The 64,520-nt window shown below is 43.9% G+C and overlaps 5 protein-coding genes across 10 annotated transcripts in view; 1 reads left to right on the forward strand and 4 right to left on the reverse strand.

Moving 5' to 3' along the window:
* Positions 1 to 8,650, reverse strand: part of LOC139537840 (solute carrier family 23 member 1-like) — a 15,037-nt gene extending 6,387 nt beyond the window's left edge. The window contains exons 1-6 of one of the 2 annotated variants that reach the window (XM_071339670.1): positions 8,507 to 8,650; positions 2,731 to 2,979; positions 1,372 to 1,587; positions 654 to 811; positions 490 to 578; positions 330 to 397 (exon numbers count right to left, since the gene is read on the reverse strand). In XM_071339670.1, coding sequence (XP_071195771.1) covers positions 330 to 397; positions 490 to 578; positions 654 to 811; positions 1,372 to 1,587; positions 2,731 to 2,769 — 570 coding nt within the window. In that variant the 5' untranslated portion in view covers positions 2,770 to 2,979; positions 8,507 to 8,650. Of the gene's footprint in view, positions 1 to 329; positions 398 to 489; positions 579 to 653; positions 812 to 1,371; positions 1,588 to 2,730; positions 2,980 to 5,240; positions 5,711 to 8,506 lie in introns of those variants that run through there. The other variant, XM_071339669.1, reaches the window with a different exon arrangement.
* Positions 8,651 to 21,864: 13,214 nt separating this feature from the next.
* Positions 21,865 to 22,597, reverse strand: LOC139536740 (uncharacterized). The gene is made up of 2 exons (XM_071337335.1): positions 22,566 to 22,597; positions 21,865 to 22,408 (listed from the first exon to the last, which is right to left on the reverse strand). Exons 1-2 carry the CDS (start codon positions 22,595 to 22,597, stop codon positions 21,865 to 21,867), a joined length of 576 nt encoding a protein of 191 aa, XP_071193436.1.
* A 13,804-nt stretch (positions 22,598 to 36,401) lies between these two features.
* On the reverse strand, positions 36,402 to 39,130 carry LOC139537843 (proheparin-binding EGF-like growth factor). Its single transcript, XM_071339676.1, has 6 exons — positions 38,897 to 39,130; positions 38,325 to 38,531; positions 37,956 to 38,130; positions 37,691 to 37,846; positions 37,483 to 37,570; positions 36,402 to 37,358 (listed from the first exon to the last, which is right to left on the reverse strand). Exons 1-5 carry the CDS (start codon positions 38,940 to 38,942, stop codon positions 37,498 to 37,500), a joined length of 657 nt encoding a protein of 218 aa, XP_071195777.1. The 5' UTR covers positions 38,943 to 39,130; the 3' UTR covers positions 36,402 to 37,358; positions 37,483 to 37,497.
* Positions 39,131 to 39,989: 859 nt separating this feature from the next.
* On the reverse strand, positions 39,990 to 46,718 carry LOC139537841 (heterogeneous nuclear ribonucleoprotein H-like). Of its 5 annotated transcripts, none has more exons than XM_071339674.1 (11): positions 46,631 to 46,718; positions 45,078 to 45,189; positions 44,810 to 44,965; positions 44,532 to 44,675; positions 43,820 to 43,958; positions 42,648 to 42,835; positions 42,292 to 42,398; positions 42,071 to 42,206; positions 41,849 to 41,932; positions 41,605 to 41,700; positions 39,990 to 40,671 (listed from the first exon to the last, which is right to left on the reverse strand). In XM_071339674.1, exons 2-11 carry the CDS (start codon positions 45,160 to 45,162, stop codon positions 40,580 to 40,582), a joined length of 1,227 nt encoding a protein of 408 aa, XP_071195775.1. In that variant the 5' UTR covers positions 45,163 to 45,189; positions 46,631 to 46,718; the 3' UTR covers positions 39,990 to 40,579. The 5 variants fall into 5 exon arrangements, with proteins under 5 accessions (XP_071195775.1, XP_071195774.1, XP_071195773.1 ...); XM_071339673.1 differs by having other exon boundaries at positions 42,639 to 42,835; XM_071339672.1 differs by lacking the exon at positions 45,078 to 45,189 and having other exon boundaries at positions 46,631 to 46,699.
* A 6,542-nt stretch (positions 46,719 to 53,260) lies between these two features.
* LOC139537844 (deoxycytidine kinase 2) lies at positions 53,261 to 60,222 on the forward strand. Its single transcript, XM_071339678.1, has 7 exons — positions 53,261 to 53,549; positions 55,158 to 55,273; positions 55,403 to 55,596; positions 55,722 to 55,869; positions 56,073 to 56,188; positions 58,719 to 58,818; positions 58,922 to 60,222. Exons 1-7 carry the CDS (start codon positions 53,456 to 53,458, stop codon positions 58,946 to 58,948), a joined length of 795 nt encoding a protein of 264 aa, XP_071195779.1. The 5' UTR covers positions 53,261 to 53,455; the 3' UTR covers positions 58,949 to 60,222.
* The last annotated feature ends 4,298 nt before the right edge of the window (positions 60,223 to 64,520 follow it).

Raw genomic sequence — 64,520 nt, forward strand, 5'->3', positions numbered from 1 at the left:
GGGAGAGACCGACTGTTATTATCATTAGCTATGTCTAGGACCACCATTTGACCTGATCCACACAAACCCTGGCTCCTAGTTATATCTACATGATGTCTCTGATAATGTCAATCAAAGTGAGAGATGCTACAGTTCAGAAAGATGGACCCCAAGATGGAGGCTCACTGAGAGATGCTACAGTTCAGAAAGATGGACCCCAAGATGGAGGCCCAGTGAGAGATGCTACAGTTCAGAAAGATGGACCCCAAGATGGAGGCCCAGTGAGAGATGCTAAAGTTCAGAAAGATGAACCCCAAGATGGAGGCCCAGTGACAAGAGGCAGGAAGTACCTCTCTTATCCTTGGGTGCCAGATGTGTGAGGTGTTCAGAGGAAGACTCCAGTTTCCATAAATCTCCTCTGTTGAAAGACAGACACAATAGCACATTAGTGAGGTTCTGTCTTTGATTGGACCATATTCTTCTGACATAGGATGGGACTGAGTGGTGCACCTTTAGGGGGACATTTCCATCTATCCAGCCCTAAGATGGCTTGGGCAGGGATGAGGAAGGCAAAAGCACTGGCCTGGAAAAGAGGTAACCTAAACATAGAAGATAAAATATGTTACACAATGCAGTCCAAGCATTAGAAGACACGCACATACATACACACGTACCTGACTCCAAATGTGGTCTGTATGATTGTGGTGATTCCCACGCAGGTGAAGATGGTTCCCACCAGCTGACTGACCATGTACTGGTCTTGTCCCACACACATTGCCTCCGCCAGCAGGAAGGGCACAGCGATGGTCCCGCTGAAACACGTCAGGTAGTGCTGTGATTAAAGACACAGTGTTAATCACCATGGAGAGAGAGAGGGGGGGGGGGGGGCAGAGGGAGGGGGGAGAGAGAGTAGGAGAGAGAAAGACAGAGAGAGAGGGGGGGGGGGGACAGAGGGAGGGAGGGGGAGAGATACATTTGGGGGAAGGAGCGCACAAAAGAGAAGAAGAAACAACTACTGATAGAAAGGCAGAGTCAGAAAACCATTCATGAAAACTAAGTGTGTGAGAGAGAGAGAGAGAGAGAGAGAGAGAGAGAGAGAGAGAGAGAGAGAGAGAGAGAGAGAGAGACGAGAGAGAGACAGAGAGAGAGACAGAGAGAGACAGAGAGAGAGACAGAGAGAGAGACAGAGAGAGAGACAGAGAGAGAGACAGAGAGAGACAGAGAGAGAGACAGAGAGAGAGACACTCTCTGTGTGTGAGAGAGAGAGAGAGAGAGAGAGAGAGAAAGAGAGTGTGAGAGTGTGTGAGAGAGTGTGTCAGAGTGTGTGTGTGAGAGAGAGTGTATCAGAGAGTGTGAGAGAGTGTGTGTGTGAGAGTGTGTGTATTTGTGTACCTGGAGGCCCAGTAGAATGCAGAGGTACCACGGTGGGACATCCTCTATGGTGTAGATCATGTCAGAGCCTGGCTGCTGCTTCCCCCCCTCAGCTCCCTGCTCCTGTCCCTCTGCGGCCAGCTTCCCCCCCTCAGCTCCCTGCTGCTGTCCCTCTGCGGCCAGCTTCCCCTCCTCAGCACCCTGCTGCTCCTCTGTCTGAGTCTGGACATCACAACTCTGAAAGGGAAAACAGAGACATTCACACATGGCATACACAACTTGGCCTCTCAGACATCATATAAAATACCTTATATGGCACAAGATTGTCACCTACGTGATTTGTCACTGTCCCATACTTTTTTATTTAACTAGGCAAGTCAGTTAAGAACAAATTCTTATTTACAATGACGGCCTACCCCGGCCAAACCCAGACGATGCTGGGCCAATTGTGCACCGCCATATGGGACTACCAATCACGGCCGGTTGTGATACAGCCTGGAATCTAACCAGGGTCTGTAGTGACGCCTCTAGCACTGAGATGCAGGTGCCTTTAGACCGCTGCGCCACTCGGGAGCCCAACATATGGCCTTGCCATCTCCACTGAGGCCAACCGTCAGGCACATGACCAACTGGGTGTCACATCTACTTTAATTGACCTACTCTGTGAATGATCAACATGGGCCTGGATTACATTATAACCCAGAAGAATGGCACCGTCCCCGTGGCCAGTTGTCATGGTTCTTGGTGTTGACTGTTTTGTAAGATGATGCAAGAGGAGCTCTGCCATGACTAACTCATCAAAGTAGACTGGAGTAACGCAGAGTTTTCTTCCTAAATCACAGGTCAGTGTTTTGGCACAGGTATCTAGGTTAATAGCCTCTTGGTGTTTCAATAGATTCCACTGTGAACAAAATGTATCACCTTTATATCTTTGTCAGAGAAACAATGGTAGAACTGTCTTCTACAATTCAGTGTCTCCACTTTTGCTATGAGGTATTGTGTCTTCAAACAATAGCCACAAATATCCGGCAAAAAGCAAGGTTTTTGATATCAATCCTGAATCATCCTCCACAAGTTGTTATTCAGCTCGACATCATGACAGTAAATCCCCTCATCTGAGCATGGTAAACACCTGGGTCATTTCACCCCAAAGGTAAACAGAAATACTTTGAAAACATCCAATGATGCAATATACGAAGTGTACAGCTAAATTATTCAAGTTAACGGAAATAAAGCTCACTAAGGACCTACACACCAGACATTAACTCAACCATAACTCATCATCTTACCAGGCCAGACAACGTACAATTACAATTTAAACTTTCACAACAAAACTAAACTCATCCATGTATTGAAATGATAGTAAATGATGAAGTTTACCTTGAGGTCTGGTCGTGTTTCTGTTTGCTTCTTCTTCATCTGGACTCTCAGTTGTTTGTGATGGATCCTTAGTTTCCTTCTGGGTGCTGCCCTCTCTCAACTAGCCAACACACACGTGTGACCTCAGCCCTATACTGGAGTATAGGGCCCTTTTATGGGGGTTGAGGGGACCAGATCAGCCAGGTTAATAATCTGCCCCTGAGATGGACTTTACCCACTCGTGCTGTTTAAGAGGCAGAGACTGTAAAACTAAAGGAAAAAGATCAAAGGGTCAAGAAGAAACTTCTTGGAATTAGAGATAGTGGGCAAGAATCAGATTAGCCATCAGAAAGAACTAAACTCTTCACTGTCAACTGCAATTTATGTGTAAATATTTGTATGAACATAACAAGATTCAACAACTGAGACATAAACTGAACAAGTTCCACAGACATGTGACTAACAGAAATGGAATAATGTGTCCCTGAGCAAAGGTGGGGGGGGGTCAAAATCAAAAGTAACAGTCAGCATCTGGTGTGGCCACCAGCTGCATTAGGTACTGCAGTGCATCTCCTCCTCATGGACTGCACCAGATTTGCCAGTTATTGCTGTGAGATGTTACCCCACTCTTCCACCAAGGCACCTGCAAGTTCCCAGACATTTCTGGGGGGGTGGGGGGGGGATGGCCCTAGCCCTCACCCTCCGATCCAACAGGTCCCAGACGTGCTCAATGGGCTTGAGATCCGGGCTCTTCACTGGCCATGGCAGAATACTGACATTCCTGTCTTGCAGGAAATCACACACAGAACGAGCAGTATGGCTGGTGGCATTGTCATGCTGGAGGGTCATGTCAGGATGAGCCTGCAGGAAGGGTACCACATGAGGGAGGAGGATGTCTTCCCTGAAAGACACAGCGTTGAGATTGCCCGCAATGACAACAAGCTCAGTCCGATGATGCTGTGACACACCGCCTCAGACCATGACGGACCCTCCACCTACAAATCTATCCCGCTCCAGAGTACAGGCCTCGGTGTAACGCTCATTCCTTCGACGATAAACGCAAATCCGACCATCACCCCTGGTGAGACAAAACCGCGACTGATCAGAAAAACCGCGACTCACCCCTGGTGAGTCAAAACCGCGACAGACCTGTTGTAAGGACCTGCCTTACAACAGGCCTACAAGCCCTCAGTCCAGCCTCTCTCAGCCTATTGCGGACAGTCTGAGCACTGATGGAGGGATTGTGCGTTCCTGGTGTAACTCGGGCAGTTGTTGTTGCCATCCTGCACCTGTCCTGCAGGTGTGATGTTCAGATATACCGATCCTGTGTAGGTGTTGTTACACGTGGTCTGCCACTGCGAGGACAGTCAGCTGTCCGTCCTGTCTCCCTGTAGCTCTGTCTTAGGCGTCTCACAGTACGGACATTGCAAGTTATTGCCCTGGCCACATATGCAGTCCTCATGCCTCCTTGCAGCATGCCTAAGGCACGTTCACACAGATGAGCAGGGACCCTGGGCACCTTTCTTTTGGTGTTTTCATAACTGTGACCTTAATTGCCTACTGTCTGTAAGCTGTTAGTGTCTTAACGACCGCTCCACAGGTGCATGTTCATTAATTGGGAAACAGTGTTTAAACCCTTTACAATGAAGATCTGTGAAGTTATTTGGATTTTTACGAATTATCTTTGAAAGACAGGGTCCTGAAAAAGGGACTTTCTTTTTTTGCTGAGTTTACATGTACATCGGAAGGGTTACATTTGAAGTTATAGATATGTGACCGATTCTGCATTTCATATTTTTTTAAAGGAAGAGCTTGTGATGGCATCTAGACCGTGTGTTTGAGTGAGGAGATCAGGGTTTGAGTGAGGAGATCGGGGTTTAATAAGAAGTATCATAAGCTTGGTAAGTGACTCCTCCCATCTGAAACGTGCTTAATGTTATAACTGTTTACACAAAGGACTGCATACCAGTATACTGTCATGATTTTATTTTATAAAATCTGAAACCTGGTAAAGATAGTGATGCATCATGGTATATGTTTGTTCCATTAGGCTTGTATGGGCACCCGAGTGGAGCAGCGGTCTAAGGTATTGCATCTCAGAGGTGCTAGGGGTGTCACTACAGACCCTGGTTCAATTCCAGGCTGTATCACAACCAGCTGTGATTGGGAGTCCCATAGGGAAGCTCATAATTGGCCAAGCGTCGTCCAGGTTGGGGTTTGGCCGGGGTAGGCCGTCATTGTAAATAAGAATTTGTCACATGCGTCGACTACAACAGGTATAGAACTTACCGTGAAATGATTACTTACAAGCCCATAACCAACAATGCAGTTTTAGGAAAAGAGAGTTAAGAAAAGATTTACTAAATAAACTAAAGTAAAAGTTGAATGTAACGTTCGTTCTCCTCGTCTGAGGAGGAGCAAGGATCGGACCAATATGCAGCGAGGTATGAAGACATAATGATTTATTTAAAGAAAGACTAACACGAAAAAACTCTTAACAAACTACAAAACAATAAACGACGTAAACAGACCTGAACATGAGAACTTTCAGACAACGAAGAACGCACGAGCAGGAACAAACGAAACAGTCCCATGTGGCATAAACACTAACACAGGAACAATCACCCACAAACAAACAGTGTGAACAGCCTACCTTAATATGGTTCTCAATCAGAGGAAACGTAAAACACCTGCCCCTGATTGAGAACCATATCAGGCTAATTGAAAAGAACCCAACATAGAAACACATAACATAGAATGCCCACCCAGCTCACGTCCTGACCATACTGAACAAAGACAAAATAAAGGAAATAAGGTCAGGAACGTGACATTGAAAGCAGGTATCCAGTGGCCATAGAAGTAGGGCATCTGGCAACTGAAGTCGGTTACGACCAATGGTGTAGAATACTTAAGTAAAAATACTTACTATTCATATTTTTGACAACATTTACTTTTACTTCATTACATTACTAAAGAAAATGATGTACTTTTTCCTCTATACATTTTCCCAAATGCCCAAAAGTACTCGTTACATTTTGAAGCAGGACAGAAAATTGTCCAATTCGCACACTTATCAAGAGAACATCCCTTGTCATCCCTACTGCCTCTGATCTGGCGGACTCACTAAACACAAATGCTTTGTTTTTAAGTTATGTCTTAGTGTTGGAGACCCTGGCTATCAGTAAAAAAAAAAAAAAAAAAAAAAAATTGTGCTGTCTGGTTTGCTTAATATAATTTTTATTTTTTATTATTCGTACTTTTACTTATGATACTTAAGTATATTTAAAACAAAATACTTTTAGACTTTTACTCAAGTAGTATTTTACTGGGTGACTTTCACTTTTACTTGAGTCATTTTCTATTGAGGTATCTTTATTTTTACTCAAGTATGACAACTGGGTACTTTTCCACCACTGGTTACGACACCGAACTGCAGTCAGGTCAAGACCCTGGTGAGGACGACAAGCACGCAGATGAGCTTCCCTGAGACGGTTTCTGACCGTCTTGTGCAGAAATTCTTTGGTTGTTCAAATCCACAGTTTCATCAGCTGTCCGGGTGGCTCGTCTCAGACCATCCCGCAGGTGAAGAAGCCATATGTGGAGGTCGTGGGCTGGCATGGTTACACGTGATCTGCGGTTGTGAGACCGGTTGGACGTACTGCCAAATTGTTTAAAACAACGTTGGAGGTGGCTTATGGTAGATTAATGAACATTCAATTCTCTGGCAGCAGCTCTGGTGGACATTCCTGCAGTCAGCATGCCAATTGCAAACTCCCTCAAAACGTCAGACATATGTAGCATTGTGTTGTGTTACAAAACTGCACATTTTAGAGTGGCATTTTATTGTCCCCAACACAAGGTGCACCTGTGTAATGATAATTCCGTATAATCGGCTTCTTGATATGCCACACCTGTCAGGTGGATGGATTATTTTGGCAAAGGAGAAATGCTTACTAACGGGGATGTAAACAAATTTCAGAGATCTTTTATTGCAGCTCATGAAACATTGAACCAACACTTTACATGTTGCATTTATATTTGTGTTCAGTGTATCTACTGCTTTTACAAGCCTTCTCTATTCATATACTGTCCGTACTGCTTATACACTCCATCACATATGTACTGCATTACTTATAGTCACGAATCTGACATGGCTCATTCTGAGATTTCTTGACTTCTTTATTATTTCTATTTTCGGGGGATTCTGTCTTGTAGTTCATGAGACGGTTGCTGCACAAGATATTTTGTAGTTCAATACCACCGACATCCATCTTATTGTTCTGTATTACTGCCCTGTTGGAGCTAGAAACACCAGCATTACTGCCCTGTTGGAGCTAGAAACACCAGCATTACTGCCCTGTTGGAGCTAGAAACACCAGCATTACTGCCCTGTTGGAGCTAGAAACACCAGCATTACTGCCCTGTTGGAGCTAGAAACACCAGCATTACTGCCCTGTTGGAGCTAGAAACACCAGCATTACTGCCCTGTTGGAGCTAGAAACACAAGCTTTACTGCCCTGTTGGAGCTAGAAACACAAGCATTACTGCCCTGTTGGAGCTAGAAACACAAGCATTACTGCCCTGTTGGAGCTAGAAACACAAGCATTACTGCCCTGTTGGAGCTAGAAACACAAGCATTACTGCCCTGTTGGAGCTAGAAACACAAGCATTACTGCCCTGTTGGAGCTAGAAACACAAGCATTACTGCCCTGTTGGAGCTAGAAACACAAGCATTTGTAACGGTGTTCCTCCTCCTCTTCATCCGAAGAGGAGAAGGGATTGAACCAAAACGCAGCGTCGTGATAAGACATGATATTTATTTAAACAAAACCGAAAACACGACACTTGAACACTTGAATAGAAACAAAACAACAAACGACGTAGACTGACCTGAACGTAAGAACTTACATGAAACACGAAGAACGCACGAACAGGAAAAATGACTACATAAAACGAACAAACAAAACCGAAACAGTCCCGTGTGGCGTAACATACACAGACACAGGAGACAACCACCCACAAACCAACAATGTGACCCCACCTACCTTAATATGATTCTCAATCAGAGGAGATGAAAACCACCTGCCTCTAATTGAGAACCATATCAGGTACCCAAACCAACATAGAAACAGAAAACATAGACTGCCCACCCAAACTCACGTCCTGACCAACTAACACATACAAAAACTAACAGAAAACAGGTCAGGAACGTGACAGCATTACTGCCCTGTTGGAGCTAGAAACACAAGCATTACTGCCCTGTTGGAGCTAGAAACACAAGCATTACTGCCTGGTTGTAGCTAGAAACACCAGCATTACTGCCCTGTTGGAGCTAGAAACACCAGCATTACTGCCCTGTTGGAGCTAGAAACACCAGCATTACTGCTCTGTTGGAGCTAGAAACACAAGCATTACTGCCCTGTTGGAGCTAGAAACACCAGCATTACTGCTCTGTTGTAGCTAGAAACACCAGCATTACTGCCCTGTTGGAGCTAGAAACACAAGCATTACTGCCCTGTTGGAGCTAGAAACACCAGCATTACTGTCTTGTTGTAGCTAGAAACACAAGCATTTTGCTGCACCTGCAATACAATCTGCAAATCTGTGTATGTGACCAATAAACATTGATTCCATTATTTTGATTTGATTTGAAGACTCATTGACCACAAGAGGTCGACACACACCAAAGCACGACTCTGTGTTCTAGAACAGAGATGTCTCCACCCATAAAATACGTTTGAGGGCTTAATTATACTGCAGATTGCTGTCCACGTTGTCTTGCTGTGTCTCGTCTTACCTAAAGGCAGAATTTCCCTTCATGTGTAATCCTAAGGCAGAGATACTTCATCTTCTTAAAATGAGGACATTACCCAAGAAGACGCACCCTTGTGCATCATCACACATCCCTTTCCAAACAGACACACATTGCTCAAGCATGCATATGGACACACTGGCTGGACTAGCTTGACACAAGAGGGACTGTCTGCAGGAAGTCAAGGAGGAAGTCTGGAGCAGCTCCTTACCAATACTGAGCCTCAGTAGGATATCGCCGACAGACAGACAGACAGACAGACAGACAGACGATCAGTGATACAGAGTGGGGTTTGTGGTGTCAGTGAAAGAGGAGAGGGGAGAGAGGTAGAGGGGAGAGAGGGAGATGAGAGAGGGAGAGGGGAGAGAGGGAGAGAGGAGGGGAGAGGGGGAGAGAGGGAGAGGGGAGAGGGAGAGGGGAGAGAGGGAGAGGGGAGAGAGGGAGAGAGGAGAGGAGAGAGGGGAGAGAGGGAGAGGGGAGAGAGGGAGATGAGAGAGGGAGAGGGGAGAGAGGGAGAGAGGAGAGGAGAGAGGGGAGAGGGGGAGAGGGGAGAGAGGGGAGGGGAGAGAGGGAGAGAGGAGAGCAGAGAGGGGAGAGGGGGAGAGAGGGAGAGGGGAGGGGAGAGAGGGGAGGGGGGAGGGGGAGAGGGGAGAGAGGGGGAGAGCAAGAGGACAACTCAAGGAGGGGGAGGAAGATTGAGAGGAGATGAGAGAGAACGATAGGGAAGATGAAGAGAGGGATGGAGAGAGAGGACACAGGATATCAGGGAGACCAAAACCTTCTGACAGGAAACCAGTGACGTATAGGAAGGGAAAAACAAACAGTCTTGCACATTCAAAGATAAAGACACACACAGTCACACACACACACACACACACACACACACACACACACACACACACACACACACACACACACACACACACACACACACACACACACACACACACACACACACACACACACACACACACACACACACACACACACACACACACACACACAGGAAACAGACAAGTCTACCATTGACTGATACAACAGTCAAACCAGCAGGCAAGACCACCAATAAATATCTCAAATAAGCACAATACCAACTTGTATTACCATATCAACAATTTGCATCAGTAACAAAAACAGCAGAGAAGTGAAAATTACATTACAAGACACTTGACAAGTGAATGATTTAACTTGCCTAAGGTAATGTGAGTTGTCCTCAATCAAGCCAGAAACACACTACATACAGAAATCATATCAGAGGGGACATTATACATTTGCAAAAGTGTGTGTTTGTCAATGAGTGTGTGTTGTTGGTTCTATGTGACTGGACATTTCTCAGATGTTGTCCTCATCCTCCTTCACACTGCGCTCCAGGTACGTCTTCTTTTGTTGTGGAGAGGACAGAGGACAGAGGAAAGAGGACAGAGGACAGGGGACAAGTTCTGTCAACAACTCGTTTGATCATCATGACTTCAGAGGGATCATTTCCCTTTTTTTATTTCAGAGAAAGACGAGTCTCAATACTGGGGAATAGCAGAAATGGATACATGTACGTGCACATATCCATGCAAAGAGACCTGCGTACAGAGACACATATTCTAAATAGGATTTCCAGGAAAAAATGACATCGAGAGGCCAACCTATTTAAATCTTTATTTATATTCAAAGCACTCCCATCCGTGGGGTCATCTCTATGAATACTTACTCTATATACCCACATATGGGAGCCTCAGCTTCTCTGACCTGGACCACCTGAACCAACTGAACCCCCTGAACCCCCTGAACCACCTGAACCAACTGAACCCCCTGAACCAACTGTACCAACTGGACCACCTGAACCACCTGAACCACCTGAACCATCTGAACCCCCTGAACCACCTGAACCCCCTGAACCAACTGTACCATCTGAACCAACTGTACCATCTGAACCACCTGAACCAACTGGACCACCTGAACAATCTGAACCCCCTGAACCATCTGAACCACCTGAACCAACTGGACCACCTGAACCACCTGAACCAACTGGACCACCTGGACCACCTGAACCACCTGAACCAACTGGACCACCTGAACCACCTGAAACAACTGGACCACCTGAACCACCTGAACCAACTGGACCATATGGACCACCTGAACCACCTGAACCAACTGGACCACCTGAACCACCTGAACCACCTGAACCAACTGGACCACCTGAACCACCTGAACCAACTGGACCACCTGAACCCCCTGAACCAACTGGACCACCTGAACCAACTGAACCCCCTGAACCCCCTGAACCACCTGAACCAACTGGACCACCTGAACCATCTGAACCACCTGAACCAACTGGACCACCTGAACAATCTGAACCACCTGAACCACCTGAACCAACTGGACCACCTGTACCAACTGAACCAACTGGACCACCTGAACAATCTGAACCACCTGAACCACCTGAACCAACTGGACCACCTGAACCACCACCTGGACCACCTGTACCCCCTGAACCACCTGAACCACCTGAACCCCCTGAACCCCCTGAACCACCTGAACCCCCTGAACCAACTGGACCACCTGAACCACCTGAACCACCTGAACCACCTGAACCCCCTGAACCAACTGGACCACCTGAACCAACTGGACCACCTGAACCACCTGAACCACCTGAACCACCTGAACCAACTGAACCACCTGAACCAACTGGACCACCTGAACCACCTGAACCCCCTGAACCACCTGAACCACCTGAACCCCCTGAACCAACTGGACCACCTGAACCCCCTGAACCACCTGAACCACCTGAACCCCCTGAACCACCTGAACCAACTGAACCACCTGAACCAACTGGACCCCCTGAACCACCTGAACCAACTGAACCACCTGAACCCCCTGAACCACCTGACGATGTGGCAATCTTGGCCGAGCTCTTGGACATGAGGAGACCCACCCACTGGGCCTCAAGATCAGCTGGGACCAAACTAAGATCCAGTCTTTTAGCGACTTCCAACCAGCCATGCTGTGGACCCCCACCACGTTGTTCCTAAGTACTGCTACCTTAGAAGTACATTAACAACTGACTGCAGGAGCAAAGCTGACATTCACCTACGTATTGGCCGGGCAGCCTCAACATCAGGAAACAACGTAACCCTCTCTCTGAAATTTTTTTGACATTGCATATACAATAGCCTGGTCATCTCCATCCTGACGTACAGATCAGATACATGGACCTTCACTCTGGACGTCACACGTCGTCTGGACGCCTTTGACTCCAAGTGCCTCCGCGGCATACTGGGCATCACATGGCGTGACCACATCCCAAACTCCACAATACGGCAAAAGATGGACCAGTCCCCTGTCTCCTCCCTGGACAGAGCCTCAAAACTACTGCCCACCTCTGGAGCCTGCCCTTATCCTTAAGGAGCCATCCCCCAACTGGGCACGCCCAAGAGGAAGACTGAGAGCCAGGTGGTACACCCAGTTGGAGGATGACCTACACAACCTGGGACTTAAAAACCATTTCAGCCTGGGACCTGGCCCAGAATACGAAGGTGTGGAGATCCATTTGTCGATGGAGCGAGCGAAGATGAGTGAGTGAGCCGAAGATCTAAATTCCTTCATTGTAAACGACTGGGAGAGGTTGTGGATGACCGGCCGGGTTTAAGGAGTGTCTCGGGACATGTAGGGACAGGAGCCACGCGTGCCACGGACACCTGGTGAGTCAGAGAGGCTGGTAGTGAAACACCCAGCGACAGAGCCAGTTGGACTCGTAGTCTACCAGCCTGCCAAGATCAGCCCAAGTCCCGATGCAGACTCACTGCCATAAAAGGATTTACAGCATCTCTCACTGATGGTTTAGGATTCATGTTCTAATACTGAACTCTACACGTCACTGACCAGGCACATCATTTCTGTTTATATGAACTTATAGGCCTACAGACAGTCAAGTAACAACAAAGGGTGCTACTACCACTACTGGTCAGTGCTGCTACACAGAAACATATGGGCCTATTCCAGAGAATAGGGTGATGTGTTGACAAGAGAAATTATACATCTTAAAACCCATACCTAAGGGTCATTGTGTACCCTCTCTAACACACATACCTTCTCTAACACACATACCTTCTCTAACACACACACCCTCTCTAACACACATACCTTCTCTAACACACATACCTTCTCTAACACACATACCTTCTCTAACACACATACCTTCTCTAACACACGCACCATCTCTAACCCACGTACCCTCTCTAACACACATACCCTCTCTAACACACGTACCCTCTCTAATACACGTACCCTCTCTAACACACGTACCCTCTCTAACACATGTACCCTCTCACACACACGTACCCTCTCTAACACACGTACCCTCTCTAACACACGTACCCTCTCACACACACGTACCCTCTCTAACACACGTACCCTCTCTAACACACGTACCCTCTCTAACACACGTACCCTCTCTAACACACGTACCCTCTCACACACACGTACCCTCTCTAACACATGTACCCTCTCTAACACACGTACCCTCTCTAACACATGTACCCTCTCACACACACGTACCCTCTCTAACACACGTACCCTCTCTAACACACGTACCCTCTCTAACACACGTACCCTCTCTAATACACGTACCCTCTCTAACACACGTACCCTCTCTAATACACGTGCCCTCTAACATACGTGCCCTCTCTAACATACGTGCCCTCTAACACACGTACCCTCTCTAACACACGTACCCTCTCTAACACACGTACCGTCTCTAACACACGTACCCTCTCTAACACACGTACCGTCTCTAACACACGTACCCTCTCTAACATACGTACCCTCTCTAACACACGTACCCTCTCTAATACACGTACCCTCTCTAACACACGTACCCTCTCTAACACATGTACCCTCTCTAACACACGTACCCTCTCTAACACATGTACCCTCTCACACACACGTACCCTCTCTAACACACGTACCCTCTCTAACACACGTACCCTCTCACACACACGTACCCTCTCTAACACACGTACCCTCTCTAACACACGTACCCTCTCTAACACACGTACCCTCTCTAACACACGTACCCTCTCACACACACGTACCCTCTCTAACACATGTACCCTCTCTAACACACGTACCCTCTCTAACACATGTACCCTCTCACACACACGTACCCTCTCTAACACACGTACCCTCTCTAACACACGTACCCTCTCTAACACACGTACCCTCTCTAACACACGTACCCTCTCTAACACACGTACCCTCTCTAATACACGTACCCTCTCTAACACACGTACCCTCTCTAATACACGTGCCCTCTAACATACGTGCCCTCTCTAACATACGTGCCCTCTAACACACGTACCCTCTCTAACACACGTACCCTCTCTAACACACGTACCGTCTCTAACACACGTACCCTCTCTAACACACGTACCGTCTCTAACACACGTACCCTCTCTAACATACGTACCCTCTAACATACGTGCCCTCTGACATACGTGCCCTCTCACCAGAGTGGAATGCAGGGAATGTTGAGCCTTTTGTTTATTCTTAGGGGAGGAGGAGCCCCAGCTTGATATCAGTACAACAATGCTTTTCTCCATTCTCTATCGATAAGACAATGTCATTTCAGCACCCTGCCTGTCCAGCCAGTTTACTAACACAGCAGCAACATGGTGAATCATTCAACAAGGTGATGATGACAGAAAGTACCGTGGCACGATGTTGTCATTGGCTCTGAGATGATGTTATGGTAATGAGGGAAATATGATAAACAGTCCTCTATGGTTCCGCCCAGTCATACCGTTTGTCTTTCTTACAGTATGTTTGTGACGGGCCAGACTGACACCAGTTAATACAGCTATGAGTCTGTTACAATAACAGCGGGACAGATAATGAGCCTAAAGACAGCAACTGATAAGGTCTCCCCCCTTATGCCTCTCATTCCGACGCCTTGTTATGGCAACAGAAACAGGGGGATTTGAATGAAAACCGCTCTATTTTTAGAGCTATGATGTTATGATTTAAAAGATACAGTAGTACGTGGAAACAGTGAAAATGTGTCTCTGGACCCACCAGATTAGACATCTACTCTTCCATCAGCAGTAACTCATACTGACCTGTACCGTACCGTTGATCTGTTAGGCTCTGCCACCACATGTCCCAATGGGAATAGGGATTGTGTACACTACAGTGTAGTTAATATGATTTGTACACAGCCAACAACTATAGTAGATTCAAATATACAGAATAACCACAGATGTAATGAAATAATTTACACACAGGCCTACACAGTCAGATGATGATCAGTTACAACCTGAATGTTTCCCTCCCCACACTGACTAATGTCAAGAGACTAACATAAAGGAACAGACCAAGTGGTCTTTTTAGAATCCAGAATGCCTAACAACTCAGTGGTTGACATTAGCCCCAGTCCTGAGCCCACTGGCTGGCTGCAAAGAGCAGCCACACTCACCCCACAATCAGCGGGCTACAGACGGTCCTCACCCCACAATCAGCGGGCTACAGACGGTCCTCACCCCACAATCAGCGGGCTACAGACGGTCCTCACCCCACAATCAGCGGGCTACAGACCGTCCTCACCCCACAATCAGCGGGCTACAGACGGTCCTCACCCCACAATCAGCGGGCTACAGACGGTCCTCACCCCACAATCAGCGGGCTACAGACCGTCCTCACCCCACAATCAGCGGGCTACAGACGGTCCTCACCCCACAATCAGCGGGCTACAGACGGTCCTCACCCCACAATCAGCGGGCTACAGACGGTCCTCACCCCACAATCAGCGGGCTACAGACGGTCCTCACCCCACAATCAGCGGGCTACAGACGGTCCTCACCCCACAATCAGCGGGCTACAGACGGTCCTCACCCCACAATCAGCGGGCTACAGACCGTCCTCACCCCACAATCAGCGGGCTACAGACCGTCCTCACCCCACAATCAGCGGGCTACAGACCGTCCTCACCCCACAATCAGCGGGCTACAGACGGTCCTCACCCCACAATCAGCGGGCTACAGACCGTCCTCACCCCACAATCAGCGGGCTACAGACCGTCCTCACCCCACAATCAGCGGGCTACAGACGGTCCTCACCCCACAATCAGCGGGCTACAGACCGTCCTCACCCCACAATCAGCGGGCTACAGACGGTCCTCACCCCACAATCAGCGGGCTACAGACCACACTCACCCCACAATCAGCGGGCTACAGACCACACTCACCCCACAATCAGCGGGCTACAGACCGTCCTCACCCCACAAAATAACCTGCAGACTCACACGGGATACAAAAATAGCGCACTAAACAAATCATCGTTCACCGTTACCTACCAAAGCATTTCTCACATAGTCATGTTACGGTCAAAAAGTAAACTTGGCTAATGATGCCTAATGGGCCCTCCCGTTTAACGCATAATCCTAAGGGTAAGCCCTGTCGACCTACAAGTGTCAGTGTCACGGATTCCATATACCCTCATCTAATGTTCAGCTTATGGAAACTATACTGGTAGAGTCAGTGAGATCCTCTGGCATTTCTGTGGGTGGCTGTCAGGTCAGTTAGTCATCATTGTACAGTGAATGGATCCTCTCATGTATGTGACAACCAGCTCTAGTGACTTCAGCCAGGCCACCAATGACAAGGCAGAAAGACTGCAAAACAAATGGACCCGTTGTCATTTTGAGGTTCCTGCATCGGAGGCAGAGGAGTCTATTCTGAACTCATAATGAGGGAAACTGCTGACCAATGATTCCTTGACATTTACCGATGACTCATATCCCATTCAAATAACAAAACAGTAAACAAATGTTTCCATTTCCTATTGCTGACTGAACTCAACGACGTACACGGTGGGGCACGAAATTATTGACACCCTTAATAAAGACGAGCAAAAAAATGACTGTATAAAATAGATCACTGAAATACTGAACTATATTGTTTACTCAAACTTTTTTAGGAAATGCTATTATTTTACACCAATACAATTTCTCAAAGAGATTTTGTTTAACAAGTAATAAAAAAAAACATTAAAAAAAATATGAGTAAAAATGATTGACTTGCCGTGCGGTAGCAAAGAGAACAAGTCTATGACTTTGGTTTTTGACCATTTTTTGGGCCTTCCTCTGACACTGCCAAGTATATAGGTCCTGGATGGCAGGAAGCTTGGCCCCAGTAATGTACTGGGCTGTACGCACTACCCTCTGTAGCGCCTTACAGTCAGATACCGAGCAGTTGCCATACCAGGCGGTGATGCAACCGGTCAGGATGCTCTCGATGGTGCAGCTCTAGAATTTTTTGAGTCTCTTGGGGAGGAATAGGTGTGGTTGTGCCCTCTTCACGACTGTCTTGGTGTGTTTGGACCATGATAGTTAGTTGGTGATGTGGACACTAATGAACTTGAAACTCTCGACCTGCTCCACTACAGCCCTGTCGATGTTAATGGGGGCCTGTTCGGCCCTCCTTTTCCTGTATCCACAATCAGCTCCCTTGTCTTGCTCACATTGAGGGAGAGGTTGTTGTCCTGGCACCACACTGCCAGGTCTCTGGCCTCCTCCCTATAGGCTGTCTCATCGTTGTCGGTGATCAGCAAACTTAATGATGGTGTTGGAGTCGTGCTTGGCCACGCAGTTGTGGGTGAACAGGGAGTACAGGAGGGGACTGCCCCTGAGGCAGTGGCAGATGTGTGGCAGATGTGTTGTTGTGGTCTACTTAAAACATGTAGGTATTATAGACTCGGTCAGAGAGAGGTTGAAAATGCCAGGTCTCACACTGCCAGGTCTCTGGCCTCCTCCCTATAGGCTGTCTCATCGTTGTCGGTGATCAGCAAACTTAATGATGGTGTTGTTCACCCACCCAGTTGTGGGTGAACAGGGAGTACAGGAGGGGACTGCCCGTGAGGGGCCCCAGTTTTGAGGATCAGCGTGGCAGATGTGTTGTTGCCTACCCTTACCACCTGGGGGCGGCCTGTCAGGAATTTCCGGATCCAGTTGCAGAGGGAGGTGTTTAGTCCCAGGGTCCTAGCAATGAGCTTCGTGGGCACTATGGTGTTGAACGCTGAGCTGTAGTCAATGAACAGCATTCTCATATTCCTTTTGTCCAGGTGGGAAAGGGCAGTTTGGAGTGTGATTGAGGTTGCGTCACCTGTGGATCTGTTGGGGCAGTATGCGAATTGGAGAGGGTCTAGGGTTTCCGGGATGATGGTGTTGATTTGAGCCATGACCAGCCTTCATGGCTACCGACATGAGGGCTACGGGGCAGTAATAATTTAGGCAGGTTACCTTCGGTTTCTTGGGCACAGAGACTATGGTGGTCTACTTGAAACATGTAGGTATTATAGACTCGGTCAGGGAGAGGTTGAAAATGTCAGTGAAGACACTTGCCAGTTGGTCCACACATGTGTCCTGGTAATTCGTCTGGCCCCGCGGCTTTGTGAATGTTGACCTGTATATAGGTCTTGCTCACATAGGCTACGGAGAGTGTGATCACACAGTCATCCAGAACATCTGGTGCTCTCATGAATGCTTCAGTGTTGCTTGCCTCGAAGCGAGCATAAAAGGTATTTAGCTTGTCTGGTAGGCTCCTGTCACTGGGCAGCTAGTGTCTGGGCTTCCCTTTGTAGTCTGTAATAGTTTGCAAGCCCTGCCACATCCGACGAGCATCAGAGCCAGTGTAGTAGGATTCAATCTTAGTCCTGTATTGACGCTTTGCCTGTTTGATGGTTTGGGATTTCTTAGAACCGTCCGGATTAGTGTCCCACTCCTTGAAAGCGGCAGCTCTAGTCTTTAGCTCGGTGCAGATGTTGCCTGTAATCCATGGCTTTTGGTTGGGAGATGCACATACGGTCACTGACGGACGACGTCGTCAATGCACTTATTGATGAAGCCGGTGACTAAGGTGGTATACTCTCAATGTCATTGGATGAATCCTGGAACATATTCCAGTTTGTGCTAGTAAAACAGTCCTGTAGCGTAGCATCCGCGTCATCTGACTACTTCCGTATTGAGCGAGTCACTGGTAATTCGTGCTTTAGTTTTAGCTTGTAAGCAGGAATCAGGAAGATAGAATTATGGTCAGATTTGCCAAATGGAGGGCGAGGGAGAGCTTTGTATGCGTCTCTGTGTGTAGAGTAAAGGTGGTCTAGAGTTGTTTTCCTCGGGTTGCACATGTGACACTCTGGTAGAAATGAGGTAAAACGGATTTAAGTATCCCTGCATTAAAGTCCCCGGCCACTAGTAGCGCTTCTGGATGAGCATTTTCTTGTTTGCTTATGGTTTTATACAGCTCGTTGAGTGCAGTCTTAGTGCCTGCATCGGTTTGTGGTGGTAAATAGACGGCTACTAATAATATAGATGAGAACTATCTTGGTAGATAGTGTGGTCTACAGCTTATCATAAGGTACTCTACATCAGGCGAGCAATACCTTGAGACTTCTTTAATATTAGACATTGCATACCAGCTGTTATTGAAAAATATACACATGCACCCGCCCAGACGTAGCTGCTCTGTCCTGCCGATGCACCGAAAACCCAGCCAGCCTTAGATTATCCGTGTCGTCGTTCAGGGACTGGGAGGATTCTGTATGAGGGAATTCTCTAAGATCCCTACCAATGTGTTCTCCAACTCATAAATCTTTTTAGAAAAAGGCTCAGTGCTGTTATCCTCGCAAGGTGAGGTATTGAAAGGTATTGAAAACAGGGGTGTCAAGAATGTTTTACCCCAACCTTTTGTAGAGCAATAATATTAGTATAAAATAATATAATTTCCCAATTGTTTTGAAGCATACAATACAAGCTCAGTATTTTAATTATTTATTTTATACAGTCATTTCCACTCATCTTTATCAAGGGTGTCAATTTCAGACCCCACTGCACATCACATCCACAGAGTTGAGTGGAGACTACAGTTTCTGGAGTGAACTACTTTGAATTGGTAAGCAACTCCATTGTATATTTGGCCTTGTGTTTTGGGTTATTGTCCTGCTAAAAAGTGAATTTGTCTCCCAATGTCTGTTGGAAAGCAGACTGAACCAGGCTTTCCTCTAGGATTTTGCTTGTGCTTAACTATATTCTACTTCTTTTTATCCTAAACTCCCTAGTATTTCCCTATGACAAGCATACCCATAACATGATGCAGCCACCACCATGCTTGAAAATATGAAGAGTGGTACTCAGTGATGTGTTGGATTTGCCCCAAACATAACGCTTTGTATTCAGGACATAAAGTTAATTTCTTTGCCACATTGTTTACAGCTTTACTTAAGTGCCCTATTGCAAACAGGATGCATGTTTTGGAATATGTTTCTTCTTCTTAGGTCATTATTGTGAAGTAACTACAAAAAAATAATAATCTGTAACTGTTTTAAAGTCACCATTGGCCTCATTGTGAAATCCCTGAGCGGTTTCCTTCCTCTCGGACAACTGAGTTAGGAAGGACGCCTGTATCTTTGTAGTGACTGGTAGTATTAATACACCAACCAAAGTGTAATCAATAACTTCACCATGCTCAAAGGGATATTCAATGTCTGCTATTTATTTATTTTTACCCATCTACCCATCTAGAAATCCTCTGTGGTCTTGGTGGTTGAATCTGTTTGAAATGTACTGCTCGTCTGAGGGACCTTACAGATAATTGTATGTTTGGGCTAAAACATAATTCCACTTTGACATTATGGGGTATTGTGTGTAGGCCAGTGACCCAATCTCAATGTAATCCATTTGAAATTCCGTCTGTAACATAACAAAATGTGGAAAAAGTCAAAAGGGTGTGAATACTTTCAGGAACACATTGTACACGGTAAGGATCGCACTGTACACGGTAAGGAACACACTGTACACGGTAAGGAACGCACTGTACACAGTAAGGAATGCACTGTACACGGTAAGGAACGCACTGTACACGGTAAGGATTGCACGGTAAGGAACGCACTGTACACGGTAAGGAATGCACTGTACACGGTAAGGATCGCACTGTACACGGTAAGGAACGCACTGTACACAGTAAGGAACGCACTGTACACGGTAAGGAACGCACTGTACACGGTAAGGATTGCATGGTAAGGAACACACTGTACACGGTAAGGATCGCACTTTACACGGTAAGGAACACACTGTACACGGTAAGGAACGCACTGTACACGGTAAGGAACGCACTGTACACGGTAAGGAACACACTGTACACGGTAAGGAACACACTGTACACGATAAAGATCGCACTGTACACGGTAAGGAACACACTGTACACGGTAAGGAACGCACTGTACACGGTAAGGAACGCACTGTACACGGTAAGGAACGCACTGTACACGGTAAGGATCACACTGTACACGGTAAGGATCGCACTATACACGGTAAGGATCACACTATACACGGTATGGAACGCACTGTACACGGTAAGGATCACACTGTACACGGTAAGGATCACACTATACACGGTAAGGATCACACTATACACGGTAAGGAACGCAGCACTGTACACGGTAAGGATCACACTATACACGGTAAGGAACGCACTGTACACGGTAAGGATCGCACTGTACACGGTAAGGATTTAAGAATCAACTGTAATTAGAGGTTCACTCCAAAAACTCTATTCTCCACTCAACTGGAAGTGATGTACATTGTGGAGCTGAGTCAGCAACATTTCATACGGACAACTAGTGCAGAAACCAAAACACACATTGGTCCTTTGAAGAGCATGAGTTAACAGAGCTAAATTTGTCCTGATGTCAGAGGAGAGGTAATCATGGTTCCTTGTAGAGATATTTCAGAGTGACACCCGTGCCATGAAACCGATCCACCAACATCTCCCCACCCCTCGAAACCCCCAGGGGTATTCATAATATACATCACCCCACCCCTCGAAACCCCCCAGGGGTATTCATAATATACATCACCCCATGTAAACAACAACCTGTTGAAAAAGAGAAGGACTAGACCAAAGGACGCTGACGGGTGTTTAAAAGACATGTCATCGGCCCCCACCACACACCACAGATAAAGTACAACGACAGTCTGTACAGTGGCCAATGACAGTGGCTCGTTGAAGACCCCCCCAATACCTAACGTCATTGTCATTACCGCAGGCATCGCTCACGGATGGCTATCACGAGAGGGACCAATTGGGATTCTGTTGACATCATGTCACCTCATTAATTACCAGTGGAACCCCTCCCGAGCATTCAAGGGCCACCAGAGAGATGAGGTCACGCACAAACAAAAGTTAACTCCAGGCTGGATCTAAATACAGTGTGTGTGGTACCGCTGGTGTCAATCCCAGCTATGTGGTCTCTCTGTACGCAGGCGTGAAAACAAAATATGACATCCCAAATAGTAATGTGACTCAGAGTTTGAGTTGAGTTTCATTCACTGGCAGTGGGAAGCACTTGGCCTTTACAGGAAGGAAGGGGACATACAGGAAGGGGGCATACAGGAAGGGGGCATACAGGAAGGGGGAATACAGGAAGGGGGCATACAGGAAGGGGGCATACAGGAAGGGGGCATACAGGAAGGGGGCATACAGGAAGGGGGCATACAGGAAGGGGGCATACAGGAAGGGGGCATACAGGAAGGGGGAATACAGGAAGGGGGCATACAGGAAGGGGGCATACAGGAAGGGGGCATACAGGAAGGGGGCATACAGGAAGGGGGCATACAGGAAGGGGGCATACAGGAAGGGGGCATACAGGAAGGGGGAATACAGGAAGGGGGCATACAGGAAGGGGGCATACAGGAAGGGGGAATACAGGAAGGGGGCATACAGGAAGGGGGAATACAGGAAGGGGGCATACAGGAAGGGGGAATACAGGAAGGGGGCATACAGGAAGGGGGAATACAGGAAGGGGGCATACAGGAAGGGGGCATACAGGAAGGGGGCATTCTTGTTTCTGGTAACCAACCCACCACGTACGTAGATTGAAGAAGACTAAAAGTCGAAGACGACCTGTAAATGCGGTCTGCTATTTGCCGTCTTTCAGCTGACAACGGAGCAATGTGTTGTTGTAGCCACAGTAACCGTGGAATACAGGTTAGACTAGAGCCAACCGGAACTGGCTGGCAAAAGAGGACAATAACATCTGTTTGACATGGCAGTTTGTATGGCTGGTGACTGAGTCTATGACCTGACCTATGGCACGATCCCAGTCCCGTCAGAGGGAAACCCTGAGCGGTGCTCCAGAGCCACAAGACATATTGTTGACCAGGGTGACGTCATGGGCTTGTCTGGGATTACACCCCACCACCGGACAAGGCCCAGACAGAACTCAGGACCCAGGGACTGGCCAGCAACCATAAGCCTCTCCCAACCCGCAACACAACCATGGGTTTCAGTTTCACTCATCTGGTCTCAATAAGAAATATCTCCATTAGTACTAATAAACTCTACAGCCCCACTGCTGTACAGGCATACTGTACCCTGGAGTTTAAGTATGGGCGTTAGTCACTACCATCTATTTTACTGCAGATAAGTGACACAAGAATTCAGAAATAAGGGTTTTTGTAAACAGTGGTTAGTGACAAGAATTCAGAAGTAAATTCTTTCTGTTAACAACAGCCCTAAAATATGGCTTTCGTGTGTAATGATAGTGCTACACACTCCCAGTGACATGCTTGCATTTCTGGAATTATCTGTCCAAATCTGTGTCTAGTGCTGACTCTGGGATAATCTGTCCAAGCCTATGTCTAGTGCTGACTCTGGGATAATCTGGCCAAGCCTATGTCTAGTGCTGACTCTGGGATAATCTGCCCAAACCTGTGTCTAGTGCGGACTCTGGGATTATCTGTCCAAACCTGTGTCTAGTGCTGACTCTGCGATTATCTGTCAAAACCTGTGTCTAGTGCTGACTCTGGGATTATCTGTCCAAACTTGTGTCTAGTGCTGACTCTGGGATTATCTGTCCAAACCTGTGTCTAGTGCTGACTCTGGGATTATCTGTCCAAACCTGTGTCTAGTGCTGACTCTGGGATTATCTGTCCAAGCCTATGTCTAGTGCTGACTCTGGGATTATCTGTCCAAACCTGTGTCTAATGCTGACTCTGGGATTATCTGTCCAAGCCTATGTCTAGTGCTGACTCTGGGATTATCTGTCCAAGCCTATGTCTAGTGTTGACTCTGCGATTATCTGTCCAAACCTGTGTCTAGTGCTGACTCTGCGATTATCTGTCCAAACCTGTGTCTAGTGTTGACTCTGGGATTATCTGTCCAAGCCTGTGTTTTATTATTATTATTAAACCTTTATTTAACCAGGAAGGGCTCATTGAAATTTAAAATCTATTTTTCAAGAGCGTCCTGGCCAAGATAGGCAGCACCAAGTCATTACAAAAATGATAGACAAACAACATGAAAAACTACAAGTAATCTAGTATAACCAAATCAAAAACAGCAATCTAAAAACATTGACAGGTCAAGGATTCAGTCTCAAGGTCATTCATCAGTGAATTAAAAATACCAATCGGGACAAGTTCCATGACGATGGCGTAGAGTACATAAAAGCCCTTTTACCAAATTCAGTTCGGACATTTGGAACAGTTAGCAGGATAAAGTCCAGCGAACGAAGAGAGTACCCACCACATTTCTGAACAATAAAAATGCACAAATAAAATGGTAGAAAACCCTAAATGGCCTTGTAAATAAAAGTATACCAGTGACTGAGCCTACGAGTGACTAGAGAAGGCCAGCCAACCCTGGTATACAAAGTGCAGTGGTGCGTAAGGGTTTTGCCGTTTAAAATAAATCTCAAAGTGCCATGGTAAAGGGTGTCAATTGATCTCAAACACTGAGCGGAAGCATTCATATATAAAATATCCCCATAGTCTAGTAAAGGCATAAATGTAGCTGATACCAGCCTCCTTCTGGCTTCAAAAGAAAAACAGGCCTTATTCCTAAAATAAAATCCCAATTTCAGCTTCAATTTTTTTGTCAATTGTTGAATATGCAATTTAAAAGAGAGGCCGTCATCAATTAAAATTCCAAGATATTTATATGAGGTTACAGTCTCAATCTCCTTGCCCTGACAGGTAGTAATAGGTGAAAAGTTCAGAGGTCTATTTCTTTCTTTAGAAAACACCATTAGTTTAGTTTTGTCAGTATTGAGGATAAGCTTCAATTGACACAAGGTATGTTGAACAGTATAAAAAGCCTTTAGCAAGTTCTGGAAAGCTTTTGTAAGAGACGAGGCACAACAGTAAATAACAGTATCATCAGCATAAAAATGAAGTTGAGCATTTTGGACATTTTTGTCTAAATTATTTTTATAAATAGTGAATAAGAGAGGACCAAGTACAGAGCCTTGGGGCACACCATTACAGACAGACAATTTAACAGACATGAGCCCATCAAATTGAGTGCACTGAGTTCTATCAGACAGATAGTTAGCAAACCATGCAACTGCATGCTCCGAAAGACCTACACTCGACAATCTCTGCCTTAGTATAGCATGATCAACTGTATCAAAAGCCTATGTCTAGTGGTGACTCTGGGATTATCTGTCCAAACCTGTGTCTAGTGGTGACTCTGGGATTATCTGTCCAAACCTGCGTCTCGTGCTGACTTTTTGCACTTTCAACATACAGTAAAGGTTGTGGTCTGCAGGAAAATGAGTACACTGCTCTTTTATGCTCTATCCCACCCAACAACTAGATGAAAGGAGCTTCCTGAAACAGAGATGAGAGTTGGGTAACTGTCTGTGCATCATATCCTGTCTGTGGGAGAGTCACACCGCCAGCATTGAGGAGCAGTGACATCAACACGCAAATGATCCCAAAACCACAGTTATAATCAGAGCATTAGATATTTTTACCCCCAGACAGGTCCCTGTACCATCCTGCTCCCTTCCTGGTGCACAGGAGGTCTGTGTGGAGTGAAACAGGCTCAATTGTTTCCGGCAGGACCTCACAGGTGTCCACAGAAATTAGACTTCCCTTTGTTTGCATAGTACTCACCCACAGTAGCTAGTAGACCCCTTGTAGGAGCACACACCTGACACAACATCCCTTCCCTGAAATATATTTGTATATGTTTTATTTAAATATGTTTATATTCAGTTTTGTACTCATGTTATATTGAAGAGTGGAAAGGGGTCAATTGATCCAACAACAAGTGGCAGCAAACCAATCCATGGCATGATCCCCATCAGGAAACTAGTCTTGTTTTTAAGACCTGGGGCCTCGTTTATAAACCTTGTGTATGTACAACATTTTCCCCAAAACATGTACGTGGCAGTTCTCACGCAAAAGTTGGCATTCATAAAAAAAACTAAATTTGAGGTGAGAATGTGCCTATCCTCCCGCAAACATCAGACCGTGCGTTCGCAGTTTCTAGTGGTTGAAGCACTGCATTGCAAGAAGGCAAAAGTAGAATAGTAGTAGGGTTCATATGACGACACTTTTATTCAAAACCTAAAAACAGGTAGCTAAATATAATAACAAGATGGAATCATTTGCTGTTAGTGAGAATATATATTTTTTAAATCTTTGCATTCTAAAATAATTAGAAGTATGCATTTATTTCCCATGATTTATTTCATTTCCATGAACTGCAGAATAAATTCCCCACCTTTTCTGACTGTGATGATGTCATAGGCTACTCGTGTCACGAAATAGCCTATAGGCGAACAACAAGTTAGCACAGGCTACCTACCATTCCTCCCATCTCTCATTCAATTGGACCCACGTCACAGTAGTAAACAGATAAGCTATTTTAAGTATTTTGCTCTATGCGAGCCGAAGCATAGTTTAACAATAGAACAGACGGTTCACCTTTCCCATTGACGTTTGTCATTTACAAACATAATAAATAATACATATATCATAACCATTGCAGAATAAAATCCTCACCTTTTCTGGCCATGATGAGTTCATATTCCCATACAACAACCATGCACATCTCTCAGTTAATTGGGCCTATTAGATAGGCTATAATTATTTCGAGTTTTTTTGCTCTATGCATACGAAAGGGAGCATGGTTTATAACATACAGTACAATTGAAACAATCTATTTACAGGTCCACAACAATATGCAACGGTCAGATACAGCAAATGTCACAAGAAAACATTCTGCTAACACCTTCAAAGACATTTGATCAAGTTCGCAATCTCCATTTATTTTCGATAACCTAATGCAAGGATCGTCAACTAAATTAAAAACGCGGGTCGTTTTTTTTCTTGAGCGCCATGTTTGGGGGCTGCCGGTACATAAATTACATATCATTTGTAGACTGCAAATTGACCACAAGAAACCCAAACAGATATAATATTTGACTGAAACATAATCATTTCAAACCTTGCTTACATTTGTCTCTCTATTATGCATGGGAATACTTGAGAACATATGTCCTAAGTTAAAATCACTTGGAGCTGATTTCCTTGTGTTTTTACAGTATTTTATGTCCAACTATGAAAAAATAAAATGTTGCTCATTAAACTTGGGGGGGGGGGGCAAATAAAACCACCCGCGGGTCACCAGTTGGGGAACCCTGGTCAACTTTCTTGGCCTAATTCCAATACATCCGAACTATAGAGCAAATAAGGGCATTATTGTCCCCATAAAAGGTGGAGTTATATCGCTGGTTCACATGCGCACAGTTTTAAGACATGTCCGATTTTCTACAGGAAACATGCCCCAAGTTTCTGTTACAAAATGGCGCACGCTGATATTTAGTTTAAAATGTATGTTTATAAATGAGGGCCCAGGAACAGCTGTTGATTAATATAACATAGTAAAATCCCACCGAACGCAATGAAATCCTTGTTTCCAGGGAAACTAGAAACTGCTGTTCTGGTCGATAGCGGACAAAGGACTGGTACAGTGAAAAGCATTTGTTCAGAAATGCCAGCTGACGCCATTCTTTGTGACCAATATTTCCTACGGTACAGGGTGGAGGTGTATGGGAGCTTTGTCCCCACAGGCCACGTTCTTGACAGGTCAGGGTGGAACAGTCATACCGTCATCGAAGCTCCATCTCACACCAGTGGTTCAATCACATATTTGACACTAGTTGTTGTTGGGATAATACATTCCATGTTAGTTGCATTGGTAATTACATTTCTACATTGAACAGAAATATGAAACGCAACACATAGTGTTGGTCCCATTTTTCTCTAAAATTTGTTCACATCCCTGTTTGTGAGCATTTCTCCTTTCGCCAAGTTAATCCATCCACCTGACAGGTATGGCATATAAGCTGATTAAAGCTGATTAAACAGCATGATCATTACACAGGGGCACCTTGTGCTGAGGACAATAAAAGGCCACTTTAAAATGTGACGTTTTGTCACACAACACAATGTCACAGATGTCTCAAGTTTTTATATTATTGTTCAGTATAATAAGGAGTGCATTAGTATGTACTTCAGAAATAGAGAAATGTCTAGTGAAAGCTATTTGTGTCTGCTGGAACATGAGTAAGGAAGAGCTCTTGGAATTCCCATTAAATATGCTACAGAGACTTTCCATATCTACACACATAGGGGAGAGAATTCCATGCATTCTGCGATAGAGAGATGGTTTTCTCAGTCACTTCCTTCATGGCCTGATAACCCAGTGTCACTGTCAAGTTTCTTTAAATAGACACAGGGCTTTTCACACAGCCACAGACTTCTTAGGAACGACAAATTTGTATATTGTACAAGTTGTGCGAAAGATTATTTGCATAATTTGTATTTGGCCAACATGGGATGTCTGTTTTTTCACAGATATCACTTACATTCCAGAAAATATAAAAACGCCCATAAGCCATTATTCATTTAAGTTAGACTAGTCTCAAAAATAAATAGCATAAAAGATAAAGAAAATGCTACAAATTATATTTGAGACTGCAAAGAGAAAACAAACATCCATTTCTAATTTAAAAAGAGAGGCTGTGTTACTCAGGAAAAATGGAAAGTATGCCAGAACTGGGATTAGGTCTTGGCATGAAGTCAATATTCACAGTGCAGTGACTGCAACAGGGTGTAGTGACTGCAACAGGGTGTAGTGACTACAATAGGGTTTAGTGACTACAACATTGTGTAGTGACTGCAACATGGTGCAGTGACTGCAACAGGGTGCAGTGACTACAACAGGGTGCAGTGACTACAACAGGGTGCAGTGACTACAACAGGGTGCAGTGACTACAACAGGGTGCAGTGACTGCACCAGGGTGCAGTGACTACAACAGGGTGTAGTGACTGCAACAGGGTGTAGTGACTACAATAGGGTGCAGTGACTACAACAGGGTGTAGTGACTGCAACAGGGTGCAGTGACTGCAACAGGGTGCAGTGACTGCAACAGGGTGTAGTGACTACAACAGGGTGTAGTGACTGCAACAGGGTGTAGTGACTACAACAGGGTGCAGTGACTGCAACAGGGTGTAGTGACTACAATAGGGTGCAGTGACTACAACAGGGTGCAGTGACTACAATAGGGTGCAGTGACTACAACAGGGTGCAGTGACTATAACAGGGTGCAGTGACTACAACAGGGTGCAGTGAATACAATAGGGTGCAGTGACTATAACAGGGTGCAGTGACTATAACAGGGTGCAGTGACTACAACAGGGTGCAGTGACTACAACAGGGTGCAGTGAATACAACAGGGTGCAGTGACTATAACATCTACAGTAGGGTTTGGGTCAATTCAGAAAGTGACTTGAAATTCATGAATTGAAAATTAGATATGGTTATGACTTTAGTGGTTAGAAGGTACGTGTAACATCTGTTTGGACACATCACATGCAGTGTGTTGATCTCAAACATTGTTTGTGTGCTATGTTAGGTAACTCTGTACTTCTGACAGGAAATTAAGAAGATTAGATGTACCGTTGATTAGAACAAGCCCTAAAAGCCATGTTTCTATATTGACCAAGCCACAAAGTGATCATATAAAAGGACCAGATGTTTCTGTACTCACCAATGAGAATGTATATGTTGTGTACGTTGACAGCATATACTGTACAGTGCATTCGGCAAAGTATTCAGACCCCTTGACTTTTAACACATTTTGTTACGTTACAGCGTATGGGGCGGCAGGTAGCCTAGTGGTTAGAGCGTTGGACTTGTAACCGAAAGGTTGCAAGATCGAATCCCCGAGCTGACAAGGTGAAAATCTGTCGTTGGTGAAGGTGAACCTTAGCCCCAGTCTGAGGTCCTGAGCTCTCTGGAGTGCGTTTTCATTAAGGATCTCTCTGTACTTTACTCCATTCATCTGTCCCTCGATTCTGACTAGTCTCCCAGTCCCTGCCGCTGAAAAACATCCCCACAGCATGATGCTGCCACCACCATGCTTCCCCGTAGGGATGGTGCCAGGTTTCTTCCAGACGTAATGCTTACTTAGCATTCAGGCCAAAGAGTTCAATCTTGGTTTCCTACGGGCCAGATAATCTTGTTTTTCATGGTCTGAGAGTCCTTTAGGTGCCTTTTGGCAAACTCCAAGCGAGCTGTCATGTGCCTTTTACGGAGGAGTGGATTTCTGTCTGGCCACTCTACCATAAAGGCCTGATTGGAGAGTGCTGCAGAGATGGTTGTCCTCCCTGACCAAGGCCCTTCTCCCCTGATTGCTCAGTTTGGCTGGGTGGCCAGCACTAGGAAGAGTCTTGGTGGTTCCAAACTTCTTACATTAAAGAGAGAGGAGAGGGAAAGATGAGAGAGGGAGAGGAGAGAGGACAGGGAAAGAGGAGAGAGGAAAGGGCAAGAGGAGAGAGGAGAGGGAAAGAGGAGAGAGGAAAGGGCAAGAGGAGAGAGGAGAGGGAAAGAGGAGAGGGAAAGAGGAGAGAGGAAAGAGGGAGAGGAGAGAGAAAGAGGGGAAAGGGGGAGGGAAAGAGGAGAGAGGGAGAGAAAGAGGAGAGGGGGAGGGGAAAAGAGGAGAGAGGAGAGGGAAAGAGGACAGAGGAGAGAGGAGAGGGAAAGAGGAGAGAGGAGAGAGGAGAGGGAAAGAGGAGAGAGAAGAGGGAACGATGAGAGAGGAGAGAGGAGAGGGAGAGGAGAGAGGGAAAGAGGGGAAAGGGGTAGGGAAAGAGGAGAGATGAGAGGGAAAGAGAGGGGAGGGGAGAGAAAGAGGAGAGAGGAGAGGGAAAGAGGAGAGGGAAAGAGGAGAGAGGGAGAGAAAGAGGAGAGAGGGAGGGAAAAATAAAATTGAGAGGAGAGGGAAAGAGGAGAGGGAAAGAGGAGAGAATGAGAGAGGGGAAAGGGAGAGGGAAAGATGAGAGATGAGAGGGAAAGAGAGGAGAGGGGAGAGAAAGAGGAGAGAGGAGAGGGAAAGAGGAGAGAGGGAGAGAAAGAGGAGAGAGGGAGGGAAAAATAAAATCGAGAGGAGAGGGAAAGAGGAGAAAAGGAGAGAAAGAGGAGAGAGGGAGAGGGAAAGAGGAGAGAGGGAGGGGAAAAGAAAATTGAGAGAAGAGGGGAAAAGGAGAGGGAAAGAGGAGAGAGGGAAAGAAAGAGCAGAGGGGGGGGGAAAGAGGAGAGAGGAGAAGGAAAATGGAGAGGGAGAGGAGAGAGGGGAGAGGGAGGGAAAGAGGTGAGAGGAGAGGGAAAGAGGAGAGAGGGAGAGAAAGAGGATAGGAGAGGGAAAGAGGAGAGATGAGAGGGAAAGAGGAGAGAGGAGAGGGAAAGAGGAAAGAGGAGAGGGAAAGAGGAGAGAGGAGAGGGAAAGAGGAGAGAGGAGAGAGAAAGAGGAGAGAGGAGAGGGGAAAGGAAAGGGAGGGAAACCATTAAATCAGGGTGTGAGGGGAGAAGCCCTTCACAAGAAGTCACATTTAAAAAACAGTAAAAAAATTTTTTAACCCAACATTAACCCTTGCCATGCTAGCGAGAGGCATTAATAAGAGCACACATTGAATTCCAGTTAAATTTGGGCACGATGTCGCCCAATGATAAACTGAGGTGTTCTTGTTTTCGGGATAAAACAGTACACTAACTGTACAAGACTCAACAAAGGACATTGTCTAAGTAGAGGGAATCGAGACAAATTGAAGGATACAGACATTTATCGACACACACACACACACACACACACACACACACACACACACACACACACACACACACACACACACACACACACACACACACACACACACACACACACACACACACACACACACACACACACACAGGAAGTGAAAGTGAATGAGGGTTCAAATTAAATCAAATCAAATATTATTTGTCACATGCGAGAATACAACTGGTGTAGACCTTACAGTGAAATGCTAAATGCTGACTTACAAGCCCTTAACCAACAATGCTTTCAGAAGTTTTAAGAAAAATAACTATTAAGTAAAAAAATAGATAAATAAGGGTAACAAATAATTAAACAGCAGCAGTAAAATAACAATATCAAGGCTATATACAGGGAGTACCGGTACAGAGTCAATGTGTAGGGGCACCGGTTAGTCGAGGTAATTGAGGTCATGTGTAAATGTAGGTAGAGTTATTAAAGTGACTATGCATAGATAATAACAGAGAGTAGCAGCAGCGTAAAAGAGGCACGGAAGGTGACTGGTTATGTCATGACGGTGGTGGGAATTTCATTCTGATCTTACTACATCAGGTCTATATGTGTAATGGGTTTCCCCTGACAACCAGGCTTATGTTTCGAAATTGTGACGTGAGATTTGCGCTCCGATCTTTGGACAGGATGAGATTACATTTAGGTCAGCATAATTGTGCTACTGAAGATCATAAGTGACAGCAACATAAACAAGTTACTTCATGGGAAGTGTTCTCTTGGTGAATAAAGACAGTAATCAGCCAGAGAGTGCTACTCACATGCATCCTACTCCTTCATACATGTGGGTGTTGTCCGGGAAGGGTTTTGATTTCTGCACGTGTCAGGTTGGCATGTTTCTTCATGCCAGTGAGCTGGTCGATCTGAAGACCTGCCAGTTTCACCTTTTGTTGTGTGTCAATCTTTTTTCGATTGCAGCTCTGCAAAGGCCTACATGGACAAATAAGACAACATTGTGTCAACATCAGCCCTGAGTTCATATACTATTTTTATTTTTAATCTAACCCTTATTTAGCTAGGCAAGTCAGTTAAGAACAAATTCTTATTTGACATTGATGGCCTTTTTGAGGTTGGTGGGGTTTACAATTTTGGGACTTTTCTATTGCAACAGGCAAGCTCAAGTTTTTCACAGCTAAAGTAAGTATTTGAAATGTTTGCAAATAGTGAACCTAGGTCTGGTCAAAATATTGATGATCCCTCTCTGCTCTGCTGCAGCTAGCTATCAGGCTAGCTAGCTTTGCGCTTTTGACTTGGCTAGCTAGTTTTGTTTTACTAGGTAGGTCTAACATTGATATGAATAATTGTGTCAAAGCTAATTTTCATGTAGCTATCTAACCAAGAGTAGAATTGTCAAAAGTTATACTATCTGTAGCTAACCTAACTGCCACGAGCTTAGCTAGCTAGCTGAATTAAGAAGCTAACGTTAACTAGCTAGCGCACAACCCTCCTTTGTTGTAACTGACACTTATATATTTTTCGACAACCCAGCAGTTGAATCATGTCCCCGGTACAGTTAAATTTTTTCGACCATTGTATTCAATAAAAATAATGAAAAGAGGGTTTCATATTTGACCTTCTTCTGCTCTAAATCTATAGGGGCCGCCGTGTTGAACACAACGAGAACGTCACAACAAACCACGTTCCTAAACTAGCCTACCGTTTTTGCCTTGTACATCTACAGCTGCCCACTGTCCAGAATCACTTTTACAAAAGGACTATAAAAACATTTGATTCAATGATTATGGCTGTCATATTTTTTCAGCATCAGCAAAGCTGAACACATTTTCTCTGTATGTGAGAGTAGCCTAAATGGCAGGGTTTCCAGTGGTGGAAAAAGTACCCATTGTTATACTTGAGTAAAAGTATAGATACCTTAATAGAAAGTTACTCAAGTAAAAGTGAAAGTCCCCTAGTAAAATACTACTTGAGTAAAAGCCCTAAAAGTATTTGGTTAAAATATACTTAAGTATCAAAAGTAAATGCAATTGCCCAAATATACTTAAATATCAAAAGTAAAAGTATAAATCATTTCAAATTCCTTATATTAAGCAAACCAGACGGCACCATTTTCTTGTTTTTTAAATGTACGGATAGCCAGGGGCACACTCCAACACTCAGACATAATTTACAAATGAAGCATTTGTGTTTAGTGAGTGCCAGAACATAGGCAGTAGAAATGACCATGTGTTCTCTTGATAAATTTGTGAATTTCACAATTTTCCTGCCCTGCTAAGCATTCAAAATGTAATGAGTACTTTGGTTTGTCAAGGAAAATGTTTGGAGGAATGTAGTGAAGTAAAAGTTGTCAAAAATATAAATATTAAAGTAAAGTACAGATACCCCAGAAAAGCTACTTAAGTAGTACTTAAAAATATTTTTACTTTAGTACTTTACCCCACTCGGGTTCTCCAACTGGCACCCCGGTTTTATTCCCCCCACCCAGTTTTCTGAGCAAAGAAACAATTTTAAAATGATTTGTAGATGAATAGAGCAAAGTACAGAGAGATCCTTAATGAAAACGTGCTCCAGAGAGCTCAGGACCTCAGACTGGGGAGAAGATACACCTTCCTAAGCACACAGCCAAGACAACGCAGGAGTGGCTTCGGGAAAAGTCTCTGAATGTCCTTGAGTGGCCCAGCCAGAGCCCAAAGACTTGAACCCGATCTAACATCTCTGGAGAGACCTGAAAATAGCTGTGCAGCGACGCTCCCTATCCAACCTGACAGAGCTTGAGAGGATCTGCAGAGAAGAATGGGAGAAACTCCCCAAATACAGGTGTGCCAAGCTTGTAGCGTCATAACCAAGAAGACTTGAGGCTGTAATCGCTGCCAAAGGTGCTTCAACAAAGTACTGAGTAAAGGGTCTCAATACTTATGTAAATGTGATATTTATGTATTATTATTTTTTATACATTTGCAAAAAATTCTAAAAATATTTTTTTTGCTTCATCATTATGGGGAATTGTGTGCAGATTGATGAGGGGGGAAAAAACTATTTAATACATTTTAGAATAAGGCTGTAACGTAACAAAATGCTGTCTGGCCAAAAAGAGTATGACATGCCATAATATTTTTGGGGCCAGATAGCATCAGATACATGGGCTACACATACATGTCCTCTGCCTCAACTGTGATGGCAGTATTATCAGCCAGCATCTGTCTTTTTACTAAAGAAATACGTATTGTATCCCCCAAGAGTCTAAGGGCTGGGTTTCTACTAAGTTAACATATGGAATTGTTTTAAGATGGTCAAACCAAGGATCATTTAGCTACACATTTAGCTACACACTACACATACATGGGCTACACATACAATAAATACGTATTGTATCCCCCAAGAGTCTAAGGGCTGGGTTTCTACTATGTTAACATATGGAATTGTTTTAAGATGGTCAAACCAGGGATCATTTAGCTATTTGATTTGGAATTATATGACCCCTGTAGGTATCCCCAAAAAATATTTAACAATTATTTGATGAAACATTGAATTTGGCCTTATTGCTATTAGCCCATAGATATACATTTAAATAACAGATTCATACATTGGAAAAACAGGCAAAAATGTAATCAAAAGGAAGTTGTTTTGAATTGTCTGTCCTATATCTGAGAGATATAAGCTCTGAAATATTTTTACAGTGGAATTACTCGTATACCTTTTAAGTGGAAATGACCCGATTCACTTCCTTTCATTTTTTCGGCACAGTACCGGGTTACCTTTAGACAACTCGTGACACCCCTGCACATCAACTCGGTACTGGTACCCCTTGTATGTAGCCAAGTTATCATTACTCGTTGACTCAGTACTGGTACTCCTTGTATATAGCCTAGTTATCATTACTCGTTGACCCAGTACTGATACTCCTTGTATATAGCCAAGCTATCGTTACTCATTAACTTGGTACTGGTACTCCTTGTATATAGCCAAGTTATCATTACTCGTTGACTCAGTACTGGTACTCCTTGTATATAGCCTAGTTATCATTACTCAGTGACTTGGTACTGGTACTCCTTGTATATAGCCAAGTTATCATTACTCATTGACTCAGTACTGATACTCCTTGTATATAGCCAAGTTATCGTTACTCATTAACTTGGTACTGGTACTCCTTGTATATAGCCAAGTTATCATTACTCGTTGACTCAGTACTGGTACTCCTTGTATATAGCCAAGTTATCATTACTCGTTGACTCTGGTCTGACAAACACCGCTGTAGCTCGGCCACCTTTCACTGCAGATGCGGAAGGCAGATACTGTATCTCTAGCTTAAACAGACAGATTTTATTTATTTATTATGCCTTCAGCGGAGCATGAGGGGGCCTCAAGCAGAGAATTTGAAAATATTTATTTTTATTTTAATGCCCAGCTCATGAGGCCCCTTGATGATGTGAGGCCTGAGGCAATTGCCTCTTCTGCTTAATGGTAAACCCACCAGTGCTTTGACCCCACTCTCTGAGAGTGTCTCAGGAAGAGTTGGGATGTGTAAAAGAACAAATGTCCAGGTAAAAAAATAGGGAAGCTGGTCATTCCACTGACATCTTTGACTTTGTTTAGCAGTCAGCTATCCCCCATACCTATAGTATTTGAACTACAGATGGTCACTGTAGAATGTGTTTACCAAGCCTGATTTGTGATATCCTATCTAAATCGAGAGATTTGTTTTACCACTGCAGCTGCAGGAAGTGCTTCCTAGGGGGTTTACTGACCGTCAACCAAAATGGCGCCAGTGGTTAAACCACATAAACTGGCTATTATCATAGCACATAATGTCCCAGAGTATCTCCAGTGACTGGTAAACATGATCGGAACAGAAAGAGTGTAGGTAAAACAGTGTTTTGCGAACCCATATAACTTCATCATCAGTAAAGAAAATAAAACAAGAAATTACAAGAATGAGAACTATATGTAATTTGACTGTGAAAAGCTGTGTTTATTTTGCCCTTTTCATTCTGAAAACATTTCTCAAGTTGATGTTTCATCAAATTGCAGTTTTACATCAAACTCTGTCCTTATTCCTCACATTTTTTACAAAATGTTTCATTTCTATCATCATTGATGGTTCAACCCTCACTCTATCAATCAGTGAAATAGAAGCAAGTACATAATGAATGCTTTTTCACCTTCAGAATTTCTTCTGCGTTTCATTTTTTGTTTTTTTTTGTTTATTATTTTGGTATAACCAAAAATGTTAGATCAAAACATGAGCAGCATGTTGTTTTACGCTATAAATACATATTAACATAGATTTGACAGAATACAGAAGCATACAAACAAACTGCCAGTGCACTCTGAACATAAAAAAGCAAGTACAAATTGGAATAAGTACCGCTTAAGTATTAAATAAATAAATTATTTAAAGGACTGATTGATACAATACACCAATACTACAATGAAAATTCTGGTAAAAACCACATACAAACCATTATACTACAAATAATGGAAAATTTCAGATGGAGAAGGATTACTTCACACAGCTGAGAGCCCACAATAAATTCCCTTTTGTCATACTGTACGATAGCTTGAGGGATGAGCGTCACGTTGGTAGTGACACCAACTGACAACAATCTAAATTCCCTAAATTCTCTCCTCGGTCTGTTTTAATTCCTCCGTGTCATGTAAAATGACTTCAGTCAAGTTAGTATGCCCCAATTAGTTAATGGAGATTTCTGTTCCAATTGGGAAATGGCCCATGCATATAATCATGGTTTGCTATCCGGATTGTCTTTCAGGAAGTCTGTCAGGCCATGCCGGGCAGGTGTCCTACGTGGTAGACATAATCCATCTCCTCCTACGTCGCCACAGTTTCCTCTTGGGGATGAACTTTATCTTAAAATGAACTGAGGTAGAATTGTCATCCTCCTAGCTGGAATAGAGCACATGGAAAAACAATAAGCAACGACCTATTTACTTAACTTTATGGCAATGCCTCAGACAAACAAACAAACTGTACGAGGTCATGAATCATTACGCAATAGAAAGACACTCACTCTGTCACTGAACTCTTAAGGATATGGGACCGCCTCAAGCTTGACCTTCTCCTCATTTTCAAGGTTGTATTGACCTTGCTTATGATACCTGATATGACAAAGGAGGAAAACAATATGTGTTATTCGTGGACAGGACAGAGGCAAGTTGGTGATCCTGAAACATCTCAAACATTTCCAAAGACAGAAACAAGCTCTGAGGCACACTGACCTGATGGCCATTAATATGGCGATGACTGTCAGGCACAGAAAGGACACAACCACTGCTACCACAGCCAGTGCTATTGTCCTGTTGTAGCCTTCTGCTTCCTTTGTCACTGGCAGGCTGAAAAGGTGACACCGCTCACCAGAGTATCCAAGCAAACAGCTACAAAGAAATACAGTAAACAGTGACTTGAGTTTGGAGACACACACACACACACGATAAGTGTCTCACAAAATACAGATATGGCGCTGAATGAGGGGATGGGGCTCACATGCAGGATGGCTCTCGTAGTTCTCTCAGGTATTGGCAGACCCCGTGAATGCAGTAGTCTTTATACTTTCTCAGACAGGGGTTCCTCTTCTTACCCTTTCCCTTTCTCTTGCCCTCCCTTGTCCTGTCTGTGTAAGGAGCCACGGGCAGATCTTTCGGCTTGGTGGAAAATGCCACTGGAGATGAGCGGAAGATAGGAACAATATATTTATTAACAACAAATAATTGGGATTCAGAGAGATAAGATCCATATACATTGTAAATAGGTTCCGTATTAAACATTCCATATGCAAAACGTGAATCTTTGAAAACGTTCTAGACTGGAGGGGCTGATGAATACCTAGAAATAAACTCTGGTAAACTACTGTACCTTTTGGAAACTCCATTTCATAATCCCCAGACAGATAGTCCTCATCACCATGTTCATAATAGTATTCCTCCTCGTCATATTCTAGCTGGTTGTCTCTTATTTCCGCATCATTGTGGAGGAGACTGACCACAGCTAATTGGGCAGGAGACTTATCCCCGTGCCTGTCAATGGTATTGGCAGAGGCACCACTTGATATCCCGAAAGACACTGGAGACACACATAGGAAACTTTATTTACATGAGATGGAATGCATCCACACAAAGTAGGATAATTCCTCCCGAGCTATAGCAAGAGAGAGAGAGGAAACATGCTCTGGCTCCAGTTCATTGACACTTTAAATAGTTTGACATATTAGGCTGTACATCTTAAGGCTTTTAAGGCTGTACCTGCTATAAATGTTAATATATTGCATATAGCCTACTATTATATATTCCTAAAGAATATATTATTATTCTATACATTGTTAGAACGGCTGGGCTAGCCTATATAATATACCCATATAAACAAATCGCTGCAACATTGTCACGATTTGGTTTTAAATCCAGACCAGTCATTGGTGCCGACTCACTCACCTGATCCATAAACGATAAAAATTGCAAATCTGAGATAAATATTCATTGTGGTTTTTCTTTTTGAGTTAGCGAAAATACACTCAGAATGAGGCGTAATCCTTTTGATATAAATTCCACGGTACGATCTATGCCGAGTTAAACGTGTCCTCGTCCAGTAGGCTAAAGGTGTCGCTGCTTCTCTGCTTGTTACCTCTGTATCCCAGTCTACTGCTTGGGCGGACTGTTGGAAAAGAACTGTTCATTTTCCTACTGGTGCAATTATGTATGTTGCCTCCCAATGATTCATGGCCACACCTTTCAATAAAGGAGGCAGAACCTATACTGTAGTGTGAATTTCATGGCAAATCACATATTGGCTATGCCTAGTATTCAATGAGCGGACATCCTAATGTCATTATTTCTGACATTCCGTAGCCTCTGGTGTGATGATCAGCCCAGCAGCAAGCCAGCGACCACCGCAGGTTATATGCACCCTGTTATCCAATTGTAACTGCCTATCCTATAAAAAAGGAAGCATTCAGTGTATACCTACCTAATCATGCACGTGCTAGAGAAATTCATAATTTTTTTTAACTTTCAATTTACAAAATCTCAAGCGATCACTATAATTATTTTATTAGAAAAACCTGATTTGTCCGAGAATGTAAGTTGATAGAATATGTCAAATAAATTAAACTGACTGTATTTAGCCCACGCGCGCATATGGACAAGCACGTTGTCGACCAGTACCGGTGCGCTTTCTGTAGGTCTAGGTTAGGGGGATATTACCAAAAAGAGTACGGCGAATAGGAAAGAGGTATTTTGCAGCGCACAATTGGCCCAGCGCAGTCCGGGTTAGGACGTCAATGTAAATAAGAATGTCTTCTTAACCGACTTGCCTAGTTAACCATTTTTTTTTTTTTTTAAACAAAGCACAAGTATGCGCTAAATAGGTCAACAGCGCCACCAAGTGTTAGAATGGGGTAGTAGGAACTAACATAAATGTAACTGAGCATTCTTTTTATACCAGGAAATAGCCTTTAGGTGTCTGGGAAACAGGCCCGTGCTGATTGCCCCAAAATATATTGCTTTAAAAAGGAATGACAAGAGAAAATATGTTAACAAGTTTATTAACGATGCCCAATAGAATCAAAACCAAGACAGTGAGAGGGGATGAGACAACTATGACAAGGTTTAAAACATTTAGCAGTTTGTGAGTCAACCAAAAAGAATATCCTGTTTATTATTAAAAAAAAAAAAAAAATCTATTACAACATGCTCTTTAACATTATAAAAATCCCTCCAGCTCAAAGCAAGTTTATAGGAACTATGAAAAAGGAGCTGAAAATGTTTATCTCGGAGGAGCAGTCATGATTACCATATTTACAAAAGCACACGTTGCTTCAAACAGAATCCAGTCATTCAGGCTTTAACTACAGGTATAACTAGGGCGGAACCGAAATCAATCACCCCATGCGGTCTCAGATTCACAATACAAAATAAAATAAAAAAACAACATACTGACTCCAATGAGTTAAGTTTAAGAAAGGCTTGGGTAAAAACATGCCCTCCCCTCATCTTTCATACATTAGAATTGAACCACTCCAGTCTGTACAGAATCTGTAACACTCGCAAAAAAAAAACATAACATACTTTGCCAACAGCGAAGAACCTAGTTTTCCGGCTGCCCTCCCCCCGGAACCCCTACATGCCCCATCCCGCTCCCATGCTGCCATTCATGCCCACGGAGCCACGGCTGCTGCCATAGTAACTGCTGCTCATCCCGCTCTGATTACCTAACAGGAAAAAGAAATAGCAACATTATTACCGACGCAGACTTACCTTCTCCAATACAAACTACGCAAAAATATACATAGAAAGTGGATACTCATGGATGCGCACCACAATGGTAAAATGACAACAAAAATTGGAGACACCATGTCATTTTTTGGAGACATGTTGTTGACATGGTTATTAAAATAGTGTAGACGTGACTGCTAACTAAAACATTTTAGCTGGCTAGCTAATCATCTTAGCTAAATGTGGGGCAAACAATTCAGTTGTTTACCATTAATTTTAGGGATTGGGGCGGGAAAAAGAAAAATCGATAGTTACCTAATTATATTATTTTACGATATATTGTATTGACAATATCGCAATATTTTTGAGCTAGTTGGCTGTACCTGCACCGAAACACCCATTATTGTTCCCTCATAGCTTATTCTCCACTTTTTTTACATAGGGCTAAAAACAAATTGTCTCCCTTTTATTTCCATGACTAATCAAAACTAGCTATCATGGATTTCTCATCCCTCTGCAACAGACATATGATGAGCAATAAAATCACAGTATGGAATCACAATACATATAGAATCATGAGAATCGCAATGCATATCTTATCGTGAGGTACGTTGGAAATTCCAAACCCTAGTTAAATTTGCCACAACAAATCTCTTTGCTAGTAAACGGGACGCTGTCTCCACAATGGCAATGTGTCTCCAGCAATGTTAACTTTTTGACATCTCCGCTTTCCAAGCATATATGACCCCATGTAATATTTTGGTAAGTGATGCAAATCGTGAACTATGTAGGGCCAGGATGTAAAATATATGTAGAGGTTAGGAATTTTTCTTATCTGATATGACAAGTAAAAAAATGAAAAGAAAGAAACTGTGGCGTAATGTTAGTAACAACTCTCCTGTGACAGGCAGCAGAGAGCTGACACTTACTGTAATCATTGTACCCCCCCATGCTGGACTGGCTGCTGTAACCACCTGTATAACCAGTACTCATCTGTTGGCTGCCTCCATAGGAAGACTGGTTGGCTGTGGAAAATATAACTCGGTCAAATAAAATACCTTACAACAATATGGTGTATGTCCAATTAAAGCCAAAATGATTCTGCACACAGAACTACACCCGTTGGCCCAGAATACACTTTTATGCCTTCATCTACTTCCCATAAAAACTCACCCATAGCCCCCATCATCTGTCCACCATAGCCACCATTGCTGCCCCCTGCTGTCGAGTTGAGGAACAACTCAACATAACGGTGCTCTGAGGAAGAGAGGGCAGTGTGAAACAAGGCAAACATCTTGATTGGATTAAAAAAGACAGAAGGTTTAGGATGCAACTACCCAGACAGAAACAGTGATGATGACCCACACACAGCACATTCAATTATTGCAGACTCACGCATGTTGGCTTTATCCTTCGACATGGCTGCCACAGCATCCTCATGCGTGGCAAACTCCACGTCAGCCTCTCCAGTCACCCTCCCGTCTGGCCCGACCTCGATGTGCACACGCACTGGGTTCAGCGGAGAGAAAAACTACACGGGGGGGGGGGGTGGCAACAATTAGCATTACAAGTCAGTGACTGAGTGTGTATATTACGTAACTAGTTCTGGTACTCACACTGTAGATGTCAGTCTCTGTTGCCCGGTAAGGAAGACCCCTCATGTGCACGCAGTGTCCGGTCGTACTCTGAAAACTTGAACCACTGTCACTATAACGATCTGAACCTATAGACGTTAGGAAAGTCCACAGAGTTAGAAGGCTTATGATTAGTTCCACCCACAAACACAGTAGAAATATACACAACTCCAGTATACATTCTAACATCCAAAAACATGTTAAGTTTTCCCCATGCTGCTGTGTCCCATCACCATCCACCTGTGATTTCCAAAGACACAGCAGAACGTGAAGAAGAAAAAAAGAAGAAGGAGGGATGGCAGGGACAGAGAACTGAACTATATTCTCACCAGCCTCACCTCCACCGTAGCCCCCACGACGCATCCTGTCGAAAGAGCCTCCTCGGCCTATGCCGTTGTAGCCGCGGCCACCTCCGCCACCGGGCCGGTCGTAGGGGCCTGGTCTCTGCATGCCGCCCATGGTTTTGCGTGGGGGCTCGTAGTTCGTCCGCACCTCTGCATTGCTGCTCTTGAATATCTCAATATACCTAAAAAGGCACACAGACAAGCATTAGGCCAGGGTGCTAGTACCAAATTGTTTAACGACTATTGAGGAGAATACTGTACACGAGCAAAACAAAAACCAGGTAGCACTAAGGACATAGGACTGTAGCATTTCCATCCTGTTACTCACATCCATGCATGTCAATCATAATATCTATAAGAGAAGTAATGTCTCAAATTAGTTGTGACTTTCACTGACTGAACATTGAGGTTTCTCTTGTTAGGGTTAGTGACATATAGCCACTGGAATGCTACAGCTATTTTCCTGTAGATTTTTAAAATAAACTTTCACTGAGAAATCCAGAAAAATGAAACACTTTTCCTTATGGTTACTCAAAAGCACCATAGAGAAGTACACTGTCAGTGTTGCCATTATGCCATTAATAAATAAATGCCATTATTGACCACAGAAAATCAAAGCTTTCCTTGTGACTGCAGGATCCATGGCCCAAGGAAGACTGGGTCTCAGTTACATCTGTGTGCCATGAGGGCCTGTGGATTAGTGCAGAGTGAAAACTGGTACCATCTTGGGCAAAAACACCATGGTGTCAAGGTGCCATTTTTAGAGAACACATTTAAATTCGATTCAAAATTAACTGGATTTGGGGGGGTAGATGAAAAGCATTTTATTTGTATCTGGCCCAGTTTAGTGATGTATATTCTGAATTCTCCATCTACATTACAAAAGGTGTTTCCTGACACCTTTGAGTGGAAGTCATTCGAAAACTTCCTCACAAAACCAAGTCCAGGACAATCACTCAGCACTAAAGTATGTTTTGGCCCAAAAATACGAGGTGCGTCTCTGAATTCGAAGAGACTATGGGCGATGATCTGAAATGGATACATGTATGAATGGTCCTTGTAGCATGTGCAGGTTCTTGGCATGTGTCATTACCACAGAAGACGATTGTGGTAACAGGTGAATACCATAAGAAAAGCAGCTTAGCCAGCCAACCATCCATCCCCACCTGTGCCCTATTCTTTCCTTGTGTTTCTTTAGAGCCTTTTCAGCTATATCCTGTGAAGCAAACTGCACGAAGGCCTCCCCCGTACTCCTCCCCTGGAAGTCCACCGGCAATGTTATCCCATTTGGCACGATTTCCAACCCTTCAACCCAAGGACAGATAACCCCAGCGGGGGGGACATATTAAATCACATGCCCATTCACAGAGTTGTTGCTCTTTTTCTTCAAAAATAACAAAATGAAAAGGGGGGAAAAAAACACATCAGACACGAGAACCCTATGAAAAATAACCTTATGAACAGCGTGCCAGATGACTGTCAGCATTTGTATAATTTATTTACTTACTGTTTTTTGTACTTCATTCTGGGAACATAAAATAAAAAAGGGACCCATAGAATAGTAGGGAGAAATGAAGTTAGTGCTTGTTTGCACCAATTAATAGAGTGGTGCTACTGTCGAGTGGACGACTAATGTAAGATTCATCCAAAACAGAAGTATCCATCTTGGCTCTAATTAAGTCTCAGTTCTGATGGACTACCACAGTGATGTCATATCACAGAGATCAGATCCCAATTAAATGTCAAGAGGCCATTAAGATAAGAATTTTCCTTCAGCCAAGTCTAGAACTACAGGCAGTGTATTTTCAAAGCTATTTTGATATCAACTGAGGGTGATAATCTTAAATTGGACTGGAGGACAAAGGGCACCAAACACACCTAAGAAGAACTGGACAATCTCCTCCTTGCTACAGCCGAAGGGAAGGCCACGCAGCCTCACAAGCCCGTCCCCCTCAGTCTCTGGGCTGTTTGGACCGGTGTGCTTCATGACCCAGTCCATCTCCACGTTGTTCGATTTGAATACTGAGACAGAAAACAGAACATGTGGATTCTTTAGCATCTAATCTCATATCAGAACCTGTTGGCACAATCACCTTGAAGATAATCATAATTCAAGATACTATTGGAATCAGAAGACAAACAAAATTAATGAATACCTTCCACATATCGGTGACCCAGGGTCTCTCGGTCTTTCTTGACTGCAATCTTCAGGTCGTCCTCTGACTCCAGCTCTACGAAGGCCTCGCCGCTTGGCCTACCCTCACGAGTGTAGGTGAAATGGATGCTTGTCCCATTGTTTGCAACTTTACAATCTGGAATATTATTGCACCAATTTAGTCACCTGAAAAACTTACGATATACTTACAGGCTTTGTTTTTATTAGGGGGAGAGAAAAAAATAAGTATCCATGTTTGTTTTTTTTACCAGAGAAAAATCTTGCCACTTCATCCACAGCGCAAGACCAGGGAAGGCCACGAATACGCACCACAAATCCCTCTCCATCTGCCATGGTTATTTTATGATCGGTCAGCCCTGGCTTGAGAGACAGTCAAAGTAAGCTACTATACATCAGGGGTCTGCAAAAAGCTGCCCTCGGGCCAAAACATACCAGCGAGGGATCTTTTTAGGTCCCTCTGTTTGAGGGTTGTTTGTTTTGGGTATAAAAAAATATATCACCAGGATTTTCAGCAAAAAAAATGTTTAATTAAGGTATGTAATTGTTATTTACAAATAAAATGTGTTTTTGTGCTTAATTGTGTACAATTTGCAGTGTACAAATAATATTATCAGTATTAGTTCCGGCCCACAACCATCGATCAGACATAAATGACCCGCAGCTTAATCTAGCATACCAGTACAATACAGTCAATGCATCTAGATGGGTAACTAGCATTTAAAGATGCACTATGCAGAAATCACTCCGCCATTTCCTGGTTGCAAAAATTTTAATAGTTAGCTTAATTTCAGTTTATGGTGAAAAACAAGTATACTGTAGAGAATCCTTGTTCCATCTAAACCACTGTTTGAATCTCTTTTCCATAACCAAACATATTGTATTTTCAGTTGAACATGCGCAAATTAAACTTAAAGGGAAGCATAGAAATAACGCAAATAGAACACATCTACGGCTTCTTATGCTTGTTTAATGAGAATGACAAAACACACTTCTATGTGAATTTGGTCCATTCGCCCAAAAGCCTCCTATTGCAGATTTGACGATAACTGGCCATATTAAAAATGATCATGGTTTAGCGTTCTCGAAATATAAAATGTTTGTCCATCTCGCAAGAGTGTGGGACTTTGCTATACCACAGCTGACTATCAAGGAGAACAAACGGGTCAGGCGGGAGCCATTTTGGGAGGTAAAGCCAGAACTCACCAGTCAATACATCTTCAAATCAGAACCCGGGAAACGCAGAATCTGAATCAATTTCATTTCGGAATCACTAACTAGCTGTTACTACATAGGCGAACTGTAATACATAATATTTTACATCAGAGTCTATTAAACGCCTGTATCAATGGCATGGCCATTTGAGTTTTTTTAATTTGGATGGGCTGCTCCTATACCAATCTCTGGCTGGCCTAAAAAAGAGCCACTGTGAGGTTGTATTTAGCTGACGTTAGCTAGCTAGGTAACATTTCAATGAATGAGTAGGTAACCTTAGATAGCTAGTTAGATTATGAGTTTAGACGTATAAATCTCTTGCACGTCTGTTATAGTTAGCGACTAAATGCCCGAATTATAATCTACAAAACCAGCAACAATGTTGGTAGTTTTCTAGCTAGCTACACAAAGCATGCTATCCGCACGCAGACAAAGACGTCGCAGGCCTCAAGACTACCACGGCTTAGCAAGAGACCCGTTCATTAATTGAGGTCAGTCTGCAATTAGAAATGTATAAATGCTTATACTTGAAACCTGAGTTAGCTAACCTTTCGGCTTTAATAGAATGCGACCACTGAAATGAAAATACCTGATGTCTTTTCTAGTCGGGTGTTCGGCGTGGCTCCTGTCTGGGCTAGTGTTCCTACAATGCCGGAACCGCAAAACAAAGATTGCGAAGTTCTTCTTTGAATATGTATTGGCGGATCGCAACCAACTGAAAGGTGCATACACCGCCACCTACTGTACTGGAGTGTGAGGACTCCCTATTAATCTATTTATCTTATCTGGCCCTGTGTTTCTGCCTACTGTTCTGGCGTCTGAATTAATTACACTATGTGACACAAAAGGGAAGGGAAATAGGACGTGGAAATGGAAAGAACGATTGCCCTACCAACTACCCAACCCTACGCCCATTAAAACCTCACCACTATCCCACTACTTGGCCCTATCTGATCCTACAGCAGGCCGGCTGCCTGGGAGGACGGGACAATATCGTTCAACACACATTGAAACTCATCTGCAGTAAAATCTCGTACACCCAAGTACTTCTCTGCAATTGCTACCACAACTATTTATCTATATTCTGTGATTTGCGTTTCATTTCTGCTGTGCAGTTGATAACCATGGTTATGAACAGATTGTGAAATCAGACATTCACATAAAAAAATGTTTTTGAATTCAATGAAATAGTAACACCAGTCTTATATTTAATACATTACTATTAACTACAAATATAATGATTTCTCTATGACAAGGCCCCACTATGTCTGATTTCTCTATGACAAGGCCTAACTATGTCTGATTTCTCTATGACAAGGCCCCACTATGTCTGATTTCTCTATGACAAGGCCTAACTATGTCTGATTTCTCTATGACAAGGCCCCACTATGTCTGATTTCTCTGAAGGTTCCTTCTTTCCCTAGAAAGTTGTTCCTTGCCTCTGACGCCATTTGCTTTCTTTGGGTTTAGGTCTTTGTCAAATGACTTCATAAGATTGCATAATTTGTTTAAATATGCACAAATACAATTTATTAATTTACACTGAGTATACAAATCATTAAGAACACATGCTCTGATTCAGAGGGGTTAAAGCCCCCCCCCACCTCTCTAATTCAGAGGGGTTAAAGCCCCCCCACCTCTCTAATTCAGAGGGGTTAAAGCCCCCCCCCACCTCTCTAATTCAGAGGGGTTAAAGCCCCCCCACCTCTCTAATTCAGAGGGGTTAAAGCCCCCCCACCTCTCTGATTCAGAGGGGTTGGGTTAAATGCAGAAGACACATTTCAGATGAATGCATTCAGTTGTACAACTGACTAGGTATCCCCCTTTCCCTTCCCTTTCTTCCATGACATAGACTGACCAGGTGAATACAGGTGAAAACTACGATCCCTTACTGATGTCACTTGTAAAATCCACTTTACATCATATCCATTCAATAATAGGATGGTTTTCCATATATATACACACAGTACCAGTCCAAAATGTGGACACACCTATTTATTCAAGGGTTTTTCTTTATTTCTACTATTTTCTACATTGTACATTGTAGAAAAATAGTGAAGACATCTAAACTGTGAAATAACACATATGGAATTATGTAGTAAACAAAAAGTGTTAAATTGCCACCCTTTGCCTTGATGACAGCTTTGCACACTCTTGGCATTCTCTCAACCAGCTTCATGAGGAATGATTTTCCAACAGTCTTGAAGTAGTTCCCACATATACTGAGCACTTGTTGGCTGCTTTTCCTTCACTCTGCTGTCCAACTCATACCAAACCATCTCAATTGGGTTGAGGTCGGGTGCTTGTGGAGGCCAGGTCATCTGATGCAGCACTCTCCTTCTAGATCAAATAGCCCTTACATAGCCTGGAGGTGTGTTCTGGGTCATTGTCCTGTTGAAAAACAAATGATAGTCCCACTAAGTGCAAACCAGATGGGATGGCGTATCGCTGCAGAATGCTGTGGTAGCCATGCTGGTTAAGTGTGCCTTGAATTCAAAATAAATCACAGACAGTTTCACCAGAAAAGCACCCCCACACCATCACACCTCCTCCACCACACTTCACGGTGGGAACCACACATGCAGAGATCATCCGTTCACCTACTCTGCATCTCACAAAGACACAGCAGTTGGAACCAAAAATCAAAAATTTGAACTCATCAGACCAAAGGACCGATTTCCATCGGTCTAATGTCCATTGCTTGTGTTTCTTGGGCCAAGCAAGTCTCTTCTTATTATTGGTGTCCTTTAGTAGTGGTTTCTTTACAGAAATTCGACCATGAAGGCCTGATTCACGTAGTCTCCTCTGAACAGTTGATGTTAAGATGTGTCTGTTACTTGAACTCTGTGAAGCATTTATTTGGGCTGCAATCTGAGGTGTAGGTAACTCCAATGAACGTATCCTCTGCAGCAGAGGTAACTCTGGGTCTTCCTTTCCTGTGGCGGTCCTCATGAGAAACAGTTTCATCATAGCGCTTGATGGTTTTTGCAACTGCACTTGAAGAAACTTTAAAAGTTCTTGACATTTTCCGAATTGACTGGTCTTCATGTCTTAAAGTAAAAATGGACTGTCGTTTCTCTTTGCTTATTTGAGCTATTCTTGTCATAATATGGATTGGTGTGTATATATATATATATATATATATATATATATATGGTGGTCAGACTGATAGGCAGTGGGGAACAGCTGGAGTTGGGCTTGAACAGGAGGACTGCTTTCGCCCAAACTTTAGACTTCTAATTCATTACATCATGAATTACTGGGCAAGTTCATTTTGCATCTCCCAGTACCCCGGGTGGGTAGAAATGTCACTTTAGGACCAATGGGCACTGGGCAATGCAAAACGAATTCGCCCAATGAAACGAGGTCTAATCGCTTTCCACATAGGGTAATTCATGTGAGATAAATCTCAGAAATGACTGAGAAATTATCTGCTTAGTGAGATGGATACAGGCATCCTGGTCACATGGCCCGCCCATCTGAGCTGTGCTTTCATAAGCAGTGTGGGAATGCTCATCATGTCGGCTCCATTGAGAACTACAGTGTCTGAGATTATGTCCTGCCACTTGATCCTCAGGAGCTTCCTCAAACAGTTCAGGTGAAAGTGGCTTAGTTTCCTGGCATAGCGTTGGTAGACTGGTAGGGGTCGGACATAAGTAAGGGTCGGTAATGTGACTGCCTGGTTAACCGTTTTGTTTCCAGTTTGATGCCTGTCCTTTCCCACACCAAATCTCACAGACGGCCAAAGGCTGCACTAGCCTTGGCGATCCTGATGTTTGTTTCATTGTCTATGTGAACACCCCAAGAAATTACGTTACCAAGGTACGTGAATTTGACCACAGCTGACAGTTTCTGACCTTTAAAATCAAATCACATCAAATGTTATTAGTCACATGCGCCAAATACAACAGTGAAACAATACTTACAGTGAAATGTTTACTTACGAGCCCCTAACCAACAATGCAGTTTAAAAAAAATACGGATAAGAATAAGAGATAAAAGTAACAAGTAATTAAAGAGCAGCAGTAAAATAACAATAGCGAGACTATATACAGGGAGTACCGGTACAGAGTTAATGTGCGGGGGCACCGGTTAGTTGAGGTAATATGTACACGTAGGTCGAGTTATTAAAGTGACTATACATAGATGACAACAGAGAGTAAAGAGTGGTGTAAAGAGGGGGGGCACTGCAAATAGTCTGGGTAGCCATTTGACTAGATGTTCAGGAGTCTTATGGCTTGGGGGTAGAAGCTGTTAGAATAGGTTTTGTTGTGCCCTCTTCACGACTGTCTTAGTGTGCTTGGACCATGTTAGTTTGTTGGTGATGTGGACACCAAGGAACTTGAAGCTCTCAACCTGCTCTACTGCAGCCACGTCAATGAGAATGGGGGCGTGCTCAGTCCTCTTTTTCCTGTAGTCCACAATCATCTCCTTTGTCTTGATTACGTTGATAGAGAGGTTGTTGTCCTGGCACCACAGGGCCAGGTCTCTGATCTCCTTCCTATAGGCTGTCTCGTCGTTGTCGGTGATCAGGGCTTCCACTGTTGTGTCATCGGCAAATGTAATGATGGTGTTGGAGTTGTGCCTGGCCGTGCAGCCATGAGTGAACAGGGAGTACAAGAGGGGGCTGAGCACGCACCCCTGAGGGGTCCCTGTGTGAGGATCAGCGTGGCGGATGTTTTGTTACCTACCCTTACCACCTGGGGGCAGCCCGTCAGGAAGTCCAGGATCCAGTTGCAGAGGGAGGTGTTTAGTCCCAGGGTCCTTAGCTTATTGATGAGCTTTGAGGGCACTATGGTGTTGAACGCTGAGTCAATGAATAGCATTCTCACATAGGTGTTCCTTTTGTCCAGGTGGGAAAGGGCGGTGTGGAGTGCAATAGAGATTGCAACATCTGTGGATCTTTTGGGGCAGTATGCAAATTGGAGTGGGTCTAGGGTTTCTGGGATGATGGTGTTAATGTGAGCCATCACCACCCTTTCAAAGCACTTCATGGTTACAGACGTGAGTGCTACAGGTCAGTAGTCATTTAGGCAGGTTACATTAGTGTTCTTGGGCACAGGGACTATGGTGGTCTTACAGACTCGGACAGGGAGAGGTTGAAAATGTCAGTGAAGACACTTGCCAGTTGGTCAGCGCATGCTCGCAGTACACATCCTGGTAATCCCTCTGGCCCTGCGGCCTTGGGAATGTTGACCTGTTTAAAGGTCTTACTCACATCGGCTGCGGAGAGCGTGATCACACAGTCTTCCGGAACAGCTGGTGCTTTCATGCATGTTTCAGTGTTATTTCCCTCAAATCGAGTAGTTTAGCTCGTCTGGTAGGCTCGTGTCACTGGGCAGCTCTCGGGTGTGCTTCCCTTTGTAGTGTTTAATAGTTTGCAAGCCCTGCCACATCCGACGAGCGTCAGAGCCGGTGTCGTACGACTCGATCTTGGTTCTGTATTGACGCTTTGCCTGTTTGATGGTTCGTCGGAGGGCATAGCGCGATTTCTTATACGCTTCCGGGTTAGAGTCCCGCTCCTTGAAAGCGGTAGCTCTATCCTTTAGCTCAGTGCGGATGCTGCCTGTAATCCATGGATTCTGGTTGGGGTATGTACGTACCGTCACTGTGGGGACGACGTCATCGATGCACTCATTGATGAAGCCAATGACTGATGTGGTGTACTCCTCAATGCCATCGGAGGAATCGCGGAACATATTCCAGTCTGAACTAGCAAAACAGTCCTGTAGCTTAGCATCTGCTTCCTCTGACCTCTTTTTTATTGATCTAGCCACTGGTGCTTCCTGCTTTAATTTTTGCTTGTAAGCAGGAATCAGGAGGATAGAATTATGGTCAGATTTGCCAAATGGAGGGTGAGGGAGAGCTTTGTATGCATCTCTGTGTGTGGAGTAAAGGTGGTCCAGAGATTTTCCCCTCTGGTTGCACATTTAACATGCTGATAGAAATTAGGTAAAACAGATTTAAGTTTCCCTGCATTAAAGTCCCCGTCTACTAGGAGCGCTGCCTTTGGGTGAGCGTTTTCTTGTTTGCTTATGGCGGTATACAGCTCATTGAGTGCGGTTTTAGTGCCAGCATCGGTCTGTGGTGGTATGTAGACAGCTACGAAAAATACAGATGAAAACTCTCTAGGTAGATAGTGAGGTCTACAGCTTATCATGAGATACTCTACCTCAGGCGAGCAAAACCTTGAGACTTCCTTACATATCGTGCACCAGCTGTTATTTACTTATAAGCATAGGCTCCCGCCTCGTGTCTTACCAGAGGCTGCTGTTCTATCCTGCTGATAGAGTGTATAACCTGCCAGCTGTATGTTCTTAATGTCGTCGTTCAGTCACAACTCGGTGAAACGTAAGATGTTACAGTTTTTAATATTCCGTTGGTAGGATATACGTGCTTTCAGTTCATCCCATTTATTTTCCAGCGATTGAACGTTAGCTAGCAGGACAGAAGGCAAAGGCAGATTATCCACTCGTCACCTGATCCTCACAAGGCACCCTGATCTTTCCCCGCGAAATCTCAGTTTCCTTCTCCAGCGAATGACGGGGATCTGGGCCTGGTCGGGTGTCTGTAGTATCTCCCTCCCATCCGACTCATTGAAGAAAAACTCTTTGTCTAATCTGAGGTGAGTAATTGCAGTTCTGATGTCCAGAAGCTCTTTTCGGTCATAAGCGACGTAGCGGCAACATTATGTACAAAACAAAATTACGAACAACGCGAAACAAACAAACAAAAAAGCATGGTCGGTTAAGAGCTGATAAGACGGCAGCCATTCCCTCCGGCGCCATCTTCACTTTATTTACATATCAACTAACCACATCATATGTTATCGCAATCTGGTGTGCACGACAGCACAGTCGATGACATGGCACGCAACCATTGGTTGATGTAATGCGATGCCTGTCCATCTAGACGGGCAGGAGCTCAACCAAGGTTTGTAACATGACCTTGTGGTACAGGGTGAGCCATTAAGGTCTTTGTCTTGGATTCTTTCTACTAAAATATCAGACTTGCCTTTTATAAACCAGCTATAGACCCACCAAATTGGGGATTTTTGAAGTATGGGGAAGCATGGGGTTGAATAGATATCTCCACGACTCAATGGAGAGCATTTCCATTGAGGAATTTCAGTGTATTCAATATTCACGGCTTTAATGCACCAGAAGACTGTGAATGTACCAACTACACGAAGCTTGAAGAATACTTGTAGTTCGGTGTCTTGTGGGTCATGTAGTATTGAAGCTTTGGTCCACCCCCGGAAGTAGTAACATATATATCCTCGGAATTCAATTTGATCTGATTATTGGCTACTCTGCTCCTGTATGTCCCTTGGGCTCACTTCGGTAACTTGGCTATATCTAGGTTTTGAGTTTATAACTAGCAAAATAATTTAGCCAATATCACATTCTTTATAATGGCAACACCTCCTAAGAGAATATGTTCAAGTCCAAGTTTTGACAACAGTTTTGAGAAAAGAACTAAGAAGATATCCATTGAAGGAAACATTGGTGAGTTTGCACAGCCAGCTGGCTACACATTTAACGTACACAATCTGAGAGCTAGCTATCGATATATTTCTAAAATTAGATAGCTAGTTAACTACCTATGTGGATGTTTAACTCCGTGTTTGGTCTGATTTTACTCGACTCATCCTGCCGAATCAACAGCACACTAGCGAGTACATTGCATTCTGTTCACTAAACAACTATTGGCGCCAAAACAATACATTCTCAATCTTTGCCTGCATTTTATTACTCCGAAATACTTAACGCTAGCTAACGTTATCTAGTTGTAATGGCCAAGTTAGTTAATTAATTTGATAGGCTGGCGAAAAATAACTACACTAGCTAGGTTTCCATCCAATTAGACATATATTTTAATGCAAATATTCTCAACCGCAAAAAAGCCTGCATTTTCCCAGGAAATGCTTCCATCAAATTGACTTGTTGCGCACAAAAGGCTGTGAGTGATTACCTTGTGCAGTTCAATTCTCATCTACCGACTAATTAAACACAAACTAAATGTGTTTCATTATCATTTTCATATCTACTTATGGTTTGCTTACGAAAAATGTGTTTATAGAGTGCCCACTCTTGTATTGGTACGCGCTCTCTAGCCCGCAGGTCCAGGTCGGGTTTAGGTTGCGGATAAACGGCAGCCAAGTATCGATGATCATGTCACCAGAATAGGACCCTCGATATTTATTAGAACAGAACATCAAACTCATCCGTTACCTTGCACTTTTACTACCCTGTGAAGTTAATGTATTTAATCTGTAGCCTAATAAACTGCATGTTTCCCGAGTCGTAGTGGGAGGACCACATGAGACTTTAATTAAACATCAGAACAGATTGTTTATAACGTTACTGCCTTGGAGCAGAAATGTATATTTATATCACTTAAGAGCCCCTGGGCCAGCGTAGTTGCCCCCCCCCCCCCCCCCCCCCCCTTAAAAAAAAAAAGTACCTTATTCAACTTAACATTTCAATAAATCAAATGTTAGCTGACTTGTATATTTGACTGTTAGCTAGCTTTATATATTAATTCAACATGAGTAGAGGTTGCAAAATGGTTCGCTAACTAGCTCGCTTGCTTAGGATGAATATGTATGAACTTTCCAATTTGTAAGTCGCTCTGGATAAGAGCGTCTGCTAAATGACTTAAATGTAATGTAAAAATTAGCTTAGCATGTCGTTGCTAGCTGTTACATTTGACACAACTGGTCTCCTGAAGAATCTTAGATATTGTCACATTTGTCTGACTACTGTAACACAACTTGTAACTCGACGTTTTATTTACAAGATACTCAGTTCAAACGTCTGCCATGTTTAAAACTTTTGTATCTGTTGTACTCTGCCCTTTGACATTTTTTGAAACAAATCTGATTGTTTAGGGCAGAAAAACCAATCATTGTTTCTGCCCTAAACCAATCATTGATTCTGTCAACCTGCTCCAATGTATGGCTTTGGGTTCTCGTGAGCTAGCTATACATGTCTTGCTAGCAGAGTGCAAATTATTCTGGTTAATTAGCTAACTTTAAAAAAAAATGTTTGTCTTGTTTTCCCTAATATCGTTATATTGGGATACTGCTTGAAAAGTGTTTCTGTGTGTTGCAGCTGCAGGGAAGTCTACATTTGTGCAAATTTTAGAAAAGTCTTCAGAAGAATGGGAGGTCATACCAGAGCCCATTGGGAAGTGGTGCAACGTTCAAAACACTGACAATGAGTATGAGGTAACTGCAATGTTATGTCCAGTACATAATGTTACGTAAAATGTTATCCCATTTTTTAATGTTCAATTCATGTGAGTCACAATGTTGGGACAATTGGTCCTCCGCTTGACAATGTGTTCCCTGTTCCAGGAGCTCAGCACATCTCAGAAGAGTGGAGGTAACCTGCTGCAGATGCTGTATGACAAACCTAGCCGCTGGTCCTATACATTCCAGAGTTACGCCTGTCTGAGTCGTGTCCGTGCTCAGCTGCAACCCCCTTCTGCAAAGTTGCAACAGGCAGAGAAACCTGTCCAGTTCTTTGAGCGCTCTGTTTACAGTGACCGGTGTGTACCCGTCTGGTGGTTGATTGGTTTAGTTGTAAAATCAGAATACGACCTGAGAACCTGTGGTAGTGGTATGACTGTCTTTATTTCACTGAGTCTGACTTGTATTGTGGCTCTTTTGCCAGGTATATATTTGCCTCCAACCTATTTGAGTCTGGGGACATGAATGAGACCGAATGGGCCATTTACCAAGACTGGCACGGTTGGCTGCTCTCTCAGTTTGAGTCTCAAATTGAGCTGGATGCCATGATCTACCTTCGGGCTGACCCACAGGTGACTAAAGCCTTTACACCCTCAGTTCACAAGTGTTTAAACTCCAGACAGTTTGGTGGTCAGATTACTTTCTATTTTATTTATTTTTACACAGCCATGTGCTTAAAAAGGATTTAATTTTCAATTATACTGAAGTGCTTACATGGTCTATATATTTCGGCCTGGCAGAGAAACTAACCCAAAAAATGAAATCTGTCTTTCAGAGATGTATGCAGAGGCTGCACCGCCGAGGACGGGAGGAGGAACAAGGGATTCCAATTGACTATCTGGAGCAACTGCACTATAAGCACGAGTGCTGGCTGTACCACCGCAGTACTCAGTAAGTGTTCACCCATTTATACATACAGCGCATTCAGAAAGAATTCAGACCACTTGCCTTTTCCCACATTGTGTTAGGTTACAACCTTATTCTAAAATGATTAAAAAAAAAATATATATATATATATATATATATATATATATAAAAAATAAAAAAACAACAACAAAAAACGTGGCACTTGGCATTCAGGCCAAAGAGTTGAATCTTGGTTTTATCAGACCAGAGAATCTTGTTTCTCATGGTCTGAGAGTCCTTTAGGTGCCTTTTGGCAAACTCCAAGTAGACTGTCATGTCCCTATTTTATTGAGGAGTTCCTTCCGTCTGGCCACTCTACCATAAAGGCCTGATAGGTGGAGTGCTATAGAGATGGTTGTCCTTCTGGAAGGTTCTCCCATCTCCACAGAGGACCTCGGGAGCTTTGTCATATTGACCATTGGGTTCTTGGTCACCTCCCTGATCAAGGCCCTTCTCCCCTGATTGCTCAGTTTGGCCGGGCGGCCAGCTCTAGGAAGAGTCCTGGTGGTTCCAAACGTTGTAATAAATCTGTAAAAAAAAATGGCCCGTTTTCACGGTCATTATGGGATATTGTGTTTTTAGATTGAGGCAAAAAAAAAATATCAACAATTTTAGAAGAATGCTGTAACAAAATGTGGAAAAGGGGAAGGGGTCTGAATATTTTTTGCAATGCACTGTATAGATTTCACATGCCTGGGAATACAGATATGCATCTGTTTGGTCACAGATGCCTTGAAAAAAGGTAGGTGTGTAGATCAGAAAACCAGTCAGGATCTGGTGTGACCACCATTTGCTTCATGCAGTGCGACACATCTCCTTTGCTTAGAGTTGATCAGGCTGTTTATTGTGGGATGTACGTACATACCCCAACCAGAAGCCATGGATTACAGGCTACTTTCGCACTGAGATAAAGGGTAGAGCTGCCGCTTTCAAGGTGCGGGACTCTAACCTGGAAGCTTATAAGAAATCCTGCTATGCCCTCCGAACGATCAAACAGGCAAAGCGCCAATACAAGGCTTAGATTGAATCGTACTACTCTGGCTCCGACCCTCAACTTTGATTTGATGTTGTCCCACTCCTCTTCAATGGCTGTGCGATGTTGCTGGATATTGGCAAGAACTGGAACACGCTGTCATACACGTCGGTCCAGAGCATCGCAAACATGGTCAATGGGTCAATACACCATGACAGCGCAATACACAAGGGGTGGAACAGTGGCAAAGGTACCCACAGGACAAACAGAATAATATTAGGCTGAGGAGAGATTAAATAGCATTAATACAACAAAAATAATTCTAAACACACCTTTAGTTTACAAAGTTAAACAGATGTATTTTTTTCTTCATAATAAGCAGGAGTAATATTCTTAAATCAGAATGACAGCAGACTGTACTTCTATCCATGTCACTAAAGACTAACAGAAACAAAAGACAAATTTAACTAGAATGGCTTATCTTTTCTCCCCAACCCACCAAGAGGTAACATGTAGATATACACATTTACTTTCAAAGCATACACACGAAACACACCATAGTAGCAATAAAAACAAAATATAAACTGAGGTACACTTGCGACATGTACTGAGAGTAATATTGCTTGTACTGGCAACCATGGCCTGCACACTCTGGTGAGTGTGCAGGCCATGGAAGAACTGGGACATTTTCAGCTTCTGTGAATTGTGTACAGATCCTTGCGACATCGGGCTGTGCAGAAACATGACGTGATGTCGTCGGATGAATGGCACCACAATGGGCCTTGATCTCCTCACGGTGTCTCTGTGCATTCAAATTGCCATTGATAAAATGCAATTGTGTTCGTTGTCCGTAGCTTATGCCTTCCCATATCGTAACCCCATCGTCACCATGGGACACTCTGTTCACAACGTTGACATCAGCAAACTGCTCGCCCACGTGACGCCATACACGTGGTCTGCGGTTGTGAGGCCAGTTGGACATACTGACAAATTCTCTAAAACTAGTTGATGCTAGAGAAATGAACATTCAATGCTTTGCTGGACATTCCTGCAGTCAGCATGCCATTTGCACCCTCCCTCAACTTCATACATCCGTGGCATTGTTGTGACAACTACACATTTTAGTGGCCTTTTATTGTCCCCAGCACAAGGTGCACCTGTGTAATGATCATGCTCTTTAATCAGCTTCTTGATATGCCACACCTGTCAGGTGGATGGATCATCTTGGCAAACAAGAAATGCTCACGAACAGGAATGTAAATTAATTTGAGAGCGTTAAGCTTTTTGTGCTTATGGAACATTTCTGGGATATTACTTCAGCTCATGAAACATGGGACTAAAACTTTACATGTTGTGTTTTTGTTGAGTGTGTTTTAGCCAATATGCAACTTGTTGTTTTCTGTGCTGGTATTAAGTGTTAGACTATCATGTCAACTTTCGTCCCATTTTGACAGCATAGATCGAGTGGTTTCTTTGTCAAAGGGCTTGGCATTACTAGGAGTTTGGGAATGTTATCAGTGTAATATTGTTTCCTACTTCTAGACTTGATTTTGAGTACCTGAAAGATATCCCCATCCTGGTGTTGGATGTTAATGATGACTTCAAGAATGATCGAATTAAGCAGGAAGCTGTGCTGGACAAGGTTAGTGTTGGTTTGCACTTGTATCATCAAGAGATTGTTTAGTTCACCTCAAATCAGAATTTGTCATGGCTTACATGTGTTTTTCATCCCGGTTTCCACACAGGTCAGAGAATTCCTCAGCACGCTGTGAGCTAGAAAGGATACCGATGTTAGACTGCACCAGCTCACTGGTCTTATGCTACAGACTGCATCATTCCTGACAGTTTATATCTACTTCCATGCCTCAAAGATTACACTGGTCCTCCATGCCTTAGATAATACTGGCAGAGAAGATTTGGTAATTTTCTAACTTTATGCAATTCTCATTTTCCTGTTGGGTGGAGAAAAATGTTTTTAATGAAGTTTGAGTGACTTACAAAATCATTTGGGGTCCCCCGGTTGGTAATTTGACCATGATTAGATAGCTGGCTGGTGGTAAATTAGTCTAATCTTAAAACTGTTAGCTGATATTGGATTATTGACTGACTTGTCAGTTACTGACATACAGTAAGAGAAACTGCTGGTATATGCTATTCTAACTCTCAACAGTAAATTGAAACTCCGACTGAGTTACTAAAAATAACATTTGATCCGCGGGCATATTAAAGGGACCGCCAGTTTCCCATCCCTGGTCTGGAGACTGAAGATAAGTTGAACAGGTGTATGAGTGCTGAGGTAGAACAAAGCTTGCATACAACAGTAGGACTAGGTGGTTGGACACCTGCCTTACCAACTACACCAGCTCACTGGTCCTCTTGTGTCATTTAGACTAGAGATTAACAGGCACTTGAGAAAATGTATTTACCTGCTCATGACAGTCGGTATACTTGAAAATGTATGATTTTTAGGGTTACCAGATTTACATGGAACTTTATCTATTTTAAATGTAATGTGTAAAAGGTGCTGTGTGCTTGTTTTTAATATAGTCAGTTCATTTACTTGATTTTTTTTGTATTTATATTGTGATTACATAAACGCACAGATTAAGCCTAGTCCAATGGAGATTCGTAATTGAGAATGCTTTTTAGTCCAGGACTTAATCTGTACTTGGTTAACCGGACCCAGGAGTGTCTACAGGATCTTACACTGACTGAATTTGATTCAGAAAGATTTGGTACCACCACCAGAATGTCATTGTTCATTATGTGTAAGGTCCTCCTATGGCTGTTCTTAGTCTGATTGAAACACTAAACTTTCACTTCAAGTGTTGTGTCACAATTTTAGATTAAACGGCTCTTTCTTACCGAGCCACATGATGTGCAGTACATCTGTGGCGGGTGGCTGTCGTTTCGTTCAAAAGGGTTAGATCCAAACATGAGTTTTACTTTGTTTATTTGTGTAATATGCTGTGATGAAATATACCACTTGCAATTTGTTGTTTGATGGGAGTTACATATTTGTTTCTGAAATAAATGGTAAAAAATGTTGACTTAAGTTGCTATATAGATATATTTATAAGATGACAACAATGGTCACTCAGCCTCAAGTATGATTTTTGAAAAAGGGTTTGTGGTTGAGACCATGGGACTGACTGGTGTTTGCTTTCAGTTGGCTTGACTGAGGATATTCAATACCGTAGTGGCCATCTAGCAAAGGTAATGCTGTGCATGCTTAGTCACTGTTGGATTCATTAAAGGGGCAATCCGCAGTTGAACCAACGGTGGGTTGTTCGCACCTCTGTCACAAATGTAACCACTCTAAAATTTATAGACAGTGCTATGGATGCATGGACTGACCAGCCAAGATAGCGAAATTATAGTTTTAAACATGTTTTGAGGCTGTACATGGTTTGTTTATATTTGTTATGTTTACAGACATTGGAGTAAAACAAGCTTATAGTTTGTGTTCTGATGTGGTGATAGGCTAAGCTTGAGGCATTTCTAAGTTATATTCTTCAAGTTTCATTGAGTATATAATTAATTTATAAGTCCAAAAAGGGCGGGAGATTGCTTATATATATTTAAAAAAATATCCAAGATGGTGTAGTAGTCGGACGTGTGTCCTGTCCCGTGTAAAATAAATATAACGATATTTAATCTCACTTTCCATCTACGGCCTGAATATCCTTTTCTGCAAACCGCCTCACCTAATGTGGTACGAATATGCTATTATTATACTTCAGAACCGGAACCCCCATCAGTAGCTAGCCAGCTAACTAGCTAGTAGTCAGTTAGCCACCGATAGCGGTCTTCACCGTTATCTCGGACGCCTGCCAGCCTCAGTTCATCCACCTCTGGCCTGCTCGCCTCCCTACCTCTGAGGAAGTACAGTTCCCGCTCAGCCCAGTCAAAACTGTTCGCTGCTCTGGCACCCCAATGGTGGAACAAACTCCCTCACGACGCCAGGTCAGCGGAGTCAATCACCACCTTCCGGAGACCTGAAACCCCACCTCTTTAAGGAATACCTAGGATAGGATAAAGTAATCCTTCTAACCCCCCCCCCCCCCCCCCCCCCTTAAAAGAGTTAAAGATGCACTATTGTAAAGTGGTTGTTCCACTGGATATCATAAGGTGAATGCACCAATTTGTAAGTCGCTCTGGATAAGAGCGTCTGCTAAATGACTTAAATGTAATGTAAATGTCAGTTCGGTCAATACCTGCCAGTCTGCACAGCGCGATATCAACCCAGAGCATATCGGACAGCTTTTTCTCTACCACATCTCCGGATTCCCAAGCTCTGAACCTTTACACCGGATCATCACAGCTAGCTAGCTGCAATCCGAGTGGCTACTCTTGGATAACGTCTCTGTCCCAAAGCAAGCACCAGTTAGGCTTGAGCTAGGCCTGTTTCCCGGCTACCCGAAGAGGTCCACCAGCTAACTCTTGGGCTACAATTCCTCTTGCCAATTGGTCTGGACCCTTTATTGCTGACACGGAGCCGATCCATCACGACTGGTCTGCTGATGTAATTCGTCCGAGGTGGTTTCAACAGGCTCTTCCGTTGCGACGTCGCCGAAGGCCCATCTGCTAGCCCCGGCGCGCTAGCTGTCTGAATCTCTCTGGTCTCTAACTCGTCTAGCGTAGTAGCGACTACTGAATCGACTCACCTATCGCTACTCATTGGACCCTATGATCACTCGGCTACACATGCCTCTCCCTAATGGCAATATGCCTTGTCTATTGCTGTTTTGGTTAGTGATTATTGTCTTATTTCAATGTAGAGTCCCCAGCCCTGCCCAATATAGCCCATTTGTCCCACCCCCCACACATGTGTTGACCTCACCTGGCTTAACTGGTGCCTCTAGAGACAAAACCTCACTCAATGCCTAGGTTTACCTCCACTGTACTCACATACTATCATACCCTTGTCTGTACACTATGCCTTGAATCTATTCTTCCACGCCCAAAAATCTGCTCCTTTTACTCTTGTTTTTTGTAACGCACTAGACGACCAGTTCTTATAGCCTTTAGCCGTACCCTTATTCTACTCCTCCTCTGTTCCTCTGGTGGCGTAGAAGTTGCTCCCAGCACCGCTCCCATTCCCCAGGCGCTCTCATTTGTCGACTTCTGTAACCATAAAAGCCTTGGTTTCATGCATGTTAACATTCGAATCCTCCTCCCTAAGTTTGTTTCATTCATTGCTTTAGCACACTCCGCCAACCCTGATGTCCTAGCCGTGTCTGAATCCTGGCTTAGGAAGGCCACCAAAAATGCTGACATTTCCATCCCCAACTACAACATTTTCCAACAAGATAGAACTGCCAAAGGGGGTAAAGTTGCAATCTACAGCAGAGTTCTGTCATACTATCCAGGTCTGTGCCCAAACAATTTGAGCTTCTACTTTTAAAAATCCACCATTCCAGAAACATGTCTCACCGTTGCTGCTTATTATAGACCCCATCTGTGCCCAGGACACCATATGTCAATTGATTGCCCCCCATCTATCTTCAGAGTTCGTACTGTTAGGTGACCTAAACTGGGAAGCTTAACACCCCGGCCATCCTACAGTCTAAGCTAGATGCCCTCAATCTCACACAAATAATCAATGAATTTACCAGGTACAACCCCAAATCTGTAAACACGGGCACTCTCATAGATATCATCCTAACCAACCTGCCCTCCAAATACACCTCTGCTGTCTTCAACCAGGATGTCAGTGATCACTGCCTCATTGCCTGCGTCTGTAAAGGGTCTGGGGTCAAACGACAACCCCAAATCTGTAAACACGGGCACTCTCATAGATATCATCCTAACCAACCTGCCCTCCAAATACACCTCTGCTGTCTTCAACCAGGATGTCAGTGATCACTGCCTCATTGCCTGCGTCTGTAAAGGGTCTGGGGTCAAACGACCACCCCTCATCACTGTCAAACGCTCCCTAAAACACTTCAGTGAGCAGGCCTTTCTAAACGACCTGGCCCGGGTATCCTGGAAGGATATTGACCTCATCCCGTCAGTAGAGGATGCCTGGTTGCTCTTTAAAAGTGCTTTCCTCACCATCTTAAATAAGCATGCCTCGTTCAAAAAATGTAGAACGAAGAACAGATATAGCCCTTGGTTCACCCCAGACTTGACTGCCCTTGACCAGCACAAAAACATCCTGTGGCATTCTGCATTAGCATCGAATAGCCCCTGCGATATGCAACCTTTCAGGGAAGTCAGGAACCAATATACACAGTCAGTTAGGAAAGCTAAGGCTAGCTTTTTCAAACAGAAATCTGCATCCTGTAGCACTAATTCCGAAAACTTTTGGGAAAGTTAAAGTCCATGGAGAATAAGAGCGCTGCCCACTGCACTGAGGCTAGGAAACACTGTCACCACTGATAAATCTACAATAATCGATCATTTCAATAGGCATTTTTCTACTGCTGGCCATGCTTTCCACCTGGCTACCCCTATGGAACCCCTATTACTAGCCTGTTCAAACTCTCGTATCGTCTGAGATCCCCAGAGATTGGAAAGGTGTCGCGGTCATCCCCCTCTTCACAGGGGGAGACACTCTATACCCAAACTGTTACAGACCTATATCCATCCTGCCCTGCCTTTCTAAAATCTTTGAAAGCCAAGTTAACAAACAGATCACAGACCATTTCGAATCCCACCGTACCTTCTCCACTATGCAATCTGGTTTCCGAGCTGGTCATGGGTGCACCTCAGCCACGCTCAAGGTCCTAAACATTATCATAGCCGCCATCAATAAAAGACAGTACTGTGCAGCCGTCTTCATCGACCTGGCCAAGGCTTTCGACTCTGTTAATCACCGCATTCTTATCGGCAGACTCAATAGCCTTTGTTTCTCAAATGACTGCCTCGCCTGGTTCACCAACTACTTCTCAGACAGAGTTCAGTGTGTCAAATCGGAGGGCCTGTTGTCCGGACCTCTGGCAGTCTCTATGGGGGTGCCACAGGGTTCAATTCTCGGGCCGACTCTTTTCTTTGTATATATCAATGATGTCGCTCTTGCTGCTGGTAATTCTCTGATCCACCTCTACGCAGATGACACCATTCTGTATACATCTGGCCCTTCTTTGGACACTGTGTTAACAAACCTCCAAACGAGCTTCAATGCCATACAACACTCCTTCCGTGGCCTTCAACTGCTTTTAAATGCTAGTAAAACTAAATGCATGCTCCTCAACCGATTGCTGCCCGCACCCGACTAGCATCACTACTCTGGACGGTTTTGACTTAGAATATGCGGACAACTACAAATACCTAGGTGTCTGGTTAGACTATAAACTGTCCTTCCAGACTCACATTAAGAATCTCCAATCCAAAATTAAA

This window comes from Salvelinus alpinus, chromosome 13, assembly GCF_045679555.1.
Source record: "Salvelinus alpinus chromosome 13, SLU_Salpinus.1, whole genome shotgun sequence".
Taxonomy (NCBI): Eukaryota; Metazoa; Chordata; class Actinopteri; order Salmoniformes; family Salmonidae; genus Salvelinus; species Salvelinus alpinus.

Excerpts from the sequence above, each read along its gene's own strand:
- LOC139537841 (XM_071339673.1), bottom strand. The coding sequence starts at position 45,162 with ATGGCAGATGGAGAGGGATTTGTGGTGCGTATTCGTGGCCTTCCCTGG. Across the intron at positions 44,966-45,077 it reads AGTGGCAAGATTTTTCTCTG|ATTGTAAAGTTGCAAACAAT; the intron begins GTAAAAAAAACA and ends ATAATATTCCAG. Across the intron at positions 41,933-42,070 it reads GAAGGATAAAGCCAACATGC|AGCACCGTTATGTTGAGTTG; the intron begins GTGAGTCTGCAA and ends TCTCTTCCTCAG.
- LOC139537844 (XM_071339678.1), top strand. The coding sequence starts at position 53,456 with ATGGCAACACCTCCTAAGAGAATATGTTCAAGTCCAAGTTTTGACAAC. Across the intron at positions 53,550-55,157 it reads ATCCATTGAAGGAAACATTG|CTGCAGGGAAGTCTACATTT; the intron begins GTGAGTTTGCAC and ends TGTGTGTTGCAG. Across the intron at positions 55,597-55,721 it reads CGCTCTGTTTACAGTGACCG|GTATATATTTGCCTCCAACC; the intron begins GTGTGTACCCGT and ends CTCTTTTGCCAG.
- LOC139537843 (XM_071339676.1), bottom strand. The coding sequence starts at position 38,942 with ATGAATATTTATCTCAGATTTGCAATTTTTATCGTTTATGGATCAG. Across the intron at positions 38,532-38,896 it reads TTTTATCGTTTATGGATCAG|TGTCTTTCGGGATATCAAGT; the intron begins GTGAGTGAGTCG and ends GTGTGTCTCCAG. Across the intron at positions 38,131-38,324 it reads TGAAATGGAGTTTCCAAAAG|TGGCATTTTCCACCAAGCCG; the intron begins GTACAGTAGTTT and ends GCTCATCTCCAG.
- LOC139536740 (XM_071337335.1), bottom strand. The coding sequence starts at position 22,597 with ATGTTATTGTCCTCTTTTGCCAGCCAGTTCCG. Across the intron at positions 22,409-22,565 it reads TCTTTTGCCAGCCAGTTCCG|AAACAAGAATGCCCCCTTCC; the intron begins GTTGGCTCTAGT and ends GTTGGTTACCAG.